Below are 72,089 nucleotides of genomic sequence, written 5' to 3'. Positions count from 1 at the left end.
TTACCCTAAAAATTTCGGCAGAGCCTCCCCTTAAAATCGAGTATACCAATCCATGCTTGTACCTGTTCAAAGAAAACAATTTACATCCGCAATCAATAACAGTATTGTAATAAATTTTATACATAACTGTCTACATTCACACTACATCGAATTATTATAAAAATTTCGGCAAAGTCTCCTCTTAAAATCGAGCATACACATCCATGCTTGCACCTATTCAATGAAGGCAATTTTCAATGGTAATCGATAACAATATTTTAACAACTTTCACACATTCAATGAGCATGGTTTTCTTATCAAGTCCCTGAAAAGCCCCTTTTTTTAAATTGAAATTGTATTCCCACTTTACACTTAGTTCATCCATGACATGAGGTCTAGTTCAAGAATAAGAGTTAAGCTTAACCACATACGCATTGAGTAAATCATTTACATCTAGTCAGACATTTGCCTTTGCATAGAATTGTCACTTACATCTAGTTTAGTTTATGATTAGTGTTTCCATATATAATTTTGTTTGCATCGTATTTCACACAAACATCATCAGGAAAATAAAAACCAACCATGATGTACCTACTTCGATAGATCACTTAATTTTCATGAAATCCAACAGGCTCATGACATCAAATTTAGTCTAGGAATATCACATCACTTCACCATGGCTTAGAAGGAAACAAAAAAAAAATATTACATATAATTGTCATTATTAATCGATAAAACTGTTTTCACAACTAATCATACACCACTGTACACAATCACACTACATCAAATTACTGTAAACATTTCAGCATAGCCTCATTTAAAATCAAAATATACCCATCCGGGCTTGTACCTGTTCGAAGAAAATTTTTTTTATCATAGATCCATAACAGCATTTTCACAACTTATATACATAATTGTTTACATTCACACTACATCGATTTAGTATAAAAATTTCGACAAAGTCTCCTCTTAGAATCGAGTATACCCAGCCATGCTTGCACCTGTTCAAAGAAAGCAAATTTCCTCGACAATCGATAATAGTATTTTCACAACTTTCATACATTCAATGAGCATGGTTTTCTTATGAAGTATTTGAGAAGCCGCTTTTTTAAATTGAAATTGCATTCCCACTTTACACTTACTTTATCCATTACATGAGTCTAGTTCAAGAATAGCAGTTAAGCTTAACCTCATCTCCATTAAGTAAATCATTTATATCAAGTCTAACATTTGCATTTGCATGGAATTGTCTCTTGCATCTAGCTTAGTTTAGGATGAGTGTTTCCATATATCATTTCATTTGCATCGTATTTCACACATAAATCACCATGAAAATGAAAACCAACCATCATGTACCTACATTGAAGGATAATTTAATTTTCATGAAATCCAACACGTTCATGATATCAAATATAGTCTAAGAATATCACATCACTTCATCAAGGCTTAGAAGGAAACAAAAGAACATATTATATATAATTGTCATCAGCAATCGGTAGAAGTATTTTCACAACTTTCGTACAGAAATGTACACATTCACACAACATCGAATTACAGTAAAAAATTCGGCAGAGCCTCCTCTAAAAATTAAGTATACCCATTCATGCTTGTATCTGTTCAAAGAAAACAATTTTCATCCACAATCGATAATGGTATTTTCACAAATTTTATACATAACTGTCTACATTCACACTACATCGAATTATTATAAAAATTTCGGCAAAACCTCCTTTTAAAATTGAGTATATCCATCAATGCTTGCATCTGTTCAAAGAAGGCAATTTTCATGGGCAATCGATAACAATATTTTCACAACTTTCGTACATTCAATGAGCATGGTTTTCTGATGAAGTCCTTGAAAAGCCCCTTTTTTAAAATTGAAATTGCATTCCCACTTCACACTTAATTCATCCATTACATGAGATCTAGTTCAAGAATAACAGTTAAGCTTAACCTCATATGGATTAAGTAATTCATTTACACCAAGTCTGACATTTTCCTTTGCATAAAAGTGTCACTTCCATCTAGTTTAGTTTAAGATTAGTTTTTCCATATAAAATTTCGTTTGCATCGTATTTCACACAAAAATCATCATGAAAATCAAAACCAACCATCATGTACCTACTTTGAAAGATCATTTTATTTTCATGAAATCCAACACACTCATGACATCAAATTTAGTCTAGGAATATCACATAACTTCATCATGGCTTAGAACGAAACAAAAGAATATATTATACGTAATTGTCATCATCAATTGATAAAAGTGCTCTCACAACTATCATGCAACACTGTACACAATCACACAACATCGAATTACTGTAAAAATTTCGCCAGAGCCCCATCTTAAAATAAAAATATACTCATCATGGCTTGTACCTGTTCAAAGAAAACAATTTTTATCAACGATTGATAATAGTATTTCACAACTTTTATACATACATGTCAACATTCACACTACATCGAATTAGTATAAAAATTTCGACAAAGTCTCCTCTTAAAATCGAGTATACCCATCCATGCTTGCACCTGTTCAAAGAAAACAATTTTCATCTGCAATCGACCACAATATTTTCTAAACTTTCATACAATCAATGAGCATGGTTTTCTTATGAAGTCCTCGGAAAGCCCTCCTTTTTAAATTGAAATTGCATTCCCACTTTACATGAGGTCTAGTTCAAGAATAACAGTTAAGCTTAACCTAATCTATATTAAGTAAATCTTTTACATCAAGTCTGACATTTGCATTTGCATAGAATTGTAACCTGCATCTAGTTTAGTTTAAGATTAGTGTTTCCATATATCATTTCATTTTCATCGTATTTCACACATACATCATCATGAAAATCAAAACCAACTATCATGTACCTACTTCGAAGGATCATTTTATTTTCATGAAATCCAACACGTTCATGACATCAAATTTAGTCAATGAATATCACATCACTTCATCAAGGCTTCAATGGAAACCTAAGAAAATATTATATATAAGTATCGTCGGTAATCGATAAAAGTATTTTCACAACTTTTATACAGAACTATAGACATTCACACTACATCGAATTACTATAAAAAAAATTTCAGCAGAGTCCCCTTTTAAAATCGAGTATACACATCCATTCTATTACCTGTTCAAAGAAAACAATTTTCATCAGCAATCGATAGTAGTATTTTCACAAATTTTATACATAATTGTCGACATTCACACTACATCGAATTACTATAAAAATTTTGGCAAAGTCTCCTCTTAAAATCGAATTACCCATCCACGCAGGCAGCTAGTCAAAGAAAGCATCGATAATAGTATTTTCGCGACTTTCATACATTCAATGAGCAAGGTTTTCTTATGAAGTATTTGAAAAGCCACTTTTTTTAAATTAAAATTGCAATCCCACTTTACACTTCATCCATTACATGAGGTCTAGTTCAAGAATAGCAGTTAAGCTTAACCTAATCTCCATTAAGTAAATCATTTATATCAAGTCTAACATTTGCATTTGCATAGAACTGTCTCTTGCATCTAGTTTAGTTTAGGATGAGTGTATCCATATATCATTTCATTTGCATCGTATTTCACACATACATCATCATGAAAATCAAAACAAACCAACATGTACCTACTTCGAAAGATCATTTAATTTTCATGAAATCCATCACGTTCACGAAATCAAATTTAGTCTAGAAATATCACATCACTTTATCAAGGCATAGAAGGAAACAAAAGAAAATATTATATACAATTGTCGTCAGGAATCGATAAAAGTATTTTCACTACTTTCATACTAAATTGTACATATTCACACTACATCGAATTACAGTAAAATTTTCGGCAATGCCTCCTCTTAAAATCAAGTATACCCACCCATGCTTGTACCTGTTCAAAGAAAACAATTTTCATCAGCAATCAATAACAGTATTTTCAAAACTTTTATACATAACTGTCGACATTCACACTACATCGAATTACTATAAAAATTTCGGCAAAGTCTCCTCTTAAAATCGAATATACCCATCCATGCATGCACCTGTTCAAAAAAAGCATCGATAATAGTATTTTCGTGACTTTCATACATTCAATGAGCATGGTTTTCTTATGAAGTTTTTGAAAAGCCCCTTTTTTTAAAATTGAAATTGCATTCCCACTTTACACTTACTTCATCCATTACATTAGGTCTAGTTCAAGAATAGCAGTTAAATTTAACCTCATCTCCATTAAGCAAATCATTTATATCAAGTCTAACATTTGCATTTGCATAGAATTGTCTCTTGCATCTAGTTTAGTTTCGGATGAGTGTTTCCATATATCATTTCATTTGCATCGTAATTCACACATACATCATCATGAAAATCAAAACAAACCAACATGTACCTACTTCGAAATATCATTTTAGTTTCATGAAATCCAACACGTTCATGACATCAAATTAGTCAAGGAATATCACATCACTTCATCAAGGCTTAGAAGGGAACAAAACAAAATATTATATATAAATGTCGTCAGCAATCATAAACGTATTTTCACTGCTTTCATATAGAACTGTACACATTCACACAACATCGACTTAGTATAAAAATTTTGACAAAGTCTCCTCTTAAAATTGAGTATACCCATCCATGCTGGCATCTAATCAAAGAAAGCAAATTTCTTCGACAATCGATAATAGTATTTTCGCGACTCTCATACATTCAATGAGCATGGTTTTCTTATAAAGTATTTGAAAAGCCCCTTTTCCTAAATTGAAATTATATTCCAACATTACACTTACTTCATCCATTACAAAAGGTCTAGTTCAAGAATAGTAGTTAAGCTCAACCTCATCTCAATTAAGTAAATCATTTATATCAAGTCTAACATTTGTATTTGCATAGAATTGTCTCTTGCATCTAATTTAGTTTAGGATGAGTGTTTCCATATATCATTTCATTTGCATCGTATTTCACACATACATCATCATGAATATCAAAACCAACCATCATGTACCTACTTCGAAAGATAATTTAATTTTCATAAAATCCAACACGTTCATGACATAAAATTTAGTCTAGGAATATCACATCACTTCATTTAGGTTTAGAAGGAAACAAAAGAACATATTATATATAATTGTCGTCAGCAATCGATAAAAGTATTTTCACAACTTTCATACCGAAACGTACACATTCACACAATATCGAATTACTGTAAAAATTTCAGCAGAGCCTCATCTTAAAATCAAAATATACCCATCCAGGCTTGTACCTGTTCAAAGCAAATATGTTTTATCAATGATCAATAAAAGTATTTTCACAACTTTTATACATAATTGTCTACATTCACACTACATCGAATTAGAATAAAAATTTTGATAAAGTCTCCTCTTAAAATCGAGTATACCCATCAATGCTTGCACCTATTCAAAGAAAGAAAATTTCTTCGACAATCGATAATAGTATTTTCGCAACTTTCATACATTCAATGAGCATGGTTTTCTTATGAAGTATTTGAAAATCCCCTTTTTCCAAATTTAAATTGCATTCCCACTTTACACGTACTTCATCCATTACATGAGGTCTAGTTCAAGAATAGCAGTTAAGCTTAACCTCACCTCCATTAAGTAAATCATTTATATCAAGTCTAACATTTGCATTTTCATAAAATTGTCTCTTGCAACTAGTTTAGTTTACGATGAGTGTTTCCATATATCATTTCATTTGTATCGTATTTCACACATACATCATCATGAAAGTCAAAACCAACGATCATGTACCTAGTTTGAAAGATAATTTAATTTTCATGAAATCCAACACGTTCATGACATCAAATTTAGTCTAGGAATATCACATCACTTCATCAAGGCTTAGAAGGAAACAAATGAACATATTATATATAATTGTCTTCAGCAATCGGTAAAAGTATTTTCACAACTTTCATACAGAAATGTACACATCCACACAACATCGAACTACTGTAATAATTTTGGCAGAGCCTCCTCTTAAAATCGAGTATACCCATCCATGCTTGTACCTATTGAAAGAAAACAATTTTCATCCGCAATCGATAACAGTATTTTCAATAGTTTTATACATAACTGTCTACATTCACACTATATCGAATTAGTATATAAATTTCGGCAAAGTCTGCTCTTAAAATCGAGTAGACCCATCCATGCTTGCACCTATTCAAATAAGGCAATTTTCATCGGCAATCGATAAAAATATTTTCAAAACTTTCATACATTCAATGAGCATGGTTTTCTTATGATGTCCTTGAAAAGTCCCTTTGTTCAAATTGAAATTGCATTCACACTTTACACTTAATTCATCCATTACATGAGGTCTAGTTCAAGAATAACGGTTAAGCTTAACCTCATATGCATTAAGTAAATCATTTACATCAAGTCTGACATTTGCCTTTGCATAGAATTGTCACTTGCATCTAGTTTAGTTTAAGATTAATGTTTCCATATATCATTTCATTTGCATCGTATTACACACAATCATCATCATGAAAATCAAAACAAACCATCATGTACCTACTTTGAAAGATCATTTTATTTTCATGAAATCCAACACACTCATGACATCAAATTTAGTCTAGGAATATCACATCACCTCATCTTGGCTTAGAATGAAACAAAAGAAAATATTATATATAATTGTCGTCAACAATTGATAAAAGTGTTTTCACAACTATCATATAACACTGTACACAATCACACTACATCAAATTACTGTAAAAATTTCGGCAAAGCCTCATCTTAAAATCAATATTTACACATCCAGGCTTGTACCTGTTCATCAAAGAAAACAATTTTTATCAACGATCTATGATAGTATTTTCACATGTATTATACATATATGTCAACATTCACACTACATCGAATTAGTATAAAAATTTTGACAAAGTCTCCTCTTAAAATTGAGTATACCTATCCATGCTTGCGCCTGTTCAAAGAAAGCAATTTTCATCGGCAATTGATCACAGTATTTTCGCAATTTTAATACATTCAATGAGCATGGTTTTCTTATGAAGTCCTTGAAAAGCCCCCATTTTTAAATTGAAATTGCATTCCCACTTTACACTTAGTTCATCCATTACATGAGGTCTAGTTCAAGAATAACAGCTAAGCTTAACCTAATCTGCATTAAGTAAATCATTTACATCAAGTTTGACACTTGCATTTGCAAAGAATTGTCACTTGCATCTAGTTTAGTTTAAGATTAGTGTTTCTACATATCAATAAATTTGCATCATATTTCACAAAAACATCATCATGAAAATCAAAACAAACTACCATAAGCTTACTTCGAAAGATCATTTTATATTCATGAAATCCAACACGTTCATGACATCAAATTTAGTCTAGGAATATCACATCACTTTATCAAGGCTTAGAAGGAAACAAAAGAAAATATTGTATAAAATTGTGGTCAGCAATCGACAAAATTATTTTCACTACTTTCATACTGAACTGTACACATTCACACTACATCGACTTACTATAAAATTTTCGGCAGTGCCTCCTCTTAAAATCAAGTATACCCATCCATGCTTGTACCGGTTCAAAGAAAAAAATTATCATCAGCAATCGATAATAGTATTTTCACAACTTTTATACATAACAGTCTAAATTCACACTACATTGACTTACTACAAAAATTTCGGCATAGTCTCCTCTTAAAATTGAATAAACCCAAGCATGCTTGCACCTGTTCAAAGAAAGCAAATTTCTTCAGCAATCGATAATAGTATTTTTGCAACTTTCATACATTCAATGAGCATGGTTTTCTTATGATGTATTTGAAAAGCCCCTTTTTTTAAAATTGAAATTGCATTCCCACTTTACACTTACTTCATCCATTACATGAGGTCTAGTTCAAGAATAGCAGTTAAATTTAACCTCATCTCCATTAAGTAAATCATTTATATCAAGTTTAACATTTACATTTGCATAGAATTGTCTCTTGCATCTAGTTTAGTTTCGGATGAGTGTTTCCATAAATCATTTCATTTGCATCGTAATTCACACATACATCATCACGAAAATCAAAACAAACCAACATGTACCTACTTCGAAAGATCATTTTATTTTCATGAAATCCAACACGTTCATGACATCAAATTTAGTCAAGGAATATCACATCACTTCATCAAGGCTTAGAAGGGAACAAAACAAAATATTATATATAAATGTCGTCAGCAATCGATAAAAGTATTTTCACAACTTTAATATAGAACTGTACACATTCACACAATATCGACTTAGTATAGAAATTTTGACAAAGTTTCCTCTGAAAATCGAGTATAGCCATCCATGCTCGCACCTGTTCAAAGAAAGCGAATTTCTTCGACAATCGATAATAGTATTTTCGCAACTCTCATACATTCAATGAGCAAGGTTCTCTTATAAAGTATTTGAAAAGCCCCTTTTTCTAAATTGAAATTGTATTCCCACTTTACACTTACTTCATCCATTACATGAGGTCTAGTTCAAGAATAGCTGTTAAGCTTAACCTCATCTCAATTAAGTAAATCATTTATATCAAGTCTAACATTTGCATTTGCATAGAATTGTCCCTTGCATCTAGTTTAGTTTAGGACGAGTGTTTCCATATATCATTTCATTTGCATCGTATTTCACACATACATCATCATGAAAATCAAAACCAACCATCATGTACCTACTTCGAAAGATAATTTAATTTTCATGAAATCCAACACATTCATGACATAAAATTTAGTCTAGGAATATCACATCACTTCATTTAGGTTTAGAAGGAAACAAAAGAACATATTATATATAATTGTCGTCAGCAATCGATAAAAGTATTTTCACAACTTTCATACAGAAATGTACACATTCACACAACATTGAATTATTGTAAAAATTTCAGCAGAGCCTCCTCTTAAAAGCGAGTATACCCATCCATGCTTGTACCTATTCAAAGAAAACATTTTTCAACGGCAATCGATAACAGTATTTTCACAACTTTTAAACATAATTGTTTACATTCACACTACGTCGAATTAGTATAAAAATTTCGACAAAGCCTCCTCTTAAAATCGAGTATATCCATCCATGTTTGCATCTGTTCAAAGAAAGTAATTTTTATCGACAATCGATCATAGTATTTTCGAAACTTTCATACATTCAATGAGCATGGTTTTCTTATGAAATCCTTGAAAAGCCCCATTTTTAAATTGATATTGCATTCCCACTTTACACTTAGTTCATCCATTACATAAGGCCTAGTTCAAGAATAACTGTTAAGCTTAACCTAATCTGCATTAAGTAAATCATTTACATCAAGTTTGACATTTGCATTTGCATAGAATTGTCACTTGCATCTAGTTTAGTTTAAGATTAGTGTTTCCATACATCAATAAATTTGCATCGTATTTCACACATCCATCATCATGAAAATCAAAACAAACTATCATGTACCTACTTCGAAAGATCATTTTATATTCATGAAATCCAACACGTTCATGACATCAAATTTAGTCTAGGAATATCACATCACTTTATCAAGGCTTAGAAGGAAACAAAAGAAAACATTGTATAAAATTGTCGTCGGGAATCGACACAAGTGTTTTCACTACTATCATACTGAACTGTACACATTCACACTACATTGAATTACTGTAAAACTTTCGACAGTGCCTTCTCTTAAAATCAAGAATACCCATCCATGCTTGTACCTGTTCAAAAAAAACAATTTTCATCAGCAACTGATAACAGTATTTTCACAACTTTTATACATAACTGTCTACATTCACACTACATTGAAATACTATAAAAATTTTGGCACAGTCTCCTCTTAAAATCTAATATACCCATCCATGCTTGCACCTGTTCAAAGAAGGCAAATTTCTTCAGCAATCGATAATAGTAATTTCTCAACTTTCATACATTCAATTAGCATGGTTTTCTTAGGAAGTATTTGAAAAGCTTTTTTTTTTTCTAAATTGATATTGCATTCCCACTTTACACTTACTTCATCCATTACATCAGGTCTAGTTCAAGAATAGATGTTAAGCTTAACCTCGCCTCCATTAAGTAAATCATTTATATCAAGTCTAACATTTGCATTTGCATAGGATTGTCTCTTGCATCTAGTTTTGTTTAGGATGAGTGTTTCCATATATGATTTTCTTTTGGAGTCCTTGAAAAGCCTTTTTTTTAAAATTGAAATTGCATTCCCTCTTCACACTTGGTTCATCCATTACATGAGGTCTAGTTCAAGAATAACAGTTAAGCTTAACCTCATCTGTATTAAGTAAATCATTTACATCAATTCTGACATTTGCATTTGCATAGAATTGTCACTTGCATCTAGTTTAGTTTAAGTGTTTCCATATATCATTTCATTTCCATCGTATTTCACACATACATCATCATGAAAATTAAAACCAATCACCATGTACCTACTTCGAAAGATCATTTTATTTTCATGAAATCCAACACGTTTATGACATCAAATTTAGTCGAGGAATATCACATCACTTCATCAAGGCTTCAAAGGAAAAAAGAGAAAATATTATATATATAATTGTCGTCAGCAATTGATAAATGAATTTTCACTACTTTCCTATAGACGTGTGCACATTCACACTACATTGAACTACTGTAAAGATTTGGCAAAGCCTCCTCTTAAAATCCATGCTTGTACCTGTGCAAAGAAAACAATTTTCATCAGCAATCAATAACAGAATTTTCACAACTTTAATACATAACTGTCTACATTCACACAACATCGAATTACTATTAAAATTTTGGCAAAATCTCCTCTTAAAATCGAGTATGGGTTTATCCATGCTTGCACCTGTTCAAAGGAAGCAATTTTCATCGGCAATTGATAACAATATTTCGTAACTTTCATAGACAATTGCATATATTGAGACATGCAAGAAGTATTTTCCAATTACATATACATATATTATGGAACAAAAAAAAAACATTCGCAATTATACAGAAATAATGCAATTGGGTCATACATATGAAAACATAAGAATCAGACTAATGTACAACACAATATAGGTCGTAAAGTACATATACAACAATGACTACTCAAGGGTCATACGCAGGTGGTCTCAGCTGTCGGGGTGGCTGTCGTCTGAGTCCGCCCTTTCCTTGCTAGTCATCTCCATCCGGTCTCATGCCTCGTCATCGTCCTATAGGTCTACCATCTCTGCCCTGAGGTACTGCATCATCATCCATATGAAGCGGATGGGAAGATGACTTATATAATGATGTTAGACAGGAACAAGGTGGCATGACTGGTGCATCCACGTCGTTTGCATCCAGACTGTCGTCCAATAGGAATGATGTGGATGGGGTGGTAGGAGAGTCGTACGGAGTACTCAAACCTGAAGGTTAAGAGGATAAAGGAACATCTCCAGCATACAGTTTGCTACTAGATGGCTCGGTAATGTCAGCTCCCGCCAGAACTCCGCAGTTAAGCGTGCTTGGATGAGAGTAGTATTAGGATGGGTGACCTCCTGGGAAATCCTCATGTTGCACCCCTCTATTAAAAAAATTAAAAAAAAAAATCTCCCGTCAAACATGCATATGGTGCTAACAGGAAAAACACGTCCTCACTCTGTACAATAGGCGGCTCTACAAAAGATTCACCGGAGCGGCTCTACGAACAACTATTCGCATGCGGAGCATGTCCTTATATTGAAGCAACTCAACCTCCTCATGTACACGGGTGAGGTCAAAATTTAATTAGTATATTCACATCATAAAATCCACATAACAAAAGTACAATGTCTGGGTTAATGTCTACTTACAAGGCTCATATATATAGCTGCAGTCTTTTCCACGAAGTGTCGTGTGATGGACCCATACCACCTCAAGTATGGGTCATCCAGACGCAAAAGGACCATCCTCCAACTCCACTGAGATGACATGCTCTTCCCAATCCTGCCATACATCCACATACATCCTGTGGAAAGTCGTCCAATTGGTCACCCCTCGACCGCGTCCATCAACTGTATAGAGGTCGTATGCATGAAGATGTACCCCCGATGTGGAGAAGGGGTCGAGAATCCCATGTCGATAGCCAAACTAACACAAAATTTGGTCAAGGAGAAACCACTCCACAATATGAAAACATATGAGTGACACTCAAGTTACCCATAAGTCACTCCTGACGTGATAATCGGCGGGTAAGTCGACTATAATCTCATTAGTGTATGATTTCCATATAACCTGCACACAAAAAATAAAAAAATAAAAATAAGAGTTAAACGGACTATACATATCACCTACAAAAAAATAGATTGTGTTATATGAACTTAAACTGTGATTCGTGAATAAAATACCCCATGCTCCCGATGCATGTCCAACTCGAACCTATACCAAGGCAATGTATGCTACACAACAGACGGAGCCCTTATGCCGTCCCTCCACCTTTACAAAATAAAAACATAAATATTAGAATGTAACCAAGCAGTAAGTACTACTTCATATGTTATAGAGTACAACTCAATTATAACATAAGTTGTTACTAACCGGTATCCAGTGGTAATTGCTCAACTGAACGGCCGTCTGCGTCCCTCGAAATTTGCAACACATGGCCAAGCGCGAAGGAGCTAGGGAGGGGCATCTCTCCCTTGCCAAGATCTGAAATAAATGTAGAGGACCGAAGATCTCTCTCCTCGACGGGTGTGTGGCATGGCACATCTCTCTGTACAGCCACGCCAAAGTCGCAGATCCCCAACTATACGAACTAATATGCGTAAGGTCCTTTAACAGTGGGAGGAACATCAAATGGACGTAACTACCCGAAATATCACAATAAAACGTCCCACATATCAAGCGCAAAATGTGGGCTCATGCGAAGAAGACGATCGTCTAATCGTCCGCATCTATTGGTAAATGACTAAATTGATCTTGTAGATATCTCATGCGGATGTGGGAACTGTGTGTCGCGGTGTCAGGTGGCACAACTCCTAAGGTTGGTGGCACATACAGCGCAGTGCTAATTGTCTCTGGCGGTCTATCTCATCGTCTGCTGGTCCGCACGTATAACCAGTGACAGGCCTTCCGTCAATGGGCAATCTAAACAAATCACGACAAATTAGGGATGATGTAATTTGGTTATGGTCCCGCGATAGCAGTTGATTCAAACACGTATGTCTCCCATATTAAGAGATTTCAAATAAATTGTGTTTCTTCTGAAACATTGCACCCAATCTCCCTCTGCACTCAAACTCCTCCTTACATTTAGCAACCTATAACTGTGGGTTAGACTGCACTACATAGAAGTCATGGTGCATTTGAGCGTGATAAATCCACACCGCAACTATAGACTGATCCTTGGACCCAAAGGTCATCCCCTTACACAACTCAGACGACTTATACCAACGAGTCACTTGTATAAGGAGCTCCTCTTGGCATGACACATCTGCAGCCTCTACATCAAATACAACGTACATTGGAGGTTCGTCCACAAATTGTGCGTTGTAGATGTCATCATTCATTTCACGGTGGTATGGATTCACATCATCGAGGATGGCAACATTTTCGTAATCCGTGAACTCATTTAACCTTTCAACAATTTTGTGCTCGTAGTTTTCCTTGTCTTCAAAATGAACATCGTTCATAATGTTCATCTCCTCGTCTAATGCAATGTTCAAAATGGCTTACAAATTAGCGAGAACTTCAGTGCCCCAGGACTGTCCATCCGTGTGATAAATAGGCATTTCATACGTCGGCGGCTATAACCGCGATCACAGACCTTCATTCAAATCCACAACAGTCAAATCATTCCCACCAAACTCTGCACTCATGTACTTCTCATCCATACCACATGTAGCCATTTCATAACAAGGTGTTGGTTGGGTGTCTTCTTCCACTTTAGCCACTTATTCCCCAGGCATCAACGTCTGCCTATCCTCGACAACGCCAACTTCCAAATCTAACATTTGAGGAATGGTCTCCACATATAACTTCATAGTGAAAATATTTGTGCAAGAGTTGCGTGCATCCAATGCAATGTGCAAACCATAGTCATCTATTATTAGAACAGCCTCAAAGAGGACTGTATCATTTAACCCCCGCATAGGATATCTTGCGGTCACCCGCAATGCATACTGGTTTGGATCAATATGCAAATATTTGTATATCTTAGCATACAATTTGTTTAATTTTTCCCTCTTGCCAATTCAAATTGCTTGAATAGGCCTAGTACTATAAACAACACCATCTACCCCTATGATAATTCCCCCCCTCCCTCCTATGTACAACAGCATAATCACCGAAACACAACTTGTGCTTCCTGCCATTTAAACCGGCCCTTAGGAAATAGTAAAGACCTACGAGAAACCGAAAATCGTATAAGCCTATTGTGAGCATAAGTCTAATATAAGCATAAGCCTGATATAGGGTGGCCTCAAAATTAGAGAAAAATTAAGAAAAATATTCTTGAGATCTAAAAATCACTTAGGTCCAATGATGGGGTGTATAAGGGTAAAAATATCTACTTGGTAATTGGTCAAGGGCCTCAGCTCATAGTGAGCATTAAACACCCTTTGAAATAAGCCTATAGAAGGGAGGCTAAGGGGTGAGAGAAGGTAAGCATTCTCCAGTTCAAACTAAGTTAAAATTCTAAAAGATAAAAGGTTGGGAAGACATCTCTTATAGAAAAGAATTGGGTAAGAGCAGGAGGTTAGCTGGGTCTGACACTCTCTGTCAGGTTGGTGTGAGAGATTTCGGTGGAGAAGGCTAAGGGTGGAAGATCCCAGGTAAAGCAGCAGCTTGTTGTTGGAGTGGATTGCGTACAGAGGGGGTCTATTCATTTGGGGGTAGCAAGGATGTTAAGGGATGTAACAAGGTTGAGGATGTGGAGGTCTAAAAGTGTTAGCCAGAGAGGAAGGAGGAGCCAGGTATTGTCAAGAACTTAAAATTTGATTTTGATGAAAATTTTGATGGTCTCAATTTATGGAAATTTTGATGAAAATATTGATTTTTATTTTAAGGAAAGGTGGAATTTATAGTAAATGATGGAATTTTAAAATGGAACTTTAGAAAACATTAAAATGCATGTTTATGAAAAATTTGAAAACAAAATAAATTTAGCAAATGCATACATGACAAACTTTTAGTGTTCTAACATAAATAAAAGATAAAAAAAAATACAAATCATATAATATAATCCCATGCTATCGAACACAGAATATCATATGCTTTCATCATTTATTCAAATAAAATTAATATGAACAATTTCATCTTTGAATATATTTTATTCAAGTTCAAACATGATTGCAAATTTTTAAATGAAGACCTAGAAGATGCTACGCTGCCATGGGTTGTCATAGTATGATACAAAATGCTATCAAACACACAATATCATATGCATTCATCATTTATTCAAATAAAATTCATATGAACAATTTCAGGACATGAAAATAACCCTAACCTCAAATTGGGGGTTCCCAAAGTATGCTTCAAATCACCAAATTTAACGTATAAAACATTTATTTCTACTACAAACTAACACAAAATCGTACTCAAAATTTCGAATCTTAGCAAAACAAGAACAATGTTTAAATGTAGGAAACCATATCTCATCTCTCTTCTTTATATAATACCTTCCCAACGTTCGGATTCTACCTCCTCTCACAACATTCAGATTGTACAATCCGAATCAACGGTCACCTACAAGGTTTGAGTTCCTCAGATCATCTCTACGATGCTCCTCTCGTTCTCGGCTTGCTCTGCAATTCGCAGAGAAAGAGGAAGGAGGAAGATGTGAAAAAGCAAAGCAAAAAACCATCCAACATTTTTTGGCCGCCATGCGTCAGCAGGCGGTGAGCTCTCCCAGATTAAAAGACGTCAGACCATCCAGTATTTTTTGTTTAAAAAACGTTGGATGGTACAATATTTTTTATGACACATCAAATGAGGAAATAAAGTTTCCCCCGAAATTTTCTAAAATATTTAAAAAAAAATTAAAACCAAATCCGAAAAAAACTCAAGGACACTCATAAACCCTGTAGCTAACCATCCAATAAACCAAATAGTGAATATCCATAAACAATCAACACCATAAAAGACAACAAATATCTTAAATACTAAAAGTATCCACGATAAAATTTGAATACCTATCTCCACAAAAGAAAATGGAGAAAGTATATCATTGAGCCAAAAGACTCCATTCGATTGCATACATAGTTGTAGTTGTAAAAACCGAACACCCAACGCTCACTTGAAAATCCCACCCAACTCCCAACCCCCTCCCAAAACCCTAATTGGTAATTAAGCTCATCATCAACATCAACCAATTCCCATGTCTGCTTTTTTATTTTTTAAAACAAATACCATATCCCTACACTTCGATAATACCATCCAACGGGTAATTAAGTCTTTTGACAATTCACTACAAAGAACTTGAAATGACACCATCTCATCCATACAAAACTAAAACCTAACACTCCTACCCAGTGCAATTGGCAAGCTAATCCTTTCAGACAATAAGAAAACCTGGAATAGGTTAAAATCAGGCCGAGCATTCTCACTACCCAATGTGATTATTGGCAACCCCTCATCAACAATATTCCAGATGATAGTCCAAATCTAAAACTAAAATATAGAAACACCAACTCCATTTGTCAGTCTTCCATCTCATTGCCAAGGCCTATCCATCTCCCATCCATTTCAAGGTCAGAATAATTTATCTTCAAGCTGAACATTAACCTATTTTTGGAAAACACCTTTAAACTTAAATTTATATCAATTAAAAAAACTTAATATAATTTATCTTAAATTTTATACATATTCACTCAAATTCAAATCTACATTCCACAACCTAATTTTCGTAAGGTTCACCAACCTTAAGCCCTACATGCAACTTTATGCCACCCGGCTTCCATCAATAGGATTCCCAAACACCTCACCTATGCATACTTCCTGCAGGCACGGCCATGTAGTCGTCAGAACAACCCCAAACTCGTTGGATATTTGGGTGTGGCATATACAAATCACGGAGACTCAAGTGCATAATACGTAAGCATCCATAGAGATATTTGAAGAACCATCTATTCATCAAAAGAAAAATATTAGCAAAAAATATTCACAAGTGACATGGATCACGTGATTTGTTAGATTTCATTGAGAAAAAATTAATTAATTTCAACAAATAATGAAATGTCATATTGCTTGTACTGATGATTTTTTCTTATCATGAATAGCAAAACCCTGCAAAATAAGTTATGAGGCTCTTTTTGCTCAAGCAGGTGAGAGAACTACCAGATAGCATCGGCCAAAAATGTGCCTTCTTTTATTTCCTGGAACACATCCATTTCTCAGGTTGAAAGAAGTTTAACATCAATCAAACAATGCAAACAAGCCAGGAACATATAAACAAGAAGAAGTAATCATTAGAAATCAAATGAACAAGAAGAAACATTTCATCGGACATACAGAATGTTAGGGAACATGAATCACCAAAGAATGTAACATCCAATCACCCTGGTTATTTGGTAAGCAAGAGTCATGGCCTAGAGACTGCACAACAGCAGGGAAACCCACATGTAAACCATGTCACACTCGCAAAATATCCCCCACAAATCTGCTACCGAACAAACTTCTGAGACACTTTTGAACCTGTCCACCTACATCATTGATCAATGGTTTGATGGTCTGAAGCAGCACGTGACGAATCTTCCAACAATGTTTTTCATAGGAAGGGGCCCCCTGTTGTTCACTCGACATTGAAAACGGAAGAAGTAAGAAATAAGAATTAAGGGAAATAGAAAGCATTTGAGCACTTCAGGATTAATTCCCTTTGAATAGAAAAATATCCTTTATGCAAGTACTAAAGGGACTTTGCAGAGGGGGAAAGTCATTTCGAAATTGATACTTTCTGTGGGTGCTCAAATAAATTTTTGAGAAAAAAAATAATCAGAAAACAATGAAAAGAAGGTTGGTTGGGTAGTCTAAGAATACTAACCAAATATGGGAGTCAAAGCTGTTATTACGGTTATCCCCCAACACAAAAACATGATCTTTAGGCACATACTGCAAATATTGAGAAAGGCAGAATTTGTAATAGAGCACTAATTGTGAAAGACAACCTCAAGAGAAACGAAAACAAAAAGAAAACAGGAGACCACACATTTGGTATTCCATCTGAGGCTCATGATGAGTTCAAATCCAAGTGATTGTAGTCATGAAGCTTCAGATGTCAACAACATGGAGTCTGCTGGGCTTGGTGCTCAAATCATTTTACCTTGTCTAATTGCCCCGCCAGTTTCTACTCCATAATGTTGTTCAATAATAAACTGCTGGTCCAAAAAAAATTCTTGGAGAAAGTGTATGTAAATGGAAGCACAAAAGAACAGATAGAAAGCGCACAGTTAAATTCAGATTGTACGCTAGTCGTTCTGCAATAAAATCTTCATTCTGTGCTATTCCATTGACATAAAGCAATCCTTGATGCACCTGTAAGGTAACCAGAAGGTAACATTTCACATGAACAATAAAAAGAAACCAATAGTAATACTTCTTGCAATATTTCCGTCATTACCAGTACAACCAGAACCAGGGAGCAATGCAGACAATTACAGTGGGCCCGCTAAACACCCTATAGATTATATAAATTCAAAAAATATTCTAGTGAAGCTCAAAAAACATTCAAGCAGAACTGAAAAATTATCCTCAAGCATACTTAAATTTTTCATTTCAATAATAAGTTAACCGAAAAAAAGGCAGTTTAGCACGTAACTTCAAAAAAGAGATTAACAGAACCTATAACAAAAAAATCATGAACCTGGCAAAAATAATACGAACAGTTATAATAAAGTCAACCTCAACATAAGTTGAGGTGGCAAAGGATGTAAGAAATGGTAATACCTCAACCAAGTCTCCTGCTTTTGCAACAATTCTCTTAATGAATACATCTTCTTCCCTGTGTCCATGTAGCTATGGACAACCAAAAAAATTACATAATTTCAGTAAAAGATCAAAAGAAAGGCACATAGATGTTGTGAAGTTTCTAATGTACTAACAAACCTGTATAGGAGCTCGAATTGTTACAATATCTTTAACAGCAGGGCGTTTGATGTAATATGAAGCCTTAAGTCAGAAATTAGATATAATGTTAGTCAAATCAAAAGTAAATGCTAACAATATTGCTACAGTAATCACAAATGAAGACGACGCATTAATTTTCTATAGCTGAACTGATTAGGGATGTGAAACTTTTTAAATTGGCTCACATCAGAGTGAAATGGTGTATCCAATTCCAGCATCAAATGTTGCAGTCCATGAAATGTCTTGTTGGAATGCTGAGGTACAAATATTGATCAATTAAATAAAATTTGTTACTATGATTTATTCAGTAAGAAAATTCACTAAGGAAATCAATTTGCTATCTCTGTGTCTTTTTGTTCAACATAGTTTTCCTGAATTTGTATCCTTCGCAGCCTACATATCTCTCTCACAATTCCATCATTTCCTTCTATTTTCCGATGAGAAAAGAGAAAACTATCATTAGAAGCGCCAAGTGGGTGCAACCGTGCAACCCAAGGACAGGAAAGGGTTTTAGAGATCACATCAACAAAATAAAGGCAGCCAGACTGTTAACTAAATACGGATTTGAATTGCAATCAAATTACTCAACAATGTGTACTTTAGTTATTTCAAAAATATTAAGCCACTTACCTGTATTATTTTGTCTGCTCTTTCTGCTCTCAATACAGATGAGTCTTTACGTCTTGTGAATTAAGGATTTATCATGCTAATGAAACTGGAACTGTGTAAACTATAAAATCAGAAAACAGAAAGGGGCAACCATGACTTGGACATGAACAAAAAAGGTTGGGAAAGGTCATGAACAAGCGCCTCATGTCATAAACATCTCATAAGAAAACTTCTACTGTTCTGCAAATAAAAAGCAATGGTTTATGATTATCAGGTTCCTTTCCTGCCAACTTTACATGTTGCCTATCCCAAGTTCCAACAGACCAAGCGAAAAAGAAGTCCACACTTGGAAGAAGGCTACACAATAGATGCCTGGTAAAGCTAAAGCAAGGATACACGCATGCCCAAATACCAATGGACAATGAATCAATACATGAGCCAAAGACTCCAAATTTTTTTCAGTACGCAGCACATTCTCAGAAGAGTTCAAGCTCTAGACACAATCAACTGTCAAAACCTTGGTAGAGCTGCAACTGAAAGTTAGAGATGGAGGAGAGAAGAAGAGAGAAAGAAGAGAAGAGAAAAAGAGAGGAAAAAACTGAGCGGCAGTTTCCAGGAGTCTACATACAGCTCCACATCTGCCCTATTATATATTATTAGTAATAATAAAGTCTTAAGGTCAAAAATTTCCTAATTGTTAAAATAACATATTCTCTTCTAACATTCACCCTCAAGCTGAAAGTGTATAAATATCACCTAACCCCAGCTTGTAACAAACATTAGACAAGACAGGCTTAAATAAAGGCTTCATAAAAATATCGCCCAACTGGTCGACAGATTTCATGAAGAGAGTCCTCACAAGCTTCTTCAACACAGCACCCCTCACAAAATGACGGTCAACTTCAATGTGCCTTGTCCTCTATGAAACATTGGATTGCTAGCAATACAAATGATAGCTTGATTATCACAAAACACACCTATTGGCTTCGTTACCAAGAACCCAATCTCTAATATAAGAGGCTTCAACCACATAAGCTCACTCATAGTATAAGCCATAGATCGATATTCCACTTCAGGACTAGATCTTGCTTCAATAGTCTGTTTCTTGCTATGACAAGTAACAAGATTACCTCCTACAAATGTACAATATCCAATAGACCTTTGGTCATCAACAAATTCAACCAATCTGCATCAAAATATCCCACAATCCCACAATTTCTATTACATTTATACATCAAACATTGGCCAGGGGAGCCTTCGAGATATCGCAACATCCTACAAACAACATCACGGTGCAGTTGCTTGGGATTTTCCATAAACTAACTCAATCCTCAACTGCAGAAGACAAGTAAGGTCTAGTGAGAATCAAATAAATCAACTTGTCAACCAACTACCTAAATTGATGCTGGTCTTCAAAGTCTGGTCAACAACATCCATAGGAGTATCAACTGGTTTAGCTCCCAACAAACCAATCTCACTAAGCAAGTCCAATATATGTTTTCGCTGAGATAGATTTAACCCTTTTCTACACCGTACAATCTTCATACCAAGAAAGTAGCGTAGAACAGCCAAGTCCTTGATTTGAAATTTTTCATGAAGCCACTGCTTGACATCTGCAGTCCCACTATGGTTGCTACCAGTGATGATAATATCATCAACATAAACTAACGAAAGTATCACACATCTCCATTTCACAGCAAAAACCGAATAATCAGAGTAACACTGGATAAAGCCAAAGGCAGAGACTACAATACCAAATTTATCAACAATGCTCGAGGGGCTAGTTATAACCACAAATGGCCTTATGCAACCTGCCCCCTAAGCAATATATCCAAGAAGTCGCTCCATGTATACCTCCTCCTGCAAATCTTTACACAAGAAGGCATTCTTCACATCCAACTAATATAAGGGTCAACCAAAACTAACTGCCAAAGAGATCAATACACAAACATAATTCAATCGAGCAACAGGAAAGAAAGTCTAAAAATAATTAATACCATATGCTTGGGTGTGCCCCTTGGCAACCAACCAGGTCTTAATCCGTTCACTAGAGCCGTCACGAAGATATTTGATGGCATAGACCCAACGAAACCTAACCAACTCTTTACCAGGAGAAAGATCAACAAAGTCCCATGTCCCTTAAGTAGTCAATGCATCCATTTCTACATCCATTGCATGCTTCCACCCAAGGTTAGCAAGTGCCTCAACATGCGAAGAAAGGATAGAAACAAAGGAAATGTACAAGGAAAAAGAATGCATAGGACTAGGAAGGTGAAGAACTAAAACATAATGGGGAATAGGATAAGAAACTTATGATTTCTGAGCACATATTCGAGTACCTTTTTTATGAGCAATGAGCAAATCCAAGTCATAGTAGGATGGATCTCCAGAACCATAAGTCGATATAGTGATGGGCAAAGGAGGTGCTTGCATAGTGGTAGTGATGTTTGTGCTTGCTTTCCATTGTTCACAAGCCTTCACTTGTTTCTCTGGATCAATAACTAATGGATTTGGAAAAGGGGCTGAAGATTTCCCAAGAGGGGTAAATGTAGGAACAAGAGGATCAACACAAGAATGGGGACCATAAATCGTTAAGGGAATCAAAATAAATTCATTCAAGGAGAACTCACACTAGAAAAGTAGGATGGCCCCTCAAAAAAGGAGACAACACTAACATATATCCTACGTATGGGGGACCATACCATTTATATCCTTTCTGAGTTCTCGAGTACCCAACAAAGACATTTAACAACACAAGGAGAAAGCTTGTCTTGATCAGTATGTGGAACATGAACAGAACATGTGCACCCAAAGACATGAGGCACAACAGCGAACATGGATGTTTATGGGTAAATAACAGAGAAATGAATTGGTTCCCTTGGAAGCTTAAGGGCATCCTATTGAGCAAAATAGGTAATAAGAAGAGCATCGGACCAAATGGTTTTAGAAACATGCATATGAAGGAGTAGACACAATGCTATGTCAAGTAAATGAATATTTTTCCATTCAATTACTCCATTCTGCTGAAGAATATGTATACATGATGTTTGATGAATGATCCCTTTGGCCCAGAAAAAAAAAGATCAAAGCTCATTCGATGTCAAAATGAGTTTTATTTGGTAGAATTGAGTAAATACATTAAAAAAATCAGACCTATATTTTAATAAATAAAACAAGGTCATATGCAACAAATCATCCACAAAGGGCAATAATACTGATGACCAATCAAATTATTGACTCTACACAGACCCCAAATATCTGAATGAATAAGAGAAAACAATGATTTACAACAATACTTTGACTCTAGACAAAAAAGATGTCCTAATATGCTTTCCCAACTAACATGCAAAAGACTCAAAACGAGAAACAGACTTGAACATAGGAAAAATTTGTAGTTTTTGAAGGGATGGATGACCCAAACGAGCCAGCTAATGATCAAGAGAAACACCTAAGTAGAAATTAAGGAAGTTGTAAGACAAGAATTGGACCCACCATGACCACCATCAAAATAGTACAAGCCATCCTTCTCAAGCTTTCCACCAATCCTCTTTTTTGTCCTGAGTTCTTGAATAACACAATGAGAAGGAAGAAGGTCACACAACAGTTATGAGACTTAGTTAATTGACTAATTGATAGCTAATAGAAATTTAGGCACATATAACATTGACGAAAGAGGAATAGAAAGAGTTGAGAGAATATTTTTAGAACCAAAAATAGGTGTAACTAAACCATCAACAAAAGTAAAGAGTGTAAGTTAGTGGGGTTCAAGGACTCATCACAAATTAGTACTACTTGTCATATGAGAGGAGGCACCAAAATTTATAACCCAAGGTGAGGAGTATGAAGAGTCAAGAAGGCCGGTTGTGCCTAAATAGGCCAGAGTAACACTAAATGTAAGATACTAACCATGCAAAAAAGATTGTTAAACTCCTCTGAGGACACGGTGGATGAAGTACTAAACTCCCCCAATCGAAACGGTATTGGCTAGTTGCATTTGAAGTGTCAATAGTAAATCACCCATTGCATGATTTGGCCTGAGCTGGTTTCCTAGGGAGATCCCAACAACTATCAATGGTATGATTTTCCTTGTCACAATGTGCACAAATGCGAGCATTGCCACGACGAACTCCTCATCGTATTACACAACTGCTGCCACGACCACAATCCAAACCTCATCCAACTTTCCCCACTACAGCTAAAGGTAGTAACCATGGCTGACTTATCGCAGGAAGGAGCTTGAGAAATCAGACAGCACACACTAACACAAACAACACTTTCAGGACTTCAAAAAAACCAGAACTCACAACATTTCAAACTCTTAAAAATCCAGAAACTTCAATAGCCAGTTATGACAACAGAACTGAGCTTACCATATCCTAGGAGGAATTACTTAACCACCAAGAACAGGGCAGACCACAGCAAAGTACTGCAGGCATTTAATAAACAACCTGACAGCAGCTCCAGGCATTACGGCTGGCAGCAACTAGAAACAAATGTTGAGAAGAACAGAAAATAAATATTTTCACACCAATTGAAACCAACCAGCAATCGGAACAAGGTTGCAAACAATCAATCGTGAATACATATCATCAAAAGAGCATCATCAGCAAACCGCAAATAGAATGATAGAGGTACAGCAGCAGCAGCAGCATACAAGAAACAAAGTATAACTGATTTCACATCAGCAAATCACCATGAAAACAAACAGCTTCCTGTCAAGGATGCTGCACAAGCTAACACATAGGGACGGTGTTGTTAAACAACTCTCAAACCAACCACAAAATCAGATCTGAATACCGACTAGGGGAGGATAAAGAAAAAAAACGAAAAACACAGCATCAAAATTAATTCAGATAAATCAGATATGAAGGAGATCAATGCTCTGATATCATTTAAAGTACGATATTTGAGAGAAGAGAAGAAGTGATAAAGAGAGGAAAAAAACTGAGCAGCAGTTTTCTGGAGTCTACGTACAGCACCAGGTCTGCCCTCTTATATATTATTAATAATAATAGTCTCAAGGGCAAAAATACCCCCATTAACACAACCTAATTATTGCAATAACGAGGGAGGAAGGTGCCCTCTTGTGCTATTGTGATCTGTATTATGAAATATGACAGTGACATAGGGACCCTCCCTTACTCATAAAAGCATGACACAATGATTAAAAGAAAATTTAACATAATCTGTCTTCAAGAATCTGAGTAGGGGCAAAAATTAGAGGGGTTGAAAAATCACAATTTAAATGTTGGTATACCAGAAAAGAAAAACATAGGAATGGGGCACACATTTTTCTAAATTAAGATAAAAAAGACAGGAGTTACAAATATTACGAGTAGGGGATAAGAAACAAAAAAATTGACATGATCTTAGGAAAAGAGAAAATAAATGTTATTAGTGCTTATAGCATTACCTCTCATGTGTTTCCCTAGAAATTCGTGCCCCAAGTAGTTGTCTGTTATTTCTTTTATTTGGTTTAAAGTAGGTAATTGCAGAAAAGCTTGCTCCTAGGAGAACGTGTGGATGGGAATCTTCGTTGGAGTTGAAATTTCGTCATTTATTCAAGCTTTCATTGCTTCATAATGCTCCTATCAGCTCCTTCATTTCTTTTGGCGTGGGCCCTCCTTCCTGAGATCTCCAATCCTTTAGGAATCTCAAAGAAAGAGAGGTTGAAGAGCTCACTATCCTTCTTTCTTTATTAGACCATCAAATTCCTACCATTCATCAGGACAGAGGAGTGTGGGAGGGTGATTCCTCGAGTACATTCACTCCTAAGTCCTTTCTATCTCACCTATAAAACCTCCCTCCCCCAACCTTTTTCCTAGGAACCACATTCTTTGGAAGGACAAGGTCCCTGGGAAGATTCGGGCTTTTGGTGATCGTGATTCTAGAAAGGATTAACACGCAAGATTTGCTTCAGAGGAGAAGGCCACATAAAGCTCACAGTCCTAACATGTGCTTCAAGTGTTATGCAAGCAATGAAACAAATGCCCTTCTTTATGTGCACTGCAGAGTAGCATCGGAGCTTTGGAATGCCCTTTTTTCTTTTTCAAAGGAACAAGAGGAGGCACTAAGAAAGGTGTGAGACTAGTTATTGGTCAACTTCTAAGGTTTTGGAAATAACAGAAACAAAAGAGCCATTTGGTTTAAAAATTGTCTTTGCCATCCTTTTGGAGCCTGTGGATTGAGAGGAATGCTAGGATTTTTGAAGGTCACTCAACCTATCCACTGTTACTTTGGGATAAAGCGACTTTCCTCACATCCTTTTGTATCACGGGACAAACATTTCACACCTTGCGAAGGGTTGTGCGGCACTTAGCTAAAGCACTCTTGCTTAACTAGGCAACTAAAGATTACCGTAGTTGACCACAAGAACATATTCACAACAATTGAATGAAAAGTAAATGGAAACAATAAACAATTCATGAAAGCAAATGGCAAGTAAGCAGTAAATATTGAAGCAACGTAATTCATTAACACCATCCCATAAGCAATGTGTGTTTAGCAAGGGAAGCAAGTAGGCTAAACACGTTCACAAAATGCTTTGTTAATTTTACAAGACCGATGAACATTCAACCTCCCATAAAGAGTTTTATCTGCTATTTTAGCACTAGCACTAGGAAACATCAAATTGTTCGAGGAATTGGACTCCTACTTTACACGAAGGCTTGCACATACTCAAAGCATACAGCCCGTACTACTATTTACATGATGGTAACCCATCTTATGCACACAATGCAAGCAGTCACAAGCAAGCAAAATTCCCCGAACAATCTTGGCTCAAGACATTCTCTCCCACTTATGTGGTCGACGTCTTCGTAGACTTCGAAGCTAAGTACTCTTCAAATTTGTCCACGAACATTGCAAGTCTTCCACTAAAATCCAGCTAATTTCCTCGTCTCCAAGGCCTTTCCACTTCACTAAGAACTCATGCAACTTCTTACTTATTGATGTGAACTTTTTGTCTGCAAAGATGACTTCAACTTCTCTTCTATCAAGTTGTGTTATTTTTTATGGTTTACTATTGGCATTGAATGGCTTGAGGCAGCTAACGTAGAACACAAGATGCACTTTCATCCAAGTCAGAGAATCAACCTTATGTTAGGCCTTACCGAATTTAGCCAAGATGCGGACTAGTTCTTCATAAAGCAATCTCCTATCTCAACCCTGTTTTGACCTAATTTGTTCAATATGGAGCTTAACAAGCACCAAGTGACCCACATTGTAAATGCAAGCTTTCCCTTGTACGGATCTTCCACTGTGTGAGGTAACAATGGGTTTTGGCCTATAAAACTCAAAAAGAATTATTGATTGTTGAGCTCTTTTGCATTGAAATATAACCGAGCCACATCAAGTAGATGCACCCAATTCTTCTTATTAGCTGTGAAAAGGAGCAAGCACTCTTCTAATAGCCCACTAGATCTTTTGGATTTATCACCTACCTTTCCAATGCGTTGAGCAACCACGTTGCACCCATCCTCGAGGTTTCCTATTCATCCTCATCATCTTCTAGTGTCTCTCCACGAAGCTTGTGAGGCATTAAGTGATTTGTGAGGGCAATCAGCAACTATGTGGGGGCCTTGACATAAGAAGCATGTCATCTTACACTTACCATTGGCATGTTGAATGATTGAGATGACGAAGTTTCTTTCGAAGTTGATGCCTAGGTGTCAACTTCCCCACTTTTGGTTTTCCCTCATTAAAAGACTTCCTATGTTTCCATCCACACCACTCTCTTTGGACATTGTGGAAGTTTCTCCAACATAGTCGGTCAAGCGTTCCACGGCACCTATGTGATAGGCAAGTCTTGAACTCTTTGTTGATGAAGTTCTATCCTTGCCCACAGTTTCAACCCCTCAAGAAAGTAGAATAACTTGTCTTTCTCTAATATGTCCCGAGTATTCAACAATAAAGCAGAGAACTATTTCATATACTCCCTAATAAACCATTGTGCTTAAGATTTCGTAATTTTCATCAAGCATTGTGCTCAACATCCTCTGAAAAGAATCGCGCCTTAAGCTCCCCTGTTTCAAGTCTACCCAACAAACAACTACATAGCTTCCATTCTCAATCTCATCATACTTAGTATGCTACCACAGCTCAGCGTCACCAACCAAATACATTGTTTCCATTGATATCTTCGCCTATTCCAAGTCGGTCCTCACCATCGCACGATAGTATTGTTCCATGCCAAGTAGAAGTTTTCCAACTCCTTAGCATCACGATCACCCCCATACGTTCTAGGTCCTAGCACCTTTGTTCCTCTATACTTGATAGTATTAAAGTTTCCCATAGCCATCAGGCCCATCTTTGCAATCAAATCCGCCATCTGAGCCTGTAAAATTTCTACCGTACGTGGACGTCATTTGACATCTCCAACATAGAACCCTATTGATGCTTTTCGTGATAACTCCAATGCATAAACACGTTCACAAAGCTTGGCCATCTCCACAGCCACAAATGTTAATTGTATTAGCTTGCGACTCTAGCGCTTCAATTCTATCGGTATTAGTTGACATAGTCTCTTACCAATGCTTCACACAATCCCACTATAAAGGCAACTAAGTTCACGTAGAAATTAACCAAGCTATGATACCAACTGTCATGGGTCAAGCACTTCACACCTTATGAAGGGAAGGGTCGTGCGGCACTAGCTAAAGCATTATTGTTTAACTAGTCAACCAAAGATTACAGTAGTTTACCACAAGAATACATTCACAGCAATTGAGTGAAAAATAAATGGAAGCAATAAGCAATTCATGAAACCAAACGGTAAGCAAGCAGTAAACATTGAAGCAACATAATTCATTAACAACACCTCTATAAGCAATGAAAATAAATGGAAGCAATAAGCAATTCATGAAAGCAAATGCCAAGCAAGCAATAAACATTGAAGCAACGTAATTCATTAACAATACCTCTATAAGCAATATGTTTAAAGAGAGAGGCAAGTAGGCTAAACATGTCTAAAAAATGCTAGTGAGTTTTACAAGACTACTAAACACTCACCCTCCCGTAAGATCTTTATATCCTATTTTAACTTTGGCACTAGCAAACATCAAATTTTCTAAGAAGTCGTACTACTACTTTACACTAGGCTTACATATAATCAAAGCATAAAACCTATCTACTATTTACAAAATGGTAACCCATCTCATGCACAAAAGGCAAGCAGTCATAGGCAAGCATAATGCCCTAAACAAGCTTGACTCGTGACACTTTGGCTGCAGTCTCTTGGTTTTTTTCGGGGATTGTCACTGTATGACTTCATGAGAGATTGGAGGGCAGCACTCTTGTAATTGATACTTGCATTGTTTTTCCCAGTTCCTTTAGTTTACACTTTTTTGTATCTTTGTTATCTAAGGAATCTTTGGTGCTTATGCTTGTCCTCCGATTAGCAAAAAACCTTAAAAAGCAAATTTAGAAAGATATGGATAATATTATTTAAAGGATATTGTGGAGAGATAAAATACTCATAGAAGCAAATTTGAATGATCACATAGGAAGGGGCAAAAGTTATAAGAGAAAATATAGAGGTCATGGATATGGAGTAAAAAAATAAATCAAGTGATATGATCTTAGAGTTCTTGTCCTATGATCTTACAACAATTTTGAGAAGAGAAAAGAACACTTAAATACCCTTCAAGAGAGGAAAAAATACAAGTCAAATAGATCTTTCTCTACTAGGAAGGTAGGTCAATTACAATGTAAAGATAGTAAAGTTATTCCAAGTGAAAGTTTAACTACACAACATTCAACATTAGTGTAAAACATATGCATGAAAAATTAGAAAAGAAATGTTAATAGTTTAAGAGAACTAGGTGATGAGACCTAAAGGGAGAAAATATGATAAAATTTTAAATTAAAATAATAAAAGAAGGTAATTGCATAATAGGAGATAATGAAGACATAAATACTATTTGGAATAAGATGCCTTGAAGGCACAATGAAAAATCTTGAGGATGATTTGTGACTGGCAAAGAGAGTTGGTGGCAAGATCACGAAATTAAGTGAAGCTAAATATTGAACTTATTTAAACTTGCTAGAGCTAGAGAAACAAAGAATACAGATCTAAGTAATTTCAACTATATAAAGAAAAATGGTTAGGATTGTGTATTAGCTTAAGAAAAAAGGAAAGAGAATGGCGAACTTATTTTAGAAAGATAATGAAAACCGAGTAGCAAAGTTAAACTCATAATTGAAAAATACGGAAAAAAAATAAAGCTAAAAAGTTGGAGATTTAGTTGCAAAATTAGTGGGAAGTTAAGGAAAAACACAATAATACCTATATATAAATATAAAGGTGGCTCAAAATTTTCATAATAATCATGGAACCAAACTTACAAGTCATGCAATGAAACTTTAGGAACAAGTAATAAAACAAAGATTAAGGTTAGAAATGATGGTTTCTAAAATCAATTCAGTTCAACTACAGAAAATCTATGTCTACAAAAAAGAACAATGAAAAAGTTTAGGGAAAAGAAGATGGACTTGCACGAGGTCTTTATTGAACTATAGAAAGCCTATAAATACTAAGTTAAATCCTATGTTGAGTTCCAAGAGGGAGGGTGGGGAAGAAAGAGTAGGTAGTAGGTATAATGATACCATTTAGGATGCGTACATTAGGGGTAGTGACTAGTGTTAGGCCAAGAGAGTCCAGGGAATTTCCAATCGCACTAACCCTATGTTTGGGAGAGACTTTCGATTTGGATTTGTGCATATTTGCATAAAACATAATACAAAATTATATGAAATTTTGTCCAAATCCACACAAATCCAAATCCAAGGCTCGAAATTCATGCTCCCAAACATAGTATAAGTGTACATCAAGGGTCTAGTTTGAGTCCTATCATTTTGCTTTAGTTATGGATTAAATTACTAGGCATATCAAAGAAGAGATTCCATTGTATAATTTGTTTGTAGATGATTTTGTCTTGATTGATGAAACTAGAGGTGAAGTAGAATCTAAGCTGGAATAGCTTCACAATCTAAAGGTTTCAAGACAAGTAGAAGCAAGACAACTAAAAAAAATAGTCATTCTAGGTGGACTAACTGAGAAAGGGTCGGGAAATTATTAGTACTAGTAGACCTTGGTTGCCTTGGATCTACTATGTCATTTAGAGAGAAATTAAAAAGATGTAATACACAAAATAAAAGCAAGTTAGGTAAAATGGAGAAGTGATTTGAGCATGTTGTGTGATCGTAGAATACAATTGAAATTAAAAGAAAAGTTCAATGAGACAGCTATAAGACCAACTATGTTCTATGGACCAAGATGTTGGACAATTAAGAAACAACATATCAAAAAAAAAAATGCTGCACATATGAGAAAGCTACAATGGATAAGTCATACAACTCTAAAAGATAAAGTAAGGAATGTAGACATGAGTGGTCAGTGAGGAGGACTAAACTTGACTATGAATGATATGAATCTTAAAATTACTACAATGCACAAACATAAAACTATAGAACATAATGCATATGAATGGATATGGTCACACATAACATGGCAACATGGGATCGACCATGTGTGGATATGAACAAGGATGCAATGATGAGTTAGCTAGGGGAATGTACAAAACAAAGGGAAGATTTTTTTTTTTTTTAAGGGTAATAAGAAACTTGGAAGTACGCAACTACGAGTTTTCCCTAGTCATACAAACAATAGTCAAGAAAATGCAAGAGTTTGTTCACCCTACCAAGGAATTGGAGCACAACTTGAGTTTGCCATCGAATTCCAATGTTAGACCAACAATTTCTCAAGTCCCTACTCTCCGATTCTCAGGCAAACAGCATTCAAACAGTAGCTGGAACTCAATCTAACTGCTAACAACGCTTCAAAAGTCTGAAATTTTCTCAGGCAGCCCAATATTAGGTTGTAAGTGATCTTAGGAATGCAAACCAAACTTGATAACTCAGGACCATTTGGCATCACTGTCAAAAATTAGAGAAACGAAAACCAAAAACAAAAACCAAAAATCAGAAATAGAAACTAAAAACTAGTAACCTATTTGGTTAAAATTTAGAATATTAATACAAATTAAAAACTTAATTAAAAAATGCACTTTTCATCTTTAAATCAAATAATATTATAAAAACATGATTAATATAAAAAATTAAAAATATACACATTAAAAAAATTACTATAATAAAATAAAATTTATTATAATTATTTTACTTTAATTGTTCTACTTTCAAATTTTACTTTACAATAAAAATTTTATTGGACATGAAAATTGAAAAATAGTAAAATTATTTAGTAATTGGCTTTATTATTATTTTTTGAAATTTACGTATATTTTTACTTTAATTATATTTAAATTCATACAATCATTTAATTTTGATTTTAATTTAAAAGTGTATAAAACGAATAATTTAATCCAAAAAAACTATTTCTGGATATTAAAATTTCTGGCCACATGTTGCCAAAACAACTGAAAACTATAAAATCTAATTTCAATTTTTCGGCAAACAACTAAAAACCAGCAACAAAAATAGAAACTGACAACATAAACAAACATCCTTTTATAATCTATTTCTTCATTGTGGAGAAAACAGAAAACAGCAACGATACCAAATAGACCCTCAATTTCTACTCTGAAAGCTTCATAATCTCAAGAAGCAGGTCAAATTCTCAAAGCAAGAAGCAATATCTCGCGAGTCTGGGAAAAATAGGAGAACTCCAGCAACTTCCCCACGTGCATGGCCGGCGTATAGAGCGCGTGAACTACCAACGAGGGACCTCCAATGATGAGGTTCTGGCTGGGGGTAGATCAAGAGGTAGGGATTCCAGTGGTGGTCTCTGTGATGGAAAAGAATTGCAAGAAATGGGGCATTTAGACGGGCTGCAGGCTGGGGTAGTTTTAGGTAGCGCGTGGGGGCCACTCCCTTGTCGGTTGAGGATGATATTATAGGGGAAGGGAGGAGAGAGGAGATGCTAGGGGGAAACCCACATTCAATTAACAATTCAAATTTATCGACAACTGCCTACAACATGGTTGTCATGCACTATTTATAAGAAAGCCTCTTTACATGAAATTACACATAAACCCCTAAAACTACATAAAATTACAAATGTACCCCTACTTTACACAAATATTACAAACAACCCCAGATACACATAATAAACTTCTAAATACTAAACACACATAATAAACTTCTAACTTAACCCCATAATTCCCTGACCCAACTCTTCTTAATTATTTTCCAGCAAAGATCTTCCTTAGGTCTTACTTTTTGTCCTATGTCAATAGGGTTAGAACAAGTTGAACCAAATAGTACAGATTTGAGAACACTCCAATTATCTGAAGATATTTTCGTAAATCATGCAAAATGACGAAGGTGGAATCATGTAGTTGACACCAACAAATAGGAATTAAGGCTTGGTTGTTTTTATTGTTGTTGTTGCTATGATAGTGAGGAATTGGTGACTTTCATAGGTGGATATTTAAAAATTTTAAGGCATATATGCTAAGGGCTAGCATATTGATAAAGAGGTTTAAAATTTAAAACTTTTCAAAGTTGTCAAAGGATTAACTTTTAATTTATCTCCACACATACCACTACTAACAATTCACAAACCGATAAGTTATTCACACATCTCAGTATGACTAATATGTTAGAGCAATTTACCTTCCAAATCAAGATTAACATAGACTAGCAGCAAGAAGTTTGACACAAATGGATAGACATTTAAATTTGAAAGCATAAGATGGAGGAAGGAACACGTTAGAGACCGTCTTATTGTGTATAAAAATTAATTACTTAGTTATTGTGGATGTTAAAATTGAAGAGGATCGGAGCTTTTGTTGCCAACTTCTCTTCAAGCCTCATATGGTAATATAATCATTGTTTTGTCAATACAACAACGGACAATTAAGCTTGTTAGGGTCACTATTGTTCTCCTAGGGAATAAGAAATTTAAAAAGCCTAGTAGAAACTCAAAATGAAGTTCGCGGTGAATTTTTGGATTGTGATTGACAAGAGGATCAAGCACTCTTGTTGCCAACTTACCTTCCATCCTTATATGGTAATAATGTCACTTCTTTGCTAGTTCGAAAGCACACAAACAAGCTGGATAGGGTGACTACTGTTAACCTAGGGAACAACAAATTTAAGAAGCCTAATAGCAGCTCTACAAGTGGAGCTTTCATTGTGAATTTGGTATCATGATTGGAATACCTCACCTAGGAGAAATTTTAATAAGAAGAATTCCAAATCAAACCCTATAACAAAGAGGGGATTATAGCGACAAAGAATGCTTTATTGTAATAAGAAGGCCAACAATAAGTTTTATTAGAAGAAGATGACAGAAGATCCTAAAGAGCTTAAGAAGAGCCACGAGAATAGCATTGTTTCAATTGGTAGAGTTGGAGTATGTGATGAGATATTCAGAATGTCTGTACTAGACCAAAACACAAGGAGAAGAATTTAATTACACCCAAAATAGAATGTCCTTTTCACATTTAAGGCTTTATGAATGAGAATTAGACTCAAGCTTGCCTAATTTCACTTAAAAACCAATTCAAACCATGTTATGATATCAAAGCTTTCCTATTTTCATTTATGTGCTATTAGGGTCATCACTCTTAAAGGAAAAGATTATGTGAATCACTCCATCTTCAATCTCCCAATGGCATGGGAGCCTTGTGCATTGAGTGTTACATTTTTCATTTCTCTAGAAAGAAAAGATAAAAAAAAGTAACAGGTACTTTTATCCTAGAACTATAAGACCATCTCTTATTTGTTCCATTTCAATATTAGAGAAGTAAATCCCCATTTTGGAAGCTATAAACCCATAATTTGAGTTAGTTGATTGGATGTGTCTTGAGTTTTATCTAAATAGCTAGCTCATGTAAGAATTTCATAAAATAAAATCTGCCATTGTTCGGTAAAAAATATTTTCTATAAATTAAGAGAAGTGTTCTCATGATGTTGGCAAGCCTCCAACTTGTCTGACAATCTGATTTATTGATAGCGAAACTATTAGATTACCACCTTCCCTAAAAGCTTAAGATGTTAGGTTGTGGGCCAACAATATATATCAAGCTTTAACACTCCCCCATGCATGCAGCCTGATAGCACATGGAGAGATAAACACCCACTGCAAGGAATACAATAAATTTTTAAATACCACACAATAAATGTGGGCAACAAGACTAGAACCCAAGACACTCTGGTAACTAGCTCTGATACCATGTTAGATAACCTCTTTACAAAAAAGCTTAAGCTATTAGGTTGTGGGCCAACAATGTATATCAAGCTTTACCGAAAACATTTGATAGAGTTTGTTCCTATGGCTTTTCCCTTCATATTAAAGAGTTTTCATCTAAAAATTGTTGGTTTCGCTGTGTTTAACTGCTCTACATCGTTATTGTTGATCACTTACACCTTACACTGTCCCTAGATTCACAAAATAATAAAATGCATGGGAAATGAAGTAATGAACTTAGCACTGCAAAGTACCAAGACCATTTGAGCAGAAGAGCATTTATTGAAGAACCATTAGTGAAGATAAAAAAAAAATGGTGTAGGCATGCAGTGTAGGATTGAGGATTCAATTATTAATATAGACAAAAGAAAAAATTATAACCCCTAATTAGTAGCACTTTAAAGTCCACAAAGGCTTATCAAGAGATTTCAAATCTAGACTTGCTTCCGAACGTGCTTCCACGCATTATTGTAATTTTGAGACATGCGCGGCTTGAATTTTGAGAATGCACGATATGCTAGGTGCCATGCAGCACATTAGCATCTCTCATGTTCAATACTTCAAAAGTCTCAACCGAGGCTCAACTCAAGATGAGGCATGCTCAAAATGCCTTAGGCACAATCATAAATACCAAATCTGGGAAGCAAATGCATTACACAATGAGTCTTACACATTTGTCCAAAGGAGAACATTTTGTATCTTTAAAGTTGAGGCTTATGCATTTTGGCTATGTGAACTTCAGCTAGATTTGGCCAGAAAATTTTACAAGATGTTTAATGTGAAAGGAATGCCCTAATCTGAGTTGATCTCTAAGGCTATTGAACCTCTGCCTTTTCAAAACAGTTGAGACTTGCATCTTAGATCATGGATTGATAACCATAGTTAGGATCTGTGAGGCCTAAGATTTTGTGAGTTCATTAAGTTGAATTGTACTAATTTAGATAGTAGTGACAATATTGAGCAGGCTTCTGTTGAATCATGTTAAATATGTGCTAGTTTTCTACTCGCTAGTGGGGCTAGTTTCTCCCAATAAGTGGTATCAAATCCAAACGGTCCAGATAACAGGATTTGTGATGTCAATGAGATTACGGGTAGGAAGAGCAAAGTTCGAGATCGAGCCATTTGAAGGAAAAAATAATTTCAGTTTGTGCAACATGCTATGAAGGTTATTTTGGCACAATAAGGATCAATCAAGCGAGAAGACGAGGGATTAGGATTTGAAGGAACTCGCATTAAAGGTGGTAACTTCATACCATTTGTTTATCTGTTGCTTCTGAAACTAAATACAAAATGTTCTAAGCAAACATTCCTTGCAAGATTACGATGTCTAACTTGTTTAAAAATAAATTCAACTACTAGAAGATGAAAGAAGATCTTTAAGAACTAAGAAGAGTCGTAAAAATAATACTGTTACAGTTGGTAGAGGTGGAGTTGTGATGAAGATGCTCAATAAGTTGTACTAGATCAAAACACAAGAAGGATAATTTAATTACACCCAAAAGTTGAACTTTTTTTTTTCAAGGCTTAATCAAATTCAAGCCAAGGTGAAAAATGTTCATATACGTGTGCGTAAGAGTTTGACATTCCATGATAGGTCATGCACCATACTACACATTAGCAGCTCTCACTTTTGTGTGTGGAGATGTAACAACATAACCAACCGATTTTTGGCAACCTTCTAGTGAACTTTTGTATGTGTGCGGGCATGCGTAAGGGTGTACAAATATTACCGAAAACCAGACCAAAACCAAACCAAAAGCATAAGCGGTTCAAATTTTTTGTTTTTCGATTTCGTTTTTGGTTTTCAAAAGTTATAATGTTCGGTTTCGGTTTCGGTTTTATATTGAAACTGAACCGAAAAAACCGAAAAACTGATTTATATAATATATATATATATGCCTAGTATAAATATATAGCAATATACGGGATTAGGGTTTTCAACTTTTCACTTTCACTCTGCCTCCGCCTCCGCCTCCGCCTTCCTCATTTCTCTTCTTCTCTCTGTGACTCCGTCCTTGACTGAGTGACTTCTTGCACTGTGCCCTTGCATCCGCCGTCCGGCCTCATCTGAGTCGTCTCTCAAACTCTCACTCGTCACTCTCACAGTCTCACTCTCTCGTCTACAATTCCCCCACTCCCTACTACTACTACTCTACTAGCCAGCAACCAGCACTAGTAGCCACGCTGAATCTCCCTCTCGGGCCCTCGGCACTCTCCGCTATCGTCGTCTCTCACCTTCACTCTCACTCTTACTCTCACTCCCTCAGTCTCGTCTGCGACTCTGCGATCCCCCCCTGCTAGGTTGCTAGCCAAGTAGCCAATCCCAATAGCCACGCAGCATGCTGAATCTGCCTCTCCATCTCTCCGTCTATCGTTGTCTCTCACTCTTACCTCTCGGATCTAATCTCAGGCTCAGGTAGGTCTCTCTTCGTCTGATCGTGTCTCTGTCTATCGTCGTCTCTCTCGCTTCGACTCTACCCCTCTTAGGATCTCAATCTCTCTCGGACTCTCAGCCTTCGAGCTGCACCAGGAGGTCCAGCACCACTACCACCAACTCTACCTTGCGCCTACAACTCCGCCTCCCTCCCGTGTCTTCAGAGCACCTATAAGTTTTATATGTTTTCTTTTGGGATGTAGTAGGCTGTGTAACTGTGTTCATGTTAATCTCACATGAAATGTGATGTAGATGAAGTGAGTTGAATACTTGAATGTGTTAAGAGTCTGTTGAATGTGTAGATGGAGTGAGTTGAATACTTGAATGTGTTAGTCTGTTGAATGTGCAGATGGAGTGAGTTGAATGTGCCTTATTTTTTGTTTCTATTTTAATCAACATATTTGTGAACATATGTTTTTTTTATTAGTATAACTATGTTTGAATGTGTTTCTTTCTTGTGTTAAATAGAAGGTATATTTAAAATCCCTTCCCGTCTGTGAACATATAATTTCTATTTTTCTATGTTTGATCTTTTAATTAGTCAATTAATTAAATTTCACATATTTTATTGGGTTAGCTTAAACATGCCTCATCTAATGAATTTGCACTTATGCATGATTTTTATAGATGTCTGAAATTTGGGACAACACAAGTCTTAATACAACTCCTTGTCCGAGCTCATGCCCAAGTCCAAGCATGAATACAGAATCAGTAAATAATGTTGCTACTTCAGGAACAGAATTGGGTGAGAAAAGGAAGTTTAAATCAAGATCAGAGGCATGGGATCATTTTACTAGATTATGTGTTGATAACACTGCAGAGGTTAAAGCTCAGTGTAAATATTGTCCTAAAGTGTTCTATGCTGATTCAAGAAGAAATGGAACACGAGTTTTGTGGAATCACTTGAGTTTATATGCTAAGTATCCCTATAGGAGACCTCATGATCGTAATCAATCCCAAATCAACTTCAAACCAAAAACAAAAATGGAAGAAAAACAGTTAACATGCCAAAAGTATGATGCTGATATTCTTAGAAAAGCTTTAGCATATATGGTGATAGTGGATGAACTACCATTTAGATTTATGGAGGGACAAGGTTTTAAATATTTTTGTAGCCTCATGGAACCTAGATTTAAGGTTCCATCACGAGTGACAGTGGCAAGGGATTGTCTTCTTTTATATAGACAAGAGAAAAAGAAATTGAAAAAAATTTTAAAACATAATTGTCAACGAGCTTGCCCTGCAATAAACACTTGGACGTCTTTACAAAATGTTAGTTACATGTGTCTAACTGCACATTTTGTTGACATTGAATGGAGGTTACACAAAAGAATTTTAAGTTTTGGTCCAGTTCCTAATCACCGAGGGGAAGTGTTAGGTTTTGCTATTGAGAAAGCTTTCTCGGATTGGGGAATGGATAAAGTTTTTACTATTACTGTAGATAATGCAAGTTCTAATGGTACAGATCATCAGTTACTTAAAGAGGAGGATGAACAATTGGAAGGGTAGTGTGCTCAATGGTGAGTTCTTGCACATGAGGTGTGTTGCACATATCATTAATTTAATTGTGCAAGATGGATTGAAACTTGTGGGAGATTTTGTACTTCGAATTAGGCAAGCAGTAAAATATATTAGGCAATCACCTAGTGGAACTGCTAAATTTAAAGAGTGTGTAGATGAGGAAAAGGTTAATTGTAAAAAACATTTGTGTTTGGATGTGCCAACTAGATGGAATTCCACATATATGATGTTGGACACTGCTCAAAAAGTTTTTGATAGATATGATGAAAAAGATCGAGATCTTACACTTGATCTTTCGAAAGATGGTGGAAAAGGAAAGCCAATGAAAGATGATTGGGATAATGTGAGGAAGATGGTGCAGTTCTTAAGATGTTTCTATCACTTCACTTTGCATGTTTCTAGTTCTAATTATGTGACTTATAATACTTTTTTCCATGAAATTTGCATGGTTAATGTGTTTTTTGGAAAATTGGTGCAATAGTGATGATTTTGAATTATGTGAAATGGCCATCAAAATGAAACATAAATATGATGATTATTAGGGGAATCCAAAATATGATGATGTTTGTTGCCACCATTCTTGATCCTTGATACAAGTTAGAGTATGTGGATTGGGGCCTTTCTCAACTATTTCCTCCTCCTACATCTTCAATTTTGAGTAAAAAGGTGAAGGATGTTATTTTTTCAATGTATGATGAGTATAAAAATGGGGGTAGACAATTCCAATGCAGGGGACCTAGTGGTAAAATTGTCCAAGTTAGCTTTAGTTCTTCTAGTGGTATCACTGGTATAGCCTATATGGTGGATGATGACGAACCAACAATGAAGATGATGATGCTTATGCTAGACACATTCAAGAGGCATAGGTCAAAAAAAGAAGGTGGGGAAGGCAAGAGTGATCTTGAGAGGTATCTTTCCGAGGCACCTGAAGAGGGTAGTCAAGAATTTGATATTTTAGGATGGTAGAAGATAAATAATCCAAGGTTTCCTATCCTTTCACAATTGGCACGTGATGTTTTGGCTATCCCCATAGCTACTGTTGCTTCTGAGTCTGCATTTAGTACAGGAGGTCGTGTTCTTGATTCTTTCAGGACATCATTGACTCCTAAGATTGTGGAGGCTCTTATATGTTCTCAAGATTGGTTGCGAAATTCACCATTACCAGTGAACTATAAAGAAAGCCTTGAAGAACTTGATAAACTTGAGAAAGGTAAAACATAATTTCTTAAGACATCTTTATCACATTTTCTAGCTATTTTATTTTAATTATTGTTTTGTATTTATTTTCTTTAATTTATTGACTTTTTCTTTTTCATTCATTTCAGAGTTGATCAAATTGGCATGGATGATTTATTGGTAAGATTATGTATTATGAATAATTGAACATTGATCGTCAATTTAATTTTATCTTGTTATAACTTTCATATTGTTTCATTTTATTAGGAATGATGCTCATCGAGTTGGAGACTTGAAGCTTCAATCTTAAAGATGGAAGAATGTGGATGGAAGAATGTGTGATCAAATTGGCATGGATGATTTATTGGTAAGATTATATATTATGAACAATTGAACATTGATCGTCAATTAATTTTATCTTGTTATAACTTTCATATTGTTTCATTTTATTAGGAATGATGCTTGCATCGAGATTGGAGAATTGAAGCTACAATCTTGAAGATGGAAGAATGTGGATTACTTAAATTCATTAAAATTTTAAACCATTGATGAACAATTAGAATGTATGTTTTGTATTTGTAATTTGGAATATTTTATATTTTTTTTTATTGTGAATGTATGCTTGCTTCATTGCTTGTTTTTTGAAATTAGGGATAGAGAGATTTAATTATTAAAAGTGCCCAAGGATTGGGACATTTTGGAATTGATATGTAATTCTCATTTTGATGGTTTGTAGGAGCTACTAAGCTAGTAGGATTTAACCATTTAGCCATTTAGAAACAAAGAGAAAACGGTTCAACAAGACTATAAAATTATGAAACAATTTAATAGATTTTATTTTGTTAAAATTATGAAATACTATAAAAAATTAAAATGGCCAGTAAATTTTTAAAACTTTATGAAAAATAAAGCTTATTTTAAAAAAAAAAAAATTGGTTAATAACCAAAAAATCGCAACCGAACCGCCAAATTTTCGGTTTTCAATGGAAATACAATTTTGGTTCAGTTTCGGTTTGGAAATTTCCAAACCAACATTTTCAGTTCGGTTTTCAGTTCAGGCCAAAGCCAAACAGCACCAAACCGTGTACAGTCCTAGCGTGTGGATAGGATGAATATTTTCTTTTATAGTGTGAACGTGTGGGTGGCAACACAATTTTGGTTTTCTTGAGTAGATAACAAGATAATCTCTAGGGTTTGCATAAATCATAAGGGCTTGCACGGGAGTTTAGATGTAATGGGACTTAATAAGATTAAATTTTCATATGTTCTTATTGTGCGATTTTTCCCAATGCACAAATACAAAAATGCAAAGATGGTTGGAAATTGCGGTAGATTTGCAGCCATATTTGGAGCAAGAATAAAGGCTGTGAGTGAGTGTTGCAAGTTAAGACATGCAAAGGAGCATTATACCTTGAATTGATTCAACGCTCTCACATTATACCAATAAACAGTAAAGAACTAGAACATATTTGAGTAAGGTAATATTCAAAGTACTTGTATAATCAACAATGTAAAAAGAGAGTCAAAAACATTGTTCACTTTTATGTCCTGGCGCACAAGCATAAAATGCCTTCAAATTTTATAAAATTCAGGGCAAAAATTATTATGACACCAATACATTACAGCACCTAAAATAAAATTTTGAATTGAATAAAGAAAATAAATGCTCAATAGTTGAGATAAAGGCTGATTGTTGTTGTTGGCGTTGTAAAGCTTGAGATATTAAGACTTGTGTCACCAGTTCTGCTACTCCTTAAATACGTTCACTTTGCACAAGCAAAGAGTACAAAGTTCAATTCTTGATTTTTGACACTAAGTAATCATACTTGGGAAAAAGTAGATGGATATGCCTCAAATTCAATAACATACTGATGTAGGGCAGCCATAGAAGTTCAGATAGCAGAGAGACAGAACTGTGGGAGAGAATACAAAGAAGAGAAGAAGAGAATGAGAAGAAGAAAAGGGAAGAAGATAGAAGAAAGAAGACTGCTGGACAGAAGAGAACAGAACAGAGGATCTGAATAGAGAACAGAACAGAAAGAGAAGGAAGAAGAAGGAAGCAAATTGGTTATCAAATGTTATTGAGAAGAGAGAGAATTTGGTACTTGCTATTAAATTTACAACCGTTGAGCATTACTAAGTATCAAAAATAAAATCTGACAATTTAAATTCTCGATAGTAGGAGTTAGGAAGGTAATCGGCCAGATAAAGCCGTTCAAAAAGGACATCAATTTCAGGACTATAGGTTCCAGTTTTATAAAAACTATAGGTTTGCACAAGGAAAGATGCATGTTAATAGTACTTGCACATAAAACTGTCAACAAATAAAATTCATAAAATTTACGAGTAAAAGCACTGTAGAGGTGGTCATAGCATCAGGAATTACAGGAAACAAATATAGCTCACAATCACCAAGAAAATATAATTGTATTACAAAGTAGTCATAGCATCTAAAATAATCAGCGCGAAAAATCTTATCAGAATTCAAAAGCTATGATCTTTGTTACTAATCGAATGAGTTAAAACATCTTTTTAAAACACAATTTTTGTGTAAATGTCAACTAATTTAAACATTTCTGAACTAAAAAAAACAACATAAAATGAACAAATGAGTTAAAAATGCATAAAATTTTACCCTTTCCACAATGATTCGGTCTCCAATACGAAGAGTTGGGTACATGGAGGATGATGGTATGAATCGAATCTCTGAACACATTGACCACAAAAGCACCACCACGAAGAGGCGTAAAAACCCATCAAGACCCGGCCACCGAAGAAAAGCCCAGCTGTGGCAAGGCATCCATCGAAGCGCGGGGTAAGCAATAAGGAATTGGTACAATGCAGAGGGTCTCAAGAAACTCATTTCAGGAACTTCTGTATATGTGAGGTTTTCAAGCTCCAAACGGTTTGAATCGGACGGTTAAAATCCGTAAGCGGTGAAGCCACTGATCAAAGAAACCCTCGATTTTGGGGAAAGAAAAAGAGCGAGGGAGGGTGTGGTTAATGATGAAAAGACGTTTTCTCAATTGAAGAGCGAGGAGCTCGAATCTTCGGTCTTCGGAGATCGCAGCCGAAGAATGATCGGAAATAACAGAAGGGTTTGGATGCAATGGGAAGAGCGAGTGAGATGATGAGTGTAAAGGACAATAGCAGGGAAGAAAAATCACAAAGCAAAGGAGGTGAACAGCAAGGGGCATACTATATGTAGTTTCAAACTGAAGGGGTTTTGGAAGGACCAAAGAAATCCGCCGGAGAGTCTCGCAAAGAGAGAGAGAGAGGAAATGGGAGAGGCGCGGAGAGACGAGTGAGAGTGTGTGTATTATTAGTGTAAATGTGAGTTGAGTGTGTATTATTAGGGGTTTAGAGGAACAGCCACGGTTGCCGCTGCGGTGAACGACTAACGACCCAACGACACGCCCACTTGACCCGCCAACCCGTTTGGCAGGTTGGACCCTACTTGACCCACTGGGTCATTTTATTTTCCATGTTTGTCAACAACCCAACTTCAGTTTCAATTTGTGTAATTTAAATAAAATATAACATAAAATTACACCATATATAAATTTGAAATTTAAAATTTATGCATCCAAACATATTTTTTTAATTTTTTCTTTAGTTTTTTTCTAATATTTTTTGAGTAATTTAGAATATGAATAAGACATTACTTAACCGTATTAAAATTTCTTGAATGTGTTAAAAAATTTGTTATTGATATTCTTTAATGAAAGCATGAAACTTAAAGCATCATATGAGTAACTTTTAAAATCCGTATGCAGTGAACCCACTGATCAAAGAAACCCTCGATATTGGGGAAAGAAAAAGAGTGAGGGAGGGTGTGGTTGATGATGAAAAGACATTTTCTCAATTAAAGAGCGAGGAGCTCGAATCTTCGGTCTTCGGAGATCACAGCTGAAGAATGATCGGAACTAACAGAAGGGTTTGGATGCAATAGGAAGAGCGAATGAGAGAAATCCGCTGGAGAGTCTCGCAAAGAGAGAGAGAGAGAGGGAGAGAGAGAGAGAGAGAGGAAATGGGAGAGGCGCGGAGAGACGAGTGAGAGTGTGTGTATTATTAGTGTATATGTGAGTTGAGTGTGTATTATTAGGGGTTTAGAGGAACAGCCACGGTTGCTGCTACGGTGAACGACTAACGACCCAGCGACACGCCCACTTGACCCGAAAACCTGTTTGTCAGGTTGGACCCAACTTGACCCATTGGGTCATTTTATTTTCCATGTTTGCCAACAACCCAACTTCAGTTTCAATTTGTGTAATTTAAATAAAATATAACATAAAATTACACCTTATATAAATTTGAAATTTAAAATTTATGCATTCAAACGTATTTTTAAAACTATTTCTTTAATTTTTTTCTAGTATTTTTTTTGTAATTTAGAATAGGAATAAGACATTACTTAACTGTCTTAAAATTTCTTGAATGTGTTAAAAAAAAATTTATTGAGATTTTTTAATGAAAGCATGAAAACTAAGGCATCATATGAGTAACTTTTAAAATAAAAACATTAATTGCATCAAAAGTTCTTAAGCAAATGTTTAAAAATTTGTTCCTAAGTTTTTTATTTATTTTTTAATGAAAGCTTGCTTGCAAAGATACATTGTTCCTAAATAGGAAACTTATTTGTATCAAAAAAATAAAAACATTTTACTATTTAATTATTTGGCTTCAATTTTGCACAACAATTATTAGACTAAAGCCGCGCCACCATATTAGGAAAATGAGTTATTCTTATCATTTTGTGCTCATTTTTCAATTTCAAAGTTAAATATCGACTTAATATACGCATTAAAAAGTTTCAATTTAATAGTGGTGTAGGTGGTGATTCAATTCACATTTTTAGTGTATGCAATTGGCACATGAAATTTGAGGTTGAATTGTCTCTATTACTACTTTCAAATTCGATTTTGAATGGATTGAATTTTAAATTTTTTATTTAATTTTTAAGCTCTACAAAAATGGAATCCCATTTAAAAAAAAATAATAATAATGGGATCAATAATCTACTAAGTGACAAACATTGGTTGCAACGTGGGAAATTATATCCTAGAAGTGAAAAAAAAAAATGCAAAAAATTGCCTAAACATAGATGATCGGCCTTTTTAAATTTTGTATTGACCTAACCACATGATTCTTCAAGTAATACTTTGTCCATCAAGTGCAGCATAAAGATAAGGGTGAATGAGGAATTATAAAGATCCTAAATTTGATTCTTCATATGAATGTCGTTATATTATTTAGTGTTGATTTTGTCAACCGTGGTTTATTGATCCAAAATTTGGTAAAGGAGATAAAGATACAAAAGATCTTACTACCCTAATATTTTGCATAAGACAGAAACGAAACAAGCGATGCATAACCACCTCAGTTATAACAAGGATATTCTAACAATTGTACATCCATTTTTTAAATTTTTGGGTTAAAGAAATTATTCTTGCATGCAAATTTTTAATGTAACATGTGATATTGTTGAATTTCATAATGCTGCCTTGTTTTAGAAACCTATCTTCTATGGGGACAAGAGCTCCAACATTTCCGCATTCATTGTAGTTGCATTAGGAGTATGCCATTGCCTTAGTTCCGACAACAAAATACCCTTCATGGTCAAACCTACAATGGATATAACCGTCAAACCAGAGAAAGCACTTCAAACTCATGTCGAGGCTATTCAGGGCCAAACATGGGATAGTATCTTTGAGCAATTGATTCCAATATTACTAGCCGCAGTAAACTTGGACATCCATCTCAATCAAACATATAAGTTGAGGGTAGTGTGGGCCAGCTAGGATAAGTAAAGAAACAAATAGTTCAGTTGGACTTATGGGCATATTACATCTTGAACTTAGAATGTATTCCCAAAAAGGGGGTGAATTGGGTTATTTAAAATTTATTCGTGGAATTTGTATTTACGTTAACCCTTGATTATTTTAACCTTCAACAATTGCATACACAATATGTCTATGCAGCGACCGTACTATACCAATCAGGAGTCCTAGATATGAATATAAATTTGTATATGAAATTCAAACTAATTATACAAAATAAAACTTTAAGATATTTAGTTAATTAATTTCGTAGAGTTAGATTTTCAGAAAATCTCAACAACGTATTCAAAAAAAACAAATTCAATGATTCAACTTATGCTTCAATAGTATAATCAATATTAAAATCAAATTTTTAGCAATGAATAATGTTTTCTTTCAAAACCAATTTCTTTAAAACAACTTGTTTTATTTGAGCTCTTGAACTTTAATATAGAAGTTAATTTACAAAAGCTTTATTTCAGCTTATTCACTTAATAATTCAGAATCATATGTTTGTCTGAATTTTTATTTAACAACTCAACCATACAACTTATCTAAGTTCAATCACAACCAATCAACATTCAGCAAGATCCAATATTCAACAAGTTTAAATTTTCAACATGGTTCAATATTCATCAAGATTAGATATTCAACAAGTTTCAATATTCATCAAGTTCTTAATGAAAATAAAATTAAGCACGTGGGTTATATCTTGCAAAAATTTAAAAGAGGAAGAAGAGCTGAACACTAGATTTTTACAAGGTTCGGTCGCAGCCTACCTCCTTGCCTCAAGCAACCTGTTGTGAGGATTTCTTTTCCAACTTTGTTACCAGGTGAACTAAACCTCTCTCCGTTCAAGGTGGAGTTCGCCTCTCTAATGAGAACAACCCTCTCGCTAAGCAACGATTCAAAATACATGAATCGTCAAAAACAACAATAGCAAAGTAAGATTGCTTTTACAAAATATTACTCCACAATAGAGCATATTAGTACACGTTAGAATCAATAGTACTTCAAATAAAACAATATAGAAGTTGAAGTTCGAAAGTATATCACCAGAAATCTGATTTAAGAGTGTGAGTTTCGTAAAATCAAATCAGAATTTCATGAGTATTCAGCAAGAACACGACAGCCTCTTCAGAAAAGTATAACCAGAGAGTTTTGAAAGAATATGTGTGTGTCATTTTCTCTTATTGCCCTAATGTGCGAGAATATGATGAATAAATAGTGCTCTAGGGTTTCAAAAAATTTTCCTCAAATTTCCTCTCAATTTGGAAACCAATCATGTAGGTTTTGGAAACAAAATCAGCGTTGTTAATCATTTAAACATATGCATCAGTCAACTGGACTCGAAGGGTCCGTCGTCTGTGATCTTTTAAAACTAGCGCATCTTGAAAGTCAAAATGGGATATGTCAACTAGTACCAATAGGTTAGTCACATGTGCCTATTCTGTTTGCATATTTTCAAAGTCAGTAGCACTTTAGTTGCCTGATGAAATATCATCAGTCGCCTGACCTTTCAACGACACTTGTTTTTCAATGTTTTGGTTCCAAACTTCAATTCATACTCTAGAAAACTTAATTTGGACTTTAAGAAAATATTTTCCATGTATAAAATAAGTCTCTAAGTCCATGATATATCCTAGGAGCTTCAATCATTCAATATTGAAATTTGAAGTGCTTCTATGAGACTTTCATATGATAATTTTATCTAAGTTCCTAAGTCTTCATGTTGTGAAGCTTCCAAGATTCTTCTGAGCTTTATGCACTGTTTCAATGAACTTCATATCTCACATGACTTGAAGCTTTATATCCTTCATAAATCATAAATTTATATTCTTCATGTGTGCTCACTTGATTTCACAATAACACTTAAGTCCTGAAACTCAAACTTAAACAAACATGTTAAGTAATCTTGATTTGTTATCATTAAAATGAAATTAAACCTTGTTAGGCCAACAATCTCCCTCTTTTTTATGATGACAAATAAGGAGCGAAAATGAGAAAGCCTTAAAAAGGCTCCCCCTTACAATAAGCATATCCTTAACAAGTTATAACATTAATAGTAGAAGTTTCAATACTCATATCAGAATATTTCAAACATCTAGAATATCATGCTTTGAATCATTCATATCAAAGCAATTTCAAGCATTCGGGATTTTCAATATATATAACATGCTTTCAATACTCATATCATTCAAGCTTTGAGAATGATCAATATATATCATGCTTTCAATACTCATATCATTCTAGCTTTTAGAATGTTCAATTTATATCATGCTTCCAATACTCATATCATTCTAGCTTTGAGAATGATCAATATATATATCATGCTTTCAATAATCATATCATTCTAGCTTTCAGAATGTTCAATATATATCATGCTTTCAATACTCATATCATTCTAGCTTTCAGAATGTTCAATATATATCTTTCAATAATAACTCCCCCTGAATATACTACTACTATGTTCATATCTCAATCATAAATTCTCATTTTGCCCATATTTCTCCCCCTTTTGACATAAACAAAAAGGGTAACTGAAGACAATGAACATGCATCACACTTTAGTAACTTCACAATTATTGTCCATAGGTTAGCATGCAATTTCTCAAGGAAAGCATTCATCAAAATATGCATTTCAGATATACATCATTCATCATGCAAAAGATATGCAATATAATCCAAATTCTATCATGAAAGGATAACATATCCAAAGTAACATTTAAGAACGAAGTAGCAAAAACAAAAGAAAGTAGTGAGAAGAGTTACATCACCTCAAATATTACATTCCAAAGTTTTTCCGTGAGAAGAGAAATAAAACAAAGCTAATCTTCATCTCCTCCATCTGATTCCGTTCCCTCATCATTAGTATCAGTTCCAGAGTTTGTTTCCATAGGAGCCTTGCTGCGTGATGAAGAAGAACCTTCCATATATCGTTCAATATGTCCAAGTCACTGGTCAAAGGAAGTGTAACTCGACTGAAACGAACTGAAACCAATACGCACTTCACCACAGAAATTAGCCAGTTGCTGCTGATAAGATAAAAACCAGGAGGGGTATCATCTGCTAGTGGTACGTCTTGCTGGGGTTCAAGTGCATGTTGAGGTTCTCTACATCCCTTTCTGCCCTTTAGCAACCAACCATGTCCTTCATATTTAACGTAGCCCATGTAGAGACCCAGAAAATAGAAATAATGAGAAAAACAATAAAAATGAGGAAAACAGTTTGGTACAGACAAAACCATCGACGATTTTCATAGACTCAGAAAACCATCGACGATTTTGTGTAACCACGACCCAGTAACGACAAAATGATGAAAAATGGAGGGGTTAAAAATCCAAACCATCGACAGTTTGGGAAACTGTCGACGGTTTCGTCTACTAGTACTTAATAAGGGAAATCCTGCAGCTTTGTTTTGGTTAAACAAAATATAAATCCCTCTCTCTCCTTCTAAAAAAAACTTGCGGAAACCCTCTCCCTTCACTCTTTGATTTCTCTCCGATTTCAACCCGATTCAACAATTAGACACCACAACGGGGTTCTAGGGTCGATCCTCGTCAATTTAATCAAAGCAGTTTTGTATTTTGAGGATCCTAGGCACCACTCCAAAGCTGAGGTAAGGAATTTGATTATGTTGTTGTTATAAGGTTTAATTGGTTAACGGAGTATGTGGGCCTAAGCACATTAGATAATTATAATTTCGGGGTTGAGTTGATTGAACTTAGGCAGGTGAATACAGATGTTTGTGCGAACGCCGCGGGCATCAGTCTAGGATACTTGCAGGCACATTCTTAGTAAATGGGTAAGGGGAATAAGTTATGCCAGTTATATTTTTAGAAATTTTTAACGACTAAAGTTTAATTTATGATTATGGAATTTCAGTATATGATTTTTCTGGATGTTACAAGATATGAAATTATGGGTATGGAAATTTAAGATTTTTCATATGTTATACATATTCGAAAAAATTCAGAAATTTGGGTTTTAGGAAAACCCTTATAGATGATATATTATTTTTTATAAAGCAGAAAATATAGTTTTCCTATATAGTAGTAAAATACTGTTTATCCCATACAGATTATAGTATTATGAGCATCACTTAAATTGTGTGGCATGAGAAATATCAGTTTTGGTGTAGAGTTTTAATATAGAATTTTATACAGTTTTTACAGAACCATGATATTACAACTTTTACAGAATCATGATATTACAGTTATTATGCAACCATGATATTACGGTTATTACAGAATCATGGTATTTCAGTTTATAAAAAATCATGGTAAAACAGTAATATATAGGAATAGTATTATACAGTATCAAAACCCTTATGGACTAGAACAAAATACATAACTCAGTATCGTAGCTAATACAATATAGATAGTGCAACCACACATCTCAAATAGAGTATGGTAATGACAGTCGATTGTGCCTCAGAGGATAGTAGAGGAGCTTCTTGGCAGTTCGGACCAAGTTGAGCAGGCCAATCGTACTAGAGATGGATTATAGTTTTACTTATCCTGGTAGGCTAGCCATGGTTAAGTCCAGCCCACGGGCCATACAACCCAATCATGTGGGGTTAATTTATGATTACAGTTATCTATCTAGGAAAGTTTTCACAGTTATATATATACATAGATTTATAAAAACATAAACTATGTATAATAGATAAAAGTATGATCAAATAGAAAACTCGTATTTTAAATGGCATAGGTGTGAGTTATGATACGTATTTACATTCAATTGCTATCTCAATTGCAGTTTAATTAATAGTTATATTATTTGTGTAAAATTTCATCTACCACGCACTGGTAATAACTTATCCTATCCTACTGAGAGGTGTCTCACCCCAATAAATATCTCAACATTTCAGGACCACAAGGGGATCGAGCTTAGCACTCCAGGACAGTACTTAGATAGTATTATTAAAAGTAAGTGATGGTGAGACCTTTTATGTATATAGTGTTGTTTTTGATACATTTGGGGTTGTAATGTAAGTAAGATATTTGAAGAGCAACTTGTGTAATTATGATGACATTAGTACTCTAGTATTGTATCTAGGATGTTTTATGTATTTTTCCTTTCGCTGCATGGTTAGATTTATGTGATGGATAGGTTAGCCCAGTACCCATTTCGAGTTCAGGACATTATAGCATGGTATCGAAGACTAGAAAAAAAACAAAATAAAAAAAAATTGTTGTAATTTAGGTTGTTACAACCCATTTTCTTAAATGTAGTAGATTAGAAAACATCATAGTGGGTTTGTTTGATGAAGAGGATAGATAGTGTGGTCATGCCGAGATGATCAAAGATTTAGTTTAGAATTCCTCCATATGGCAAAATAACTCGTCTAGCCTCTTCTCTAGTCCATTTTAATATTAGGCTAGGTAAATTAAGCTTCTTCCCTTTTAACAGGCACCACATCACAAAATAGTCAAAGTAGGAGACATGGTCATGTGACCCTACCCTGAGCAAAATATTATATATAGTAAGTTTCTGTGACAACCTGCTTAATTTCCTCATTTTTTTTATAATAACAATAAAATCAATATCACAAATTCAGCAGATCATAATCCACCTGGTCTCGTGGGTACCAGGGATACATCAGAACACAAAACGGAAGCCTAAGCAGTGGGAAACATAAATCACAAACACTTCATTATACCATACATCACAATTACCAGAGTTACTGCAATCACTGTATACATATATACACAACACTCAATCTAAAAAGATATCTAGGGCCATCCCACAAAATACATCCGACACTATCAAAATACTTACCCTTCTGGAAGGGCAGATCTACTGTACTAGATCAGTGGGGCTTTACCTGCTCTCCTATCAGGGGCTCTTGAAAAATTTATTAAATTTTGGGGTGAGACACCTCTCAGTAAGGGAAATAAACTAATACCAGTGTGTGGCAACATGAGTATTCCGTATTCTACATATACCATACATAACATATTCAGTAACAGTTTTGTCGAATATGGGAAAACATATATATCAAAACATAGTAGAACATACTGTATTTTCATAATCATATTTCATCTCATAAAGTATAATACAAAAACATTCCTGATAGGTTAGTTGGCTGTTGTCATGTATTACCCCCACATGATTGGGTTGTGTGGCCTGAAGGCGAGATCTGATAATGGTTGGCCGGCCATTGCCAAGTCAAAAGCACAGTCTATAAGTCTGATGGGTCTGCCTGACCTGATCCGTACACCAGGGACGATCACACACTTCTTAAAAAAAACCACATCGACCATTCAATCTCACACCACTCCGTACAGCAGCGTTAACATAGATATCATGATCACGAAGACGATGGACACATAGCAACGGTACCGTGCAAGTGCTAGCCTAGACCAAGCCAACCAGGTTCTGATATCATATAACATATACTAAAACTGTGATATATGGATATCTCATATCATTAATTAGCAGATCAATCATATCATTTTGCATATATACGTATATCATGAAAATCATCGGCCCGTACGCCGGCAAATCATAGCACAGCCCATACGCTAGCAAATCATATCCATAGCTCGGCCCGTACGCCGGCAAATCATATCATAACACAGCCCGTACGCTGACAAATCACATCCATAGCTCGGCCCGTACGCCGGTAAAATATATCCATAGTTTAGCCCGTACGTTGGCAAATCATACACATAGCATGACCCGTACGTCGGAAAAATATATAAAAATCTCAGCCTGTATACCGGTTTTCTATTATAATAATTTGTATCATAATCACATTTCCATAAATAGTATTTCAAAACAATTTCTGCTCATGCCACACTAACAAGTTTTCCGCATATTCAACATACCAATATTTTCAACAGTATTTTCTCAAATATAAATCATATATATAAACATATTTACTTCTTGAAATAAAATTTTATATATACATACATTTTCTTAAAAAGAACTAGCTTAGTTTATCCCCTTACCTGATTCCTGAAAAGCCCCCAAGAAAATATGCCCCGTACCCACAGGGTTCCCCGTTCAACACCCTGAAAACAACATTCTCCAAAACTAAAGTTCAGTATTTCAACGCGTATAATACTTTCTACAACTGTCAAAAATCCAAATATTGAGTAGAAACTCTTACCCTAGATTTGGGATGGTTTCCACCTCAGTCCCATCGACAATTTGCTCCGGTAGACTTTCAAAGGACTTTTCCAGGACCGTCGTGGTGGCTTCAGATCCTCGAACCAACAGAAATCCGGCCCGAAATCGAAGAGAGAAGGAGGAGGAATTCTCGTGAATTTTTTGTAGAAAAACCCACTTTTAGCAAATTTATACATAGGCCTTCGTCGATGAGACATGTCATCTCGTCGATGAGGTTAATAGAAAATTCGTTGACGAAATCTCCCCTTCGTCGAGGAAATTCAGAAACCCCAAAATCATCCCCTCGGTATTTCCTCGTCGACGAGTCACATCACCTCTTCGATGAGTACTATAGTAAGTTCGTCGACGAACTTCAACCCTCGTCGACGAACTCCTGTTATACCCTCGTCGACGAGTCCCCTGTATTCATCGACGAGGAGCTGAAAAATCCTTAGGATTTATCCTTTTCAAAATGCAATGTCGTACGAAGTCGACTGCCTCCTTCTGTTTCCAATTTCCATTTCCCTTTCTTTTATTATTTAAATACCATTTTTATTCGGGTCGTTACAGTTTCTATAAAATTTGAGCTTGGATATTAAGTTGATGATACAACGGAGGATGACCAAAATATACGGGAGTTTCTGTTATAATTAATGGTAAAACTCCTCACAAGGTAAAGCCTTGAGCCAATATCCAAGATGACCCTATCTGTGGACATTCAAACTCCCTGCATTGGATTCTAAGTCTGATGGCTAAAGTTTGAGGGGTTACTGCAAAAATTTTTTCCATAACTTGGGTGGAACACACAATTTCACCCTTCACCATATTTGCATAGAAAAGTTTAACAAGATTTGGATACATTCCTCTAGCTTGATAGGCTATGAATCTTTCTCAACCCAAAGCATTGAACATAGGTTAACTATCTAGAAAAAATCATCTCTAAAAAATTCAATATCCAAAACCTTATCGAAGATGAGTTCGGTAGATAAAAAATGCTCCCTATAGACTTGTTTAGTGTGGGGTGTCATTAATGTTGACTTTGGTGTATTCCCAAGAGGGGGTGAATTGGGTATTTAAAATTTCTCTCCTATGATCAACTAATCTAGCAACAGTATTACTCAACCTAGGGTCTGTCTAAGTACATACCAATACCCCAACAAAATAATGCTGAGCAAATATATAAAACAAATGTAGCAGACTCAGTATTTCCCAATCATTCACAGTATTTAAAACATGTACAACATTCACATAACAATTCAAATATAAACATATATGTGCATAAATTACATTGCGGAAATATAAAGAGTGTAGGGAAAGAAAGAATCGACATAGGATATGTTATCAGGGTTCAGCCAACTGTGCCAATGTCCTCGCCTCTAGCTCGCAAGTTTGAAGATTCCACTAATGCTCACTTAACGGGTGGAGTGACACTAGTTACAACCAGGTCAATTCAAGGGGCTGACCTCAACCAACACGCCTTACTAGTATGGCGCACCTAGCTTTCCTAACCGGGTCTAAGCCAGTCTATGACTATTCAACAGGGTTAGTCTCCCTCTTTAGGCCCGTACCTGGAATACAACAAATGTGTAATATTATTTTGCATACACGGAAATAAGCTTCTTACACTAAGCAGATTATGTACCATAATATGCGCAAGTAATAATCAATCCACACCAAACATGTAAAAACTGTAAGCTCAGTGGTGTATATGTGCAATCTACACTCAATATAATGATTATACTCAGTCAAGCACAATAGTGTTCAAACAAGCTAATATTTGAAAGCAAAGTATATGAAATCTCAATATCAGATTGGTGTTTCAAAGATGCTAGCAATATTATTCAAACGAACTCAAAAATATTTTCTCAAATTGTATCAAGCACAAGAGTTGTTTGAAAACAAGCTTTGTAAAATATTTTGCACACAAAAATAATTACTCAAGGAATCTTGCAATGATAATGCAAAGATCCTCAAGCTAAAGAGTTTTCCCAGAACAATATTTATCAAGTTAAATTCATGGGAAGAACCCTAACCAAACTCTCAACAAAAATTCAAACAATTCAAATATCAATGAGAGTATAGGGCTATTAGTGTAGTGACCCAAAGAATTATGGTATTTAAATAATAAAATAGGGAGAAAAAGAAATTATAAAGGGGGTCACAGCAGGTCACGTTCGTCGACGAAGTGGCTCATTGGGATCGTCAATGGGGACACATGTCTCATCGATAAGAAGATACCGAGAGGCTATATTCAGTTTTGAATTTCGTCGACGAGGAATCAGTGTTCGTCGACAAACTTCCTTTGTGGCCTTATCGACGAAGTGATGTGGCTCGTCGATGAGTGCATGTGTATAAATAGTCTAAACTCAATTTTTCTGCATAAATTTCACCAAAAATCACTCACTCTCTCTCTCTCTCTCTCTCTCTCTCTCCCTCCCTCCCTCCTATTCGTCCCTTTCCCCTTCTCTTTAAGATTTCGGGCCGGATTCTTGCTAGTTCGACGATCCAAGGCCACCACGACACTCCTGGGAAAGTTCTCTTCAAGTTTGTTGGAGTGGATTATTAGTGAGACTGACTTGGACTCCATCCCAAATTCAGGGTAAGGTTTTTTATTTAGTTTTTTGCTTTCCTACAGTTGTAGAAAATGTAGTAGTCGAAAAAATACTAAAGTTTTGTTCGGGGCGATGTGGTTTACAGGGTGTTGAACAGGGAACCATGCGGGTGTAGGATTGGTTATTTTAGGGGCTTTCTAAAAGTCAGTTAAGGGAATAAACTAAGTCAGGATTTTGTGAAATGTATTAATTATTTTACAGCATTTAATTCAGATAAAATGTATATTGTAGAATTATGTTGTGAATAATGCTATTGATTAGAAATATGATTAATACCTAATTTGTGTGGCATGAGTAATATTTACAATGGAAAATTTTTACGATAGAATATTATGTCTTAACTGCTTTCAGAAAAATGTTAAAATGATACAGAGTTTTCATATGATATACTAGTGTATGGGCCAAGGTTTATGTATGATATGTCAGCGTACGGGCCGAAGTTTTTATATGATAAGTCGGCGTACGGGCCGAGGGTTTTATATGAAATACCTGCGTACGGGCCGTGATTTATAAAATATGAAATGCCGGCATAAGGGCCGAAGATTTTTATGATATGTTATGCAAAATTATATGAAGATATTAAATTGACAATTATTATTATGTAATAGTCATGTATCATTATTTAGTAATATGTTATATGTTATAAGAACCTGGTTGGCTTGGTTTAGGCTTTCACACAGTATGGTACCGTAGCTATATGATCACGATCATGATTATGTTAGTTCTACTACTTGTCGTATGAGGTAGTGGGAGATTGGTAGTTGATGTTGTTTATTGTAGTGTTGGCTCCCTCTGGTGTACGGACCATGAGAGGCAAACTCATCGTACTTACAAACTTTTGCTTTTGACTCGATAATGGTCGGCCAGCCATTGTCGGGTCCCGCCTTCGGACCGCATAACCTAATCATGTGGGGGTAAGACATGGCACCAGCCAGCTAACCATCTAGGATGTTTTCTACATATAATTATATGAGTTGAATTATGTATATGGAAATTCAGTATGTTATATCATGCTATGATTATATATGTTTTCTTAGATATGATACAGACAGTTTTATCAAGTATGTTTTATGTACTGTTATATGTATAACATGAAAATACTCATGTTGACACACACCGATATTAGTTTATTTCCCTTACTGAGAGGTGTCTCACCCCAATTTATATAAACATTTTAGGAGCCTAGATAGAAGAGCGGATAAAGCTCCGCAGCATTAGAGTTCGATAGTCCTACCCTACCTGAAGGGTAAGTCATTTTGCTAGGGTCAGACAAATTTTTGGGTGGCGACCCTAGGACTTTTTTTTGATATTTTGGGATGTGTGTACTCATATGAGGGATGTGTATACTCATATGAGGGATGTAGTAAAATCTAGTATTGTGCTAAATGGTAATTTGATATGTATATGTTATTATGTTTCCTACCGCTTAGGTATTAGTATTGTATTTCAAGTTTTCCCCTAGTACCCTTGAGTCCAGGTGGACTACGATTTATCAGGTTGATTATGATTTTTAAGGACTATTATTGGATATTATTTAAAATATATATACGGTAAAATAAGCAGGTCGTTACAGTTTTGTATCAGAGCCTAGGTTGCTAGGTTCTGTAGACTTTAGAGTGCAACGGAAACGATACCAGAGTATAGGAAAAGGATTTAAGGTTTTGTTCTATAGTCTAGAGGCAGGACTTCCGTGGTAGTTTCTGTGTTTTTCTTGGGGTGATGATTTTAGGAAAACCATGGTAAACAATTGTAACGACAAAAAAAATAATATTTTATTATTATTAATTAATTAATTAATATTAATTAATTAATTATTATTAAGAAAATTAATTAAATTAAGAAATTTGAGGATTGTGGGTATATATATATATATATATATATGTATATATACTTAAATACATATAAGGATAAATTATATATATATATATATATATATAAGTATATATAAAAGTATTAAGTAAAGGATAAAGGAAAAAAAAACTTAGTGGCTAAGCTTTCTAGAGCAAACAGAGAGGAGAAGAAAAAAAAAAGAATAAAGATTCATGCAAAACAGGAAGGAAAGGGAAAGAAAGAAAGAAAGAAAGCAAAAACTCACGTTAGTACTCTATCTCTCCTCACGCTCTCCATTCCTCTCTCTACGATTTTGCGGCGGATTCTCGCCTAATTGAAAATCTGAAAATACCGCTGGACTCCATTCTTCGCCACCGACATTTCTATCGAAGTGGATTTATCGTAGGAGCAACGTAGGCATATCTCTTGGGGTAAGACAAATTCTCACTTATACCCCCAATTTTTCTTAAATTTTAAGTCAAATTGACGATTGGACACCACCACGAGAATTTAGGGATGATTCTCTACAAGTCTTACAGAGCGGATTTCTCTTGGGATCGTTGTAGGCATAGCCCCCAAATTAGGATAAATGAGTTATTTAGAAATTAATTTTTATTTAATTATTATAAATTAGGAAAGGTTAAGATAATATTTTATTGGGGTTGATTTGATTGAATCAGGGTTTGGGTGAGTGCCGCGGGTATAATTTTGGGAGCCCTGCAGGCGTGGTTCAGAAAATCAAGTAAGGGGGAATAAAATTATATGAGAATTTTATTAAGGTGAACTGGTTATTTACGAGCATATGAAATTTATTATTTATCTATATGATTTTTTTTTAGAACAACTTAAGTATTGGAAAATGATGATTTTATTTAAGATTTATATTTGAGATAATTACGTGTGATATTAAATTCGTGTGACATGGAACAATTTTCCTAATAAATTGAATATGAATTACTGTGGTATTTGGGTTTGCATATGGGGATGTTTAAAATGATTATGACATGATGAATGAATTGTTATGTTTGACTCCTGCGTGGAAATGTATTGATCTGTTGGGATATTGTGTGGGAAATGAATTGATCTATTGGATTCTTGTGTGGAAATGCATTGATGTGTTTGTGTGAATTAATTGGTGTGGTTATTCGTATGTATCTTAATATAACGATGACATGAGGAGGTTGTTATATTGCCTAAATATAAATCATGATATGACGTTGGCAGGTCAAGGAGTTTGTCATATTGTCATTTATATAAGGTAGGACATTGGTAGGTCGAGGTGTTTGTTCTACTGATGTACTACGGGTAGGTCATGGGGATTGGATACTGGTGAATAGTGGTGCCTGTGCGGGCCACGTTATATCCTGTGTGGATAACGGCGCCTGTGTGAGTCATGTTATGTATCCTGTGTGGATGGTGGCGTCTGTGTGGGCCATGTTATGTACCCTATGTGGGTAGTAGTGCCTGAGTGGGCTACGTGTAGATAACAAGTACATAGGTGCCTGTGTGGGCCTCGCTGATATGTACGCAATTGCTCTGTGTAGACCATGTACCGAGGACATTGGAAGATGAAGTATGAGATGCATGATTCCTGTGTGGATGTGTTGTGCGTATGTGAATTTAATTATAGCATAATAACAATGGTATAACATATTGTGAATGCATGTGTGTGCATGCAGCGAGGTAAACATATCGTCGGGGGCTTGCTGAAAAAGGTGAGTGCTTCGCTAGGTAGTTTCTTGGTATTAGTGCAAAGGGATGCTATTTGTACGGGCGGGTAGACATCTTGATTCTCGGAGACCTTCGCCTTTAAAATAATAAAGAAGTGTATACTGGTGGTGAGGTAATTCTTCACCTGAGGGCTTACTGAGTAAGGTGAGTGCTCTAGTAGGTATCTTTTAGGTACCAGAGCAGAGGAAAGCTACTTGTTTGGGCAGGTAATCTTCCCTATCCTTGGGGACTTTCACCTGTATAAAAATTATGTACTTGTGCATATTGGATGTGTGGATGATATCAGATGTTAGTGATGTTATTAATGATACGTTCTCTTAATTGTTATTAATATTATATGAGAAGCGGTTTATTTTGATATATAAATATTAAAACTCATTTGTCACTCACTATTATAAATTATTCCACCCTTACTGAGAAGTGTCTCACTCTAGTGGATTAACAATTTTTCAGGTTCTTCTGGAGATCGAGCTTGAAGGCCTAGGCTGGGACTGTTTTTGGTGGTTTCTTTTTAGGGTATTGTAAGATACTGGTATATATATACAAATGTATTTATACTGGGTTATGTTCCAAATGATGGTTGTGGATACGAATATCTGGATGTGGTAGTGTTCGTTTTTGGGTTGTTATATAGAACTCTGGTATTTATTTGAGGTTATTTATTTATATTCCACTGCGTGCATGATAATTGTCGCGGCGTCCCAGGAGCGCGTGTGCCCCGGGCGGCGAAATTAAAAATCATTTTAATATTTTCAGGAAAAATATGGTGTAGGAGTCGCCACTAACCTTTAGTGCGGTTAGAACACATGATTATTACCTCGTTAGGGGTAGAATCGGTTTACATTACCAGAGTTAGGGTCGGGAGTTCGGTTACGCGAGGGGAAGGTACGAGCACCCCCTACGCGCCCGTTCTTACGAACGGTACCTAATTAATTTGAAATTATCCCTAAGTCAATCTAACAATTCTTTAAATTACTCCTTTTTATAATTTTATAAATACATAGGGAAAATAAATAAATAAATAAATAAATATATACATATATTCCCTCAGAGCTTAGGGTACGTGATGCCCAAAGGCTCATACCCCCGCAATAAAATCATAGGGATTAAAATCAAAATTATTTAAGAAAATACGCTCCCACATTTTAAAATTGTAAGTAAAAGTTTTATAGGAAAATATTAGTATGGGAGGTTTTAATAATAGATATAATAATTTAAACATAATAAATAAGTAAATAAATAGTAATAAACTAGAATATTAGGATACCAAAATACATACTAATCAACATATATAATAGAAGCTAAAATATCTAACATACCAATAATAGTAGAATATAAACAATAATATAGACTAAGATAATGAGCAAATATTAAAATACTACATGTGCGTTATAAACAAAAATACTTAAACATACCATAATACACATAATTACGATAATAATAATAATAAATATCCACAAATAATATAATACGTAATAGATTACTATAATACTATATATACTAAACACACCATATAATAGCATGATACCAAAACACAAAGAATATTACCCAAAATATTAAACTTACCATAATAATTAATACCTTGTATATTAACATACTAAAAATATAATAATAATATATAATATTACCTAAAATGTTATATTACTAAATGTACACGGTCACCTAAAATACTAAATTAAATGTATAATGCTACTTACAATTCTAAGTTGCTAAATATAAATATCATTTATTCAAATAAATATTATAGCATTAAAAATTCCACAACAATGTTATGAACACGACAAAATGATAATACAATCGTATACAAGAAATAAATAAATAATAAACAATAATGAACATCAATATATACGCAATAGCAATATATATACAAAATAACGTTAAGAAGAAAAAATATATATATATAAACAAATTACAAAAACATCACACGTGCATGTGTGTGTTTGTGTGTGTGTGGACAAGTTGTCCAAGAGATGAAACTCAAAGAAATTAATCAAATCAGTAAATATTAACAAGGGAGAGTTAGAAACAACCGAGTAAGGTTTCAGATTGATCAGATAAGAAATCGCCGCTCGATTGGCTTCATCTAGTTGAATGCGCATATACCGACGATTCCACTGCTGCGGCGGTGAGACAGCTGTGTAATAAATTAAAATGAAATTTTAAAACTCAAAATAATAATCTGAATGGTGAGAATTAAGATAAAAGGGTCAGAAACAACCTGGTAAAATTTCGTATTGATCGGATAAGAAATCGCCGCTCGATTGCCTTCGTCTAGTTGAATGCGCAGACGCCGATGACTCCACTGCTGCGGCGGTGATATGACTTTGCAAGAAATTAACACAAAGGGAGAAAACTCAAAATACGAATCTGAACGGTGAAAATTAAGAAGAAAGGGTTAGAAACGACCTCGTAAAATTTCGCATTGATCGGATAAGAAATCGCTGCTTGATTGGCTTCGTCCAGTTCGATGCGCAGACGCTAATGATTCCACTGCTGCGGCGGTAATACGGCTGTGCAAGACATTAACACAAAGGGAGAAAACTCAAAAGAAGAATCTGAACGGTGAAAATTAAGATGAAAGGGTTAGGAAACACCTCATAAAGTTTCGCATTAATCGGATAAGAAATCGTTGCTCGATTGGTTTCATCTAGTTGACTGCGCAAACGCCAACGACTCCATTGCCGCCGCACAAGACTGCAAGGTAAGATTTTTCTTTCTTTGGTCTGTGCCTCCTCCCCTTTGGCTTGGCTATGCCCCCCTTTTATAAAAAAATTCTGTAAACCCTAAAAAAGAAAACTTCCTTTTTGATTTTCTTTTTCTTTTTCTTTTCTTTTTTTTGCTTTTACTATTATGGTAATAATGAAAATAGTAATAGTAATAATAATTATTATAATAATAATAATAAAATCAATAAGGTAATAATAATAATAATAATAAATAATTGTAGTAAAAGTAAAAATAATAAAGATACTATCAATAAAATAATAATAATAAGACTAGTAATAATAATAATACTAATAGTAATAGTAAAAATGACAATAATAAAATAATAATAATAATAATTATAGCAAAAAATAAAAATAAAAATAAAAATGAAGTAATAATAACAATGTAAATAATAATAATAATAATAATAATAATAATAATAATAATAATAATAATAATAATAATAATAATCATATCGGGCCTGGGTAAAAATGGGGTGTCTACAATAATTATGGTATTAGATACAGATGATTGGAACACGTAACACCCGGGCCCCACTTGGCAGGTTTCGGGGTGTCACATTGTGGTATCAGAGCATTAGGTTATACATTTGGCAGACTTTAAGATTGAGTAATACCAGAGTATAGGTATGAATAAGGATAAGGATAGGAATGGGTAGATTAGGATGTTGATAGGAGATTTTGAGTTTTGTTTTGTAGCTTAGAGACAGAAATCCCTTGATGGACTTCTATTAGTTTCTGAATCCGGCCAGTTTCTTAAAACAACGGTAAATCCGTTGATGGTGATGTTTCTAAGTAGAGAGATTGAAACTCAGAATTAGAATTGAGAATTAGAACTTGAGGGTTAGGTTGATTTGGGGATAAGCTAGTTGTTTGATGTTTTAATTGAGGATTTAAATGTTAAACTGTACCTAATGTAACATGAAGGTTCTAAATTTGCTGTTGTCATGTCTACAAGATGGATTCCAGGGGAAAGGACGTTGATGCTGGAGAGGAGAATGATGTAGGATCTACTAGTGTGGGAGAGATCGATACCTCCACTCTAGTGCGGGGTTTAGCTCAGCAGGTTCAGGAAGAAATTAGGCGAGACTCTGAAGGACAGAACTACCCACCTATGAACCAGGGCTGTTCGATTGATCAATTTACTCTCCTGAAACCTTCTGCATTTGTGAGCAGTGTTAACCCACTTGTAGGGGAGAGCTGGGTGCAAAAAAATGGAGAAAATGTTGGCAGTGTTATCTTACACTGAGGCACAGAAGGTTCTCTTCGCTACCTTTAAACTAATAGGGGAGGCTGAGCGCTGGTGGCAAGTAGTGAAGCTGCTAGAGGAATAGCAGGTAGTACCCACATATATGACCTGGAGTCGATTTAAGGAGCTTTTCTATGATCAGTACTTCCCTGCCACCACTTGGGCTGCGAAGGTAGAGGAATTCTTCCACCTGACTCAGGGGAAACTTATTGTGCAGCAATACGATGCAAAGTTCATGGAGCTCTCTCATTTTGCACCTTTTATGGTTCCAGATGAATTCTAGAAGACGAGGTTGTTTGAGAGGGGATTGAAACCGAGAATTCATGAACAAGTGGCAATCCTGAAGGTACAGAGCTTTAGTTGGTGGATAGAGCCACCGTGGCAGAATTAAGTCTGCAGAGGAGTGCAGAGATGGCAGAGCAAAGGAAGAGGCCTATGCCTCCCAGTTTTTTTGATGATGCCATATTGGGCTCGTGGAAGAGGGACAAATATGTTTGGGGACAGAGATCTGATAGAGGTGATTGAGGACGTTAGAGCGATTTCTCACCTCCCTATTGTGCTCGTTGTAAGTTCAGGCATTGGGGAGAATGTCTAACCAGGAACATTAAGTGCTATCAATGCGGCAGATATGGCCACATGACCTGAGATTGTCGGGGATTGTCGAACAATGCACCCGCTCCTGATCAGTACCAGAGGAATGGGCCACTGCCTCGTGGTGGTCCGACGCGTGTGTATACCATGGTTTCGCCTGATAAGGATATTGCTCGTGGTGTAGGAGCATGTATGATTTTATATTAAAGATTGATTTGATTTTAGATTCATATGCTTACTTAGAATTGTGGAGTATATTGAATTTGTGATATAATGATGATTAAGTAATTTTAGAGTTCTGAAAAAGGATTGATTAGCGAATTTCGAGGATGAAATTTCATAAAGAGAAGAGAATGTAATGACCAAAAAAAAATATTATTATTAAGAAAATTAATTAAATTAAGAAATTTGAGGATTGTGGGTATATATAAGTATATATACAAGTATTAAGTAAAAGATAAAGGAAAAAAAAAAACTTAGTGGCTAAGCTTTTTGAAGCAAATAGAGAGGAGAAGACAAAAAAAAAAAAGATTCACGCAGAACAAGAAGGAAAGGGAAGAAAGAAAGAAAGAAAAAAAAATCACGCCAGTACTTTATCTCTCCTCACGCTCTCCATTCCTCTCTTTACGATTTCGCGACATACTCTTGCCCAATTGAAAATCCGAAAATACCACTGGACTCCATTCTCCGCCACTGACATTTCCACTGAAGTGGATTTGTCGTAGGAGCAATGTAGGCATATCTCATGGGGTAAGACAAATTCTCACTCTTACCTCAATTTTTCTTAAATTTTAAGTCAAATTGATGATCGGACACCACCACGAGAATCTAGGGATGATTCTCTACGAGTCTTATGGAGTGGATTTCTCGTGGGATCGTTGTAGGCATAGCCCCAAAATTAAGATAAATGAGTTATTTAGAAATTAATTGTTATTTAATTATTATAAATTAGGAAAGGTTAAGATAATATTTTATTGGGGTTGATTTGATTGAATCAAGGTTCGGGTGAGCGCCGTGGGTATAATTTTGGGAACCTTACAGGCGTGGTTCACGAAATCAAGTAAGGGAAATAAAATTATATCAGTATTTTATTAAGGTGAACTAGTTAGTTACGTGCATATGAAATTTATTATTTATCTATATGATTTTTTTTAGAACAGCTTGAGTACTGGAAAATGATGATTTTATTTAAGGTTTATATTTGGGATAATTGCATATGATATTAAATTCATGTGACATGAGAACAATTTTCCTAATAAATTGAATATAAATTATTGTGGTATTTGGGTTTGCATATGGGGGATGTTTGGAATGATTATGACATGATAAATGAATTGTTATGTTTGACTCCCGCGTGGAAATATATTGGTCTGTTGGGATATTATGTGGGAAATGAATTGATCTATTGGATTCCTATGTGGAAATGCATTGATGCGTCTGTGTGTATTAACTGGTGTGGTTATTCATATGCATCTCAATTTAACGATGGCATGAGGAGGTTGTTATATTGCCTAGATATAAATCATGATATGACGTTGGCAGGTCGAGGAGCTTGTCATATTGTCATTTATATGGGATAAGACATTGGCAGGTCGAGGAGCTTGTTCTACTGATGTACTACGTGTAAGTCATAGGGATTGGATACTAGTGAATAGTGGTACCTGTGTGAGCCACGTTATATCCTATGTAGATAATGGCGTTAGTGTGAGCCATGTTATGTATCCTGTGTGGACGGTAGCACTTGTGTGGGCCATGTCATGTACCTTGTGTGGGTAGTGGTGCCTGTGTGGGCCACGTGTAGATAAGAAGTACGTAGGTGCCTGTGTGGGCCTCGTACTGACATGTACGTAATTGCTCTATGTGGGCTACGTATTGAGGACATTGGAAGATGAAGTATGAGATGCATGATTTCTGTGTGGATGTGTTGTGCGCATGTGAATTTAATTATAGCATAATAATAATGGTATAGCATATTGTGAATGCATGTGTGTGCATGCGGCGAGATAAACATACCGCCAGGGGCTTGCTGAGAAAGGTCAGTGCTCTGGTAGGTAGTTTCTTGGTATCAATGCAAGTGGATGCTACTTGTATGGGCGGGTAGACATCCCGATTCCCAGAAACCTTCGCCTTTAAAATAATAAAGATGTGTATACTAGCGACGAGGTAATTCTTCACCCGAGGGCTTACTGAGTAAGGTGAGTGCTCTGATAGGTATCTTTTAGGTACCAGAGCAGAGGGAAGCTACTTGTATGAGCGGGTAATCATCCCTGTCCTTGGGGACTTTCGCCTGTATAAAAATTATGTACTTGTGCATATTGGATGTATGGATGATATCAAATGTTAGTGATGTTATTAATGATACGATCTCTCAATTGTTATTAATATTATATGAGAAGAGGTTTATTTTGATATATAAATATTAAAGCTCACTTGTCACACACTGCTATAAATTATTCCACCCTTACTGAGAAGTGTCTCATCCTAACGGATTAACAACTTTTCAGGTTCTTCTGAAGATCAGGCTTGAAGGCCTAGGTTATGACTGTTTTTGGTGGTTTCTTTTTTTGGGGTATTGTGAGATACTGGTATGTATATACAGATGTATTTATACTGGGTTATGTTCCAAATAATGGTTGTGGATACGGATATGTGGATGTGGTAGTGTTCGTTTTTGGGTTATTATTTAGAACTCTTGTATTTATTTGAGGTTATTTATTTATATTCTGTTGCGTGCATGATAATTATGGTATTTGATATAGGTGATTGGAACACGTGGCATCTAGGCCCCACTTGGCGTGTTTCAGGGCGTCACAACTATTGTCGGTTTATGTTCCTAGAATGTAGGACTAGATTTATAAATAAGATGGGGATGTCATGATAGGGGACTATGTTAGGTGAGTAAGTTATAAGGATAGAGTCTCTAAATCACGTTTATTGTTTTTCAGGATGGACCCAGGAGGAGGTAGTACCTATGTGAGCAGTAGTGATGGAGCAGGGCCCTCGAGTGCTGGAAAAATTGATTTTGATGCGGTACTACACAGCGTGGTTCAGCAGGTTATGGTGGAGATTGCTAGGAGCTCTATGCCATAGGTGCACGATAGAGAAGTTTACCAAGATGAATCCTTCGGCATTTTGAGGAGGACTTGACCCTGCAGCTGCCAAGAATTGGATGCAGGAGATCGAGAAAGTCTTGGCCATATTATAGTGTACGGAGGAACAAAGGGTCCTCTTCACCACCTATAAACTGACAGGGGAGGCCGAGAGGTGGTGGACTGTTATGAGACTTCTGGAGCAGCGAGGATGACACCGATAGTTATGACATGAGATTGATTTAAAGAATTATTCTTTGACAGATATTTCTCAACCATTGTCAGGGAAGCTAAAGTGGAAGAGCTCCTGAATCTAAAGTAGGGCCAACATTTGGTCCAGTAGTATGCAACGCGGTGTATAGAGCTATCTCACTTCACTCTGTATATTGTTCTTGATGAGGTAAAGAAGGAGAGACAGTTTGAAAGAGGTTTGAGGCGAGGGATATTCAAGTAAGTGGTAGTGCAAAAGATATAGGACTTTGCTGAGTTATTCGATGGAGCAACCTTGGCCGAGGTTAGTAAGCATATGGACGCAGAGGAGTAGGGATAGAAGAAGAGATCTGTGCCTTCAGGTTTCCAACAGGGATCTAGGCAGGGTCAGTGGATGAGAGGAAACTATGGTAGAGGACAAAGGCAGGAGACTGGGGGTCGTGAGGTTCAGGTAGTGCAAAATTTTCCTATCTGTCAGACTTGTGGGAAGAGACACTGGGAAGAGTGATGAGTGTCGAGAGCAATCTGCTATCACAGCGGTAGATAGGGACATCTGGTGCGAGATTGCCCTACACCACTAGGCATTGCTTCTACTCCTAGACCTACTCAGGGAGGCTATTAGGCGCCATGTGGAGGCCAGTAGAGGAATATAGCTCCAACAAGGGTCTATGCTTTGACGCCTGGGGATGCTGAGACAGCCGGCGATGTGGTGACAGGTATGATTAACATGTTTTCATTTAAAGTTATAGTATTGTTTGATTCAGGAGCTACACATTCGTTTGTGTCTATAGAGTGTATTAGACTATGTGGGCTAGAAACACAGTTGTTAGACACCGAACTGTTAGTAACTACACCAAAAGGGTCAGTAGTGAGGTGTAGTAGAGTGCTCCGGGGTTGTCCAATTGATATTCAGGGGAAAATTTTGTCTGCTGATCTGATAGTGCTAGACATGCACGGGTTCGATGTAATATTTGGCATGGACCGATTGGCAGCTAATTATGCCAGTATAGAATATCGTTTGAAAAAAGTAATATTCAGACCTCCGGGAAGACTAGAATTCACATTTATAGGGTCGCGAGTGCAATCCCCAACTCAGTTAATTTCAGCTATTCAAGCAAGGAGACTGCTTTTGAGTGGTTGTCAGGGATTCGTGGCATTTTTGAAAGAAATGTTAGGGAATGAATTGAAACTTACTAGTACACCAGTAGTAAAGGAGTTTACAGATATTTTTCCAGATGAGTTACCGGGTTTGCCACCTGATTAAGAGGTAGATTTTTCTATTGATTTGCTTCCAAGTACAACGCCAACAGAGTTAACAGAATTAAAAGATCAGTTGCAAGATTTGTTTGATAAGGGATTTATACGACCTAGTGTATCTCCATGGGGAGCTCCAGTGCTATTTGTGAAGAAGAATGATGGGACTATAAGGATGTGTATAAATTATAGGGAAATTAATAAGGTAACAATCAAGAACAAGTATCCTCTATCCTGTATAAATGATTTATTTGACCAGCTCCAGGGTACATGGGTGTATTCTAAGATTGATCTTGGATTAGGCTATCATTAGGTGAAAGTGAAAGCAGAATACATCTCAAAGACATATTTCAGGACCAAATATGGGCATTATGAATTCCTTGTTATGCCGTTTGGTCTGACGAATGCTCTGCTGTATTTATGGACTTGATGAATAGAGTATTCCACCAATATTTAGACCATTTTGTTGTTATTTTTATTAATGATGTACTGGTCTATTCAAATAGCTATAAGGAGCATGAGACGCATTTAAGACAAGTTTTACAGACGTTTAAGGAAAAGAAGTTATATGCCAAGTTCAGCAAATGTGAATTCTGGCTCGAGAAGGTTGTGTTTTTTGGGCATGTCATCTCAGGGGATAGAATTTTTGTTGATCATAGTAAAATTGATGAGGTAGTGAATTGGGCTAGACCGAGGAACGTCCAGGAGATCAGGAGTTTCTTGGGGCTAGCTGGGTATTACTGTCGCTTTTTTGAGAGATTCTCAGTGTTATCAGGGCCTCTGACACGACTGACTAAGAAGAACGTCAGGTTTGAATGGGGTGACAGTTGTGAGCAGAGCTTTCAGGAATTCAAGCAAAAGTTTGTCACGACACCAATGTTGATCATCCTATCAGGGGGTGAGGGTTATGTTATCTATAGTGATGCGTCCTTGAAGGGACTTGGTTGTGTATTGATGCAGCATGGTAGGGTGGTAGCATATGCCTCCAGGAAGTTGAAAGAATATGAAAAGAACTATCCTACCCATGATCATGAATTGGGTGCAGTAGTACATGCATTGAAGATCTGGAGGCATTACCTGTATGGCGAGCGATGCGAAATCTTCTCCGACCATAAGTGTTTAAAGTATTTCTTCACTTAGAAGGAACTGAACATGAGAAAAAGAAGGTGGTTGGAGTTAATTAAATATTTTGACTGCACTATCAATTACCACCTAGGGAAAGCAAACGTGGTAGTTGATGCACTGAGTAGGAAGTCTATGGGACTAGCGCTAGTAGCTATGGAGATTCAATATCCAATTATGATGGATCTGGAGAGACTCGGCATCGAGTTGGCCGAGAGTGGTCCTTAAGTATGTATTTCTAGTTTAGTGGTGCAGCCTACTCTACAAGAAATAATTAAAGTTGCTCTAAAAAATTATCCAGAATTAGCAGAGGTAATGGTCAGAGTACAAGATGGTCAGGGAGAGGAGTTTAGTACACAGACGACGGGGATTTGCGGTTCCATTCTAGATTATGTGTTCTTGCTGATGCTGATATAAAAAAGACTACCTTAGAAGAGGCTCACTGATCTTTATACACAATTCATCCCAGTAGCATAAAAATGTATAGGGATCTATGAGAGTCTTATTGGTGGAGTGGTATAAAGAAAAAAATTGTTGAATATGTAGCACAATGTTTGACGTGCTAGTAGGTAAAGGTTGAGCACCAGAGGCCGGCATGCCAGTTGCAGCCACTTTTTATCTTAGAGTGGAAATGGGATCACATATCTATGGATTTTGTTTCAGTGCTGTCCTCGGCATTGCATGGCCAGAATGCAATCTTAGGTATTGTAGATCGTTTGACTAAGATCGCCCATTTCCTTCCCATCAAGATTAGCTACTCCATTAACAGACTGAAAGAGATTTATATTTAGGAGATAGTCCGTTTTCACGGTGTGCCGATGTCTATTGTGTCAGATCGGGACCTGCGTTTCACATGTCAATTTTGAAGGAGCTTATAGAAAGCTCTGGGGTCTTAATTATATTTTAACACGACATTCCATCCTCAGTCAGACGGGCAGACTAAGAGGACGATTCAGATATTAGAAGATATTCTTTGAGCATGCGTGCTGGATTTTGGGGGTAGTTGGACTCAGTTTATGCTGCTGGTGGAATTTGCATATAATAATAGTTATTAGGCCAGCAATGACATGACACCATTTGAGGCGCTCTATGGTAGGAGATGTAGTTCTCCTTTACATTGGGACGAGATGGGTAAGCGGCGAGTTGTGGGACCATAGTTAGTACAACGAGCATACGATAAGGTTCGACTCATCAAAGATAGAATCATTGCAGCTCAGAGCTGACAGAGGAGTTACGCCGATAACCACCACAGGAAATTAGAGTTTGATATCAGCACTCATGTGTTTTTGAGAATAGCTCCGTTAAAAGGAGTTATGAGATTTGGGAAGAAAGATAGCCGTAGATTCATTGGCTCGTTCGAGATTCTAGAAAAAGTGGGGTTGATTGCCTATAGGCTAGCTTTACCACTTGTGTTGTTCAAGATGCATGACATATTCCACGTTTCCATGTTGAGGAAATATGTCCCAGACCCTTCTCATGTGATCAGTTATGGTGAATTAGAGCTCATTGATTCACTAGTTTATGAGGAGGTACCGATACAAATTTTGGACAAGAAAGAGCTGGAATTACATAATAAGAAGATTCCTTTAGTGAAAGTCCTATGGAGAAATCACGCAATAGAATAAGTTTCTTGGGAGCTCGAGGAACAGATAAGGCAGAAATATCCGTGGTTGTTCCCTGAAGTTTAGTTGTAATCAAAAGTGTAAGTAATAATGTAATGTTTCTTTTGCAGGTTAGTTAGTATATGTAATAGTGTAGTTAATGAGTAGTATTTTGGTTTTGGGAGAATTTTTATTTTGTATATGTAATCTCCCAAAACTCTAAATGTAACCACAGTATTCCTCCTGCATAAGTGAGGGTTAGTAATAAAATAAGTAGACTGTTTGCTTTTTAGGGATGGTGAATCATATGAATAGTAAATTTCGAAGACGAAATTTTTATAAGAAAGGGAGAATGTAGTGACCCAAAGAATTATGGTAAATAATAAAAGAGGGAGAAAAAGAAATTATAAAGGGGGTCATAGCAGGTCCTCGTCGACGAACGCGAAGAGTTCATCGACGAAGTGGCTCATTGGGATCGTCGACGAGGACACGTGTCTTGTCAACGAGAAGATATCGAGGGGCTATATTCTGTTCTGAATTTCATCAACGAGGAATTGGTGTTTGTCGACGAACTTCCTTCGTGGCCTCGTTAACGAAGTAACGTGGTTTGTTGACGAGTGTAGGTGTATAAATAGCCTAAATTCGATTTTTCTGCATAAATTTCACAAAAATCTCTCTCTCTCTCTCTCTCTCTCTCTCTCTCTCTCTCTCTCTCTCTCCTGTTCGTCCCCTTCCCCTTCTCTCTAAGATTTTAAGCCGAATTCTTGTCGGTTCGACGATCCAAGGCCACTATGACACTCCTGGGAAAGTTCTTCAAGTCTGCTGGAGTGGATTGTTGGTGTGACTGACTTGGACTCCATCCCAAATTCAGGGTAACACTTTTTATTTATTTTTTGGCTTTGCAACAGTTGTAGAAAATGTAGTAATCGAAAAAATACTAAAGTTTTGTTTGGGGCGATGTGGTTTACATGGTGTTGAACAGGGAACCCTGCGGATGCAGGATTGATTATTTTAGGGGCTTTCTAAAAGTTAGGTAAGGGAATAACTAAGTTAGGATTTTGTGAAATGTATTAATTATTTTACTGCTTTTAATTTTAGATAAAAATGTATATTGTAGAATTATATTGGGAATAATGCTATTGATTAGAAATATGATTAAGACCTAATTTGTGTAGCATGAGTAA

The 72,089-nt window shown here is 35.7% G+C and overlaps 1 protein-coding gene and 1 long non-coding RNA gene across 7 annotated transcripts; both read right to left on the bottom strand.

Moving 5' to 3' along the window:
- Positions 1-10,815: 10,815 nt before the first annotated feature.
- On the bottom strand, positions 10,816-14,720 carry LOC131161386 (uncharacterized). 2 transcript variants are annotated; one of them, XR_009138449.1, is made up of 4 exons: positions 12,480-14,720; positions 12,290-12,377; positions 11,756-12,176; positions 10,816-11,487 (listed from the first exon to the last, which is right to left on the bottom strand). It is a non-coding gene; the product is annotated as an uncharacterized LOC131161386 (long non-coding RNA). The 2 variants fall into 2 exon arrangements; XR_009138450.1 differs by having other exon boundaries at positions 10,816-12,176; positions 12,480-14,057.
- A 2,507-nt stretch (positions 14,721-17,227) lies between these two features.
- On the bottom strand, positions 17,228-43,287 carry LOC131161384 (chloroplast processing peptidase-like). 5 transcript variants are annotated; one of them, XM_058117121.1, is made up of 7 exons: positions 42,588-43,276; positions 19,187-19,255; positions 18,981-19,043; positions 18,822-18,890; positions 18,324-18,410; positions 17,920-17,987; positions 17,228-17,673 (listed from the first exon to the last, which is right to left on the bottom strand). In XM_058117121.1, the coding sequence occupies exons 1-7, from the start codon at positions 42,813-42,815 to the stop codon at positions 17,511-17,513; spliced, it is 747 nt and encodes a 248-aa protein (XP_057973104.1). In that variant the 5' UTR covers positions 42,816-43,276; the 3' UTR covers positions 17,228-17,510. The 5 variants fall into 5 exon arrangements, with proteins under 5 accessions (XP_057973104.1, XP_057973106.1, XP_057973105.1 ...); XM_058117123.1 differs by having other exon boundaries at positions 17,228-17,663; positions 42,588-43,264; XM_058117122.1 differs by lacking the exon at positions 19,187-19,255 and having other exon boundaries at positions 42,588-43,287.
- Positions 43,288-72,089: the final 28,802 nt, after the last annotated feature.

The sequence above is a fragment of the Malania oleifera genome, chromosome 8 (assembly GCF_029873635.1).
Source record: "Malania oleifera isolate guangnan ecotype guangnan chromosome 8, ASM2987363v1, whole genome shotgun sequence".
Lineage (NCBI taxonomy): Eukaryota > Viridiplantae > Streptophyta > Magnoliopsida > Santalales > Ximeniaceae > Malania > Malania oleifera.
This window is presented reverse-complemented; position numbering and strand designations above follow the sequence as displayed.

What these genes read in the sequence shown, in the direction of transcription:
- LOC131161384 (XM_058117121.1), bottom strand. Translation starts at nt 42,815, where the DNA reads ATGAGTTTCTTGAGACCCTCTGCATTGTACCAATTCCTTATTGCTTAC. An exon ending in CAATTCGAGCTCCTATACAG is followed by an intron (nt 18,891 to 18,980) that starts GTTTGTTAGTAC and finishes GGTTGTCCATAG; the next exon opens with CTACATGGACACAGGGAAGA. An exon ending in AGCTTTGACTCCCATATTTG is followed by an intron (nt 17,674 to 17,919) that starts GTTAGTATTCTT and finishes TTCAATGTCGAG; the next exon opens with TGAACAACAGGGGGCCCCTT.